Source organism: Homarus americanus, unplaced genomic scaffold (assembly GCF_018991925.1).
Source record: "Homarus americanus isolate GMGI-L3 unplaced genomic scaffold, GMGI_Hamer_2.0 scaffold26351, whole genome shotgun sequence".
In the NCBI taxonomy this organism is placed as follows: domain Eukaryota; kingdom Metazoa; phylum Arthropoda; class Malacostraca; order Decapoda; family Nephropidae; genus Homarus; species Homarus americanus.
The window spans coordinates 5,583,051-5,650,127 of NW_024724368.1; the positions used below are offsets into that span (position 1 = coordinate 5,583,051).

General features: G+C 39.2%; 2 protein-coding genes across 4 annotated transcripts; one reads left to right on the top strand and one right to left on the bottom strand.

The window, feature by feature from the left end:
- Positions 1–34,033: 34,033 nt before the first annotated feature.
- LOC121864221 (60S ribosomal protein L26-like) lies at positions 34,034–40,283 on the bottom strand. Of its 2 annotated transcripts, none has more exons than XM_042363266.1 (4): positions 40,217–40,283; positions 37,607–37,782; positions 35,553–35,693; positions 34,034–34,181 (listed from the first exon to the last, which is right to left on the bottom strand). In XM_042363266.1, the coding sequence occupies exons 2-4, from the start codon at positions 37,772–37,774 to the stop codon at positions 34,056–34,058; spliced, it is 435 nt and encodes a 144-aa protein (XP_042219200.1). In that variant the 5' UTR covers positions 37,775–37,782; positions 40,217–40,283; the 3' UTR covers positions 34,034–34,055. The 2 variants fall into 2 exon arrangements, with proteins under 2 accessions (XP_042219200.1, XP_042219199.1); XM_042363265.1 differs by having other exon boundaries at positions 40,223–40,246.
- A 191-nt stretch (positions 40,284–40,474) lies between these two features.
- On the top strand, positions 40,475–57,460 carry LOC121864223 (short/branched chain specific acyl-CoA dehydrogenase, mitochondrial-like). 2 transcript variants are annotated; one of them, XM_042363268.1, is made up of 9 exons: positions 40,475–40,520; positions 41,197–41,359; positions 42,614–42,714; positions 45,433–45,639; positions 48,067–48,237; positions 49,407–49,532; positions 51,290–51,472; positions 52,544–52,679; positions 56,132–57,460. In XM_042363268.1, exons 1-9 carry the CDS (start codon positions 40,485–40,487, stop codon positions 56,314–56,316), a joined length of 1,308 nt encoding a protein of 435 aa, XP_042219202.1. In that variant the 5' UTR covers positions 40,475–40,484; the 3' UTR covers positions 56,317–57,460. The 2 variants fall into 2 exon arrangements, with proteins under 2 accessions (XP_042219202.1, XP_042219201.1); XM_042363267.1 differs by having other exon boundaries at positions 40,481–40,547.
- The last annotated feature ends 9,617 nt before the right edge of the window (positions 57,461–67,077 follow it).

Consider the following 67,077-nt stretch of genomic DNA (forward strand, 5'->3'; position numbering starts at 1 on the left):
TTCAATTTGTCATGAAGTGTGGCACGTGGAGGTCGCGCCAAATCCCGGGTTTTCACTTTCGGTAACTGCGTAAAATGTGAACCGAAATTAAACAATAATATCCAATAATATGACTTAAAAACATGAGAGAAAACGGTAATGTGTCTCCACCAATCAGAGCGCAGTTAATGGAAGCAATAAATCAGAGGGCCGCTGGTCACCCCCCCTTTACGAGTTTTATTTTAGCCAAGTAATTAAGATCAGTTTTTATAATATTATCTGCCGCCCACCACCCATCACCACCACCCGTCACCTCCCACTAAAAAATCCATCAGCACCCACATCACCATCATCACCACCCACCACAACCAGCCAGCCACCACCGTCATCATCCATCACCACTACTACTACCATTCACCACCACTACCACTATCCACCACCAGTACCACTACCACCAACCACCACCATTATTCCACTACCACCATCATCACTCCTACCACCGCCACCAACCACCCACCACCATTACCATCATCACCCACCACCATTTCCTACCACCAACTACCACCCACCACCATTACCAACACTACCAACCACCACCACCACTAACCACCACCCACCACCATTACCCAACTACCACCCACCACCATTACCACCACCACCACCACCACCATTACTACACCACCACCACCAACTACCACCACCACCCACCACCATTACCACCACCATCACCACCACCACCACCAACTACCACCATTACCCACTACCACTACCGTTACCACGTATAAATACCAGATCCAGTTGCCCACGAAAATTTCTACCAATACCAGAGCCATTTAGGACTGAGAGAAATGATTTACTTCACCACAATAAGGCAGTGGCTATGTGGGGGTGTGGTGTGGTGGTGTAGTGTGGGGGAGTGAGTGTAGTGGGTATAGTGTGGGGAGTGAGTGTAGTGGTATAGTGTGGGGGAGTGAGTGTAGTGGGTATAGTGTGGGGAGTGAGTGTAGTGGTATAGTGTGGGGAGTGAGTGTAGTGGTATAGTGTGGGGGAGTCAGTGTAGTGGGTATAGTGTGGGGAGTCAGTGTTGGGTATAATGTGAGGGAGTCAGTGTAATTGTATAGTGTGAGGGAGTCAGTGTAGTGGTATAGTGTGGTGGAATAGTGTGAGGGAGTCAGTGTAGTGGTATAGTGTGAGGAAGTCAGTGTAGTGGTATAGTGTAGTGGTATAGTGTGGTGGTATAGTGTGGGGAGTCAGTGTTAGTCCTCCGGGTTCTGTTCACATATGAAATCAAGGCAAGTAGCCCGCCTCACTGTGGACCTGCGACGAGTTAGTAATAAGAGTTTACCCTCCGTCAAGCAGTTTCTGAAATACGGGGAGTTTTGATGCACGAAATAGAGCAATGTTTCTCTTGGCTGTAGTTGCCCTCAGAGTCCGGCTGTTTACTTTTGCAGGACAGCCGGATATGTGCAACCCGTGCACAAAATAGCCTTTTAAAACTGGAGACAGAAAACCGAGCAGAGTTGTTAAGTTTGTATTCTAAGGTTACTTTTTCTCAATTAAATTAGCAGTCATAACACCTAACTTAAGTTAACCTAACCCAACCTATCTTTAACTAAGCTAACTTACCAACTTGACTCAACTTAAACGAATTTAAGTTAGAGTTAGTGTAGTTTGCCTGACTTCCGTCTCCTGTCATCGTCGCTTCCTGAAACTGATGACTGTACCGCGACCCTCCTCACGGAAACTTACAACATATTCTTATATTCCATGGCTTGCTGTACCGTACATGCATACTATGAATAAATCATCCTCATGCGGGGGAAGGTCATTATACTGTACATAAACTATACGTACTGTATATATCCGCGTCTCTAGCAAAAATACACAGAGATAGTAGATAGTAGATGAAACTGACGAACGTAGTTTGACCCCCAGTAAAACCCTGCAGCTGTACCATAACACACGGTATCTAAATGTGGTAGACCTAACCTGATAATCATTAACGCCCACACAGTAGTCTTCCATGACTTGTGTCTTAAACGGCTGGATCTATTATGAGGAAATAGATCTAAATCAAGTCCAAGAGTTCGTGACCAGCATGAGGCGGTATATGGTCCAAGGGTGTTGTTGATATACTGCACTGCATGATGTATTCTGGCTGCTGGTAAACTCCAAGCCCCAGTTTCTTCTCGTTGTCACATTGACGATGAAAAACACATATATGGAGGCCAAAATTATGTCAAAATTACGCAAACAACAATATTAACGAGACTCATTCACTGTTGTTAAACTTTCCTCCGCGAGAAAAATTTTCTTATATTTTCTTTAATTCATGACTGACTGACTTTTTTACCCAATTTATACTACAATCACCACATATAAACACTGTTATAATGAGCAAATAGTATAATGCTGACGCTTATATGAATACCTATAAAGTAATGCTGGCCGCTGTGTGAATTTTTTTTTTATATATTTGTGTATTTATTTTTCGACTTATCTTCCCCCCACCCTGTCCTGTATCTGTATGCATGTCTGCTGTAGTAGTAGTAGTAGTAGTAGGAGTAGTAGTAGTAGTAGTAGTAGTAGTAGTAGTAGTAGTAGTAGTAGTAGTACCATTAGTAGATGTCGACTGTCCTTCTCTGCTTAGGTCTGTATTGCCTTGCCTCAGGGGAACGAGATCTTCGCGCTCAAAGCCAACAACAGTCGTAGATATTGACTTTGAGGCTACAGTCACTGAATGCCGCATATATCTGCGGCTTAACTAACTCATCACGGCTGGGGTAGCTACTTTTGTATTAGGATATTTAATATTAAGGTAATAAAATGGTGGCGATGACGTGACTATTGGGGAAGGCTGGAGGCCACACTAAAAAAAAGTAGTAGTAGTACAGGTGACAATAGTAGTAGTAGTAGCAGTAATAGTAGTAGTAGTAACAAATAAAAAAAAACTGATGCTGCTCTCACTGAGGTAAAACAATTTATCATCTTTTTGTCAAGTAATTAAAAAAAATTCTTTGTGACATCACCACCACTCAAACATTACTATTCCTCTGTTAATCTCTTTAAAAGCTTTTATCCTCAAACCGTAATTCCTATCACCTTTAATTAATTATTCCAAAGTGTGAGTTCGGTAGTGCTATTGATTATGTTAAATGCTACTAATTAATTTGACAAAGTGGAATTATTTAACTAATTTGGTTTGTTTAATTAATTTTTCTAATATGTGGGTTTCATAGTGATTAGTATGTTATATGTGTGCGTTAATAGGAGTAGTAGTAATAGTAGAAGTAGTAGTAGAAATAGTAGTTATTGTAGTAGTAGAAGAAATAGTAAGAAAATTGAAAGTGTACTATTACTAGTTATAATAATGTAACGCATCAGTAGTCGTAAAAATTTAATATATTGTACATATATACCCCAAGGTCACAGGATATATCTTCACCCACTTGTGTCAGCCGGGAGGTCAAACAGCCACTCCACCTCCAGGGGCCGCTTCACCTATCGCTTATTAATGACAAAAACACAACGAGTGGCTTTTGAATTGGAGATGTGTGTGTGTGTGTGTGTGTGTGTGTGTGTGTGTGTGTGTGTGTGTGTGTGTGTGTGTGTGTGTGTAATATGAAACCCTTAGTAATGATAATCTTGTATATACATGTATCACCAAATAAATGAAAAGAAAGACCTCTATCAAAAGACACAGTCGGTAAAAATATATAATGACATGCCCTGAGTAGATGGTCTCATATTGGTAAAAATTATAGACCCTGAAACACTTGGCAACCCCGGTGTTTTATAGGTAAATTCTGTCCAATTAAAACACAATAAGGTAATAAATCTCAAGGAAACACGTCACCTACTGCATACCAGATTATACGAGTGTTACAGAGGAGCATGATGGTATTGATTGATAAGTTGAAGAATACGATAAATAATTTCCTATAAAATGGGTCACTGTATGGTAGATATTGGATGCCCCCCAGCAGGATAATGGTGTCAGTAGTGAGGGAAGCATTGGCATAATAAATGTAAAGTTCCCATATACAGGGTGTTTATAAATGATTACCCTGGTTAAAACATGAGAACATACTGTTATAGGGTAATAATTTATGGCCACTCTGTATAATGTCGACGAATAAAAAAAAAAAATTTGATTACTATATACAACAGGTAAACAAACAGAGTATCTTATTAATTACTTAGCCTTAATTTACTTCCGCCCCTTGACTTCGAATCCCGCTCTAAACGTGTGGGGTGGACTCTCAACCTCATGCTTTAGGTACTGTTCCACAAAATCCAATCTAGACCTTCATCCACCAACAACTCTCTCCCTTCCTCATTATTCCCCCTTCATGTAAGACGATCTTCCTTTTCATATCCTCTTCTTTTTTCCCATTTCCCCCCTGAACAATACACCAGTCCATCACCTGTTTTCCCTTCAAGCTCACTCACATGTCACTCACCCATACACTCACCTGTCACTCACCCATACGTTCACCTGTCACTCATCCATACACTCACCTTAACTCACCCATACACTCACCTGTCACTCACCCATACACTCACCTGTCACTCACCTGTCACTCACCCATACACTCACCTGTCACTCACCCATACACTCATCTCTCACTCATCCATACACTTAGAGGTGAAACATCCATCTTCGTCTGCCTTATACAGAGTGTACTAGGCAAGACTACCATGGTATAAGTCAGGTGTCAGTGGCATTAACAGTCCACCACACAGTCAAGAAAATGAGTAAGAGTTGGGAGATGAGTAAGAGTTGAGACAAAAGTAAGAGCTAAGACATAAGTAAGAGCTGAGACGTAAGTAAGAGCTGAGACGTAAGTAAGAGCTAAGACATGTAAGAGTTGAGACATAAGTAAGAGATAAGACACGAGTAAGAGCTGAGACGTGAGTAAGAGCTGAGACATGAGTAAGAGCTGAGACATGAGTAAGAGCTGAGACATGAGTAAGAGAAAATGCATGAGTAAGACTTGTGACAAAAGTAAGATAATGATCATAAGTAAGAGCTGAACCATGAGTAAGAGAAAGGGCATAAGTAAGACTTGTGGCAAAAGCTAAGACATGAGTAAGAGTTGGAACATAAATAAGAGCGAAGACATAAGTAAGAGCTAAGGCATGAGTAAGAGCTGAGAAATGAGTAAGAGCTAAGACATAAGTAAGAGATTAGACATAAGTAAGAGCAAATAAGAGTTGGAACATGAATAAAAGCTACGACATAATTAAGAGCTGAGATAAAAGTAAGAGCTAAGGCATAAGAGCTGAGACATGAGTAAGAGCTGGAACGTGAATAAAACCAGAAACATAAGAGCTGAAACCTAAGTAAGAGCTAAGACATAAGTAAGAGCTGAGAAAGGAGTGACCGTGATAGTGGTAGTGCCTCAGTTATTGTTAATGTCGTGGGCAAGGACTACATTCCACACACACACACACACACACACACGAGACACTCCCTCACCTCTCACCAGCATCCCTGTTAGTGTTAGAATGCAGATTGCTACCATCACGACGGAGGGAAAAAGTTATGAGACACCTGGTCAGCCAATATCACTAGCAAGGACGAGGTTTATATTTAGTAATTCTTGTCCATAGGTTTACAACAACATATTCTTAACTAAACAATACGGGATCTTTGTCTGTATGTATGAAATTCCAGGCATGATGAATGAGTTTCCTTTATGAAGACAAAGAACATTCAGAATAGCTCGTACGATGTTGAGATGTGTGTTAAACGTTGAGTAAAGAATATACCATATGACCAGGAGGGAGATGTTACCCGCCATTCCAGCAACATATGTAGTCATGCTAAGTGTTGTCTTACTAACACACAACGCTGAGTAGAAACTGACTGTATAACGACACTACTACCTGACAGTTAGTGTGGTGTGTGGCGGTCATTGGTTTATACTTACTACATCTCGTTGAATCATTGAGTGTACTGGTAAAATCATGCAAGCTCAACACACACACACACACACACACACACACAGGTATAAGAACAGCACCATCCCATCTATTGTTAAAATAATAAACAACTCCTGATTTATGTACTGTACAGCCCTGTAAATGTATTCAACGCATATTATGTCATTATGTCTAAATCAAGTGTAAGTCTGTATATTTTCAGCCACCGGCTGCAACTCTATTAATAAACCGTTTATTATTATTATTATTATTATTATTATTATCATTATTATTATTACTATTACTCTGGTGCCATTCGGAATCGAGTATGACGATCATCCAGCTATGGTAAAATGATATGGGTTATTAAGGATGTCACCTCGGTTAGTGAGTTATGAGGTGACTAAAGAGCCCGATACGGGACCGGCAGCGTCGTCCACATTCGTTGCACATGTGGAGGGCTACATCTACTGTGGGATGGGCGGTGGCAGCGTCTTTCCGACGTTGGCGATTATCTGCCTCGGTTTGCAGTCGGGCTAACTCGAAAGTATTGACACCTTCCCGCGTGGTGCTCCTCCAAGCGTTACGATGTGGAGTAATCGACTCCCAGGTGAGGGGGTCGATTTGGCACCTTTTCAGGTTTGTCTTAAGACTATCCTTATACCTTTTCAATTACCCGCCAGCAGTCTACTGTCGTCCATGCGGGTAACATGGCCAGTCCAACGTAGTTGTTCATGGATAATGGTAGCCTCGATGCTCCTTCAGTTGGTGTCAACAGGAATGCTGGCATTTGTTCGCTTGTCTTCCCAGCGAACTCGGAGGATGGAACGTAGACTACGTTGGTGAAAGTTTTGAAGTGCCTTGAGGATGGAGCACACTTGCATTGCCCCAAGCTAGTGTCCTGGCCACGTGGCCACACTCCTGCCTAACCGCATCCAGCCTACTTGAATATCATTTGTAAATCAAGAGACCCATTCCCCAATTATGTAACTGTATATTTTCAGCCTTCCGGCTGCCATGCTCTTTCAATAAACCGTTAATTCTTATTCCTACTCTCCTATTCTCACAAACACTCATATATGTACATAAACACCCATACATGAACACAAACACGCATACAGGAACACAAACACATGCACATGAATACAAACACATGTACATGAATACAAACACATGTACATGAATGCAAACACCCATACATAAGTACAAACACATGTACATTAATACAAACACGTGTACATGAATACAAACACGTGTACATGAATACAAACACATGTGCATTAATACAAACACGTGTACATGAATACAAACACGTGTACATGAATACAAACACCCATACATAAGTACAAACACCCATACATGAATACAAACACTCATACAGGAATACAAACACCCATACATGAATACAAACACGTACATGAATACAAACACCCATACAGGAATACAAACACCCATACATGAATACAAACACCCATACAGGAATACAAACACCCATACAGGAATACAAACCCTCAAACATAAATGCAAATGTCAATACAAGAACAGACAACCAACCTACACAAACACAGGCACCTATTAAAAAATATCACACAAGAAAATCACATATTCAAAAATACATATTCCCACATATTCAAACGCACAGACATACGTACCTACCAACATTCAAAACATACCTTGAAAGACATGGAGAAATATTGTATTGTCAACAAGAATTTGACGAGAGGGGCTGCGATGCCAGGTGGGCAGATGGAACTCCGTGTGTTGTTGACCCGGGGTGAAGCAAGAATGATCTGGGGGTCGACTCAGGTCCTCGCCTGTATATATGCCTCCCGCCCTCCCACCTCCACCCCGCCTCGGCCAATCACTGATCGTGTAGCTGACTGACTCGTCCAGCCTTAACCAATCCCCGGCTTTTTTCGCTCGTTGCCAGTAGTATTTCGTCCAATCAGAAGCCAGTTTCACTTACTGCCTCTGCCAGTCATTGAGCGATTCCCGACAAATGATATTGGTGTGTGTCATGTGTTTGATTACGGTGTTAGGGGGAAGAGACAGAAGGGTTTAGCGGAGGGAACAGAGGCCGCCGTGTTATTGGCTGCCATCATTACTAGTCCTTCTTCTGACTTCTCGATATTGATACTTCGGCTGTGACGATTCTGCACCCCAATGTTGGAAGCGATATGTCGGGGAAAAGTGAGGGGCACCCACCTATACTTTAACTATTAATAGGCATTTATTGACTTTTCACGTCAATAACTTGTAAAGCAAAACAGACTTTTTTCTTCAAATGTCGGATAAAAGGAATAATTGGTATATTATGCTATTAATTATTACAATTTGTGACGTAGGCAGGAGACACCAAAATACTTTACTTTTAACTCAAGTACACAGACAGACATACAATGGGCCAGGCGTACAGATATTAGACAGACAGAAACAAACTCGATAGACAGATATTTGCCAGATATCGACGGTCTCTCGTGGCATCATAAAATACAACAGAATTACTGGATAGTGGAGGAGCCTTGGTGAGTGGAGCGACGACCTCACCCTTACTGTGTTTGGGTAAGAACATGATAAATGATGAGTTTATTATATAGTGACGACACAGCAGCAGGACACCAGTGTACCAGCAGTGAGGTGTGAGGCAGCGCACCTTCCCTGGGTCGTATATTACCATTAAAAACGGGCGTATTATGTGAGTTAACACCGTTATTAAATATCTGTTGAGTTTTTTATTAATCTTATATCTGCACAGTGTGTGTGTGTGTGTGTGTGTGTATGTGTTCTCGTTTCATCACACACACACACTTCAAAAATACAACAGCAAGTGAAACGCGGAGGGCGAAGTCCGTAGAGTATACTGCGTCCCCCCCACTGCCATACCCGATATCTTGTTGTACACTACTGGTGATAGCACTCCGCTGAGCTATCTAAGGAACAGAGAGTTAATAACAGACGCAGTAGATGTCATTTCAAAATAAATATGTATAATAATGTTTACGTTAAGTTGGTTTTGGTAAAGTCACTTGGAGAAGGTCAACAGCGTGGTAGCTCCAGTAGTGGTTCTCTAACTTTCCCAAGTGCGACTCAGTTTTCAATATCTCGGAACTTCGCGGCCCATTAATTCAAATACAAACAAATAAACTGTCAGATCTAATTTATTGTCATATCAACTAGCAATTTAATAGCAAGCAATCTAATAGAAATGCACAACTAGCAATAAATAAAGTGGTTAAAGGCTCCCATTGTGCACCATTGATATAGATAGTTTAAAAAAACAAAAACACAAAAACAGGCAAAACATAACCATGGATAAGGAACCACTGCTGGGGAGGAAAGTGATAATGGAATAAGTTACCAGCATCACCAGGAGGTACAGCTCAACACAACAGTATAAGGACCCGTGCGGTGGTTTATTTATTACAACAGTTTGCATATATTTTCTCTGGCCAAGTTTGGTGTGGGTGCTGCTCTCTTTATTGGCCAAAGACCTGTATAAAGAGTCTTTTTTCTTGTATTCTTTTTCTTGGTGGACTAGTATAATTACTAACCTAGTTATTTAAGCGCTTCATGACGTTAGTTGTTGACTTATATATTTGTTTATAACTCTTAATACTTACCATTCGATAGAGTTTTCTAAAATACGACTGAAGTGTCAATATACTTAATTGTTAGTGAAACTCAAAACGAAAAATTCATGTTTATTTTATTTAAGAATAATGTGTTCTTATTATGAACACATAAACGAAAAAGTAAATAAAGTTTCGCAAAGTCGAGTTACAAGAACAAAATATTAATTCATTCACTTGTTGCACAGCGAGCACGAGGAAGCAGACAATGACCCGATGAGAAGTACTGTACAGTAGTTATCCCGACCTACAGTGTCTATGACTGATTATAATCACCTTCTTTAATGTTAAGCGTGTCTTTTTTTTAATAGCATAATTTTCTCATGTAATATTAAACATTATCTGAGCGGATGCAATTTCTGCCCGCGAACAATTACCATGGCAGGGTAATTTATGAACTGTTATTGTAAATTCATGTAGTCACCGCTGGACACTCTCTCGTGTCATCATTATTTTTAACCCCCGAAAAAAAAAACTTTTTTATGATTGCGCGAACCTTTGTGACGGTAACATTTGGTCAATCTTGGTGCGACTTTAACCAAAAGTTTGTCATGTGGACCTTGTGACAAGTTGATCGAACTACCAAGTTTGGCGCAAATCCGCATATACGTTCTTAAGCTATTTTGGGGACAAGCACACAGACAGACAGACAGACAGACAGACAGACAGACAGACAGACAGACAGACTGACAGACAGGACCGAAAACACCTTTAACCCAGTTGTGGATAAGAAAAATATTTAGAGTTGTTAATCATTAATATGTTTCGAATCACAACAAAATACGAACTAGAGAATCTGAATCATAATTTTCCCTTTATTAATTCCCAGCCTCCGAATTATCATGAAAATCACCAAACATTTAAGAGAAAAATATCAGTCATATATTTGGCAGTGATAAAGTGATGTTATGTCACCGCGCTTCATCACCTGTGGTCCTTAAACGCGTATTCTACGTTAGGAAATACACCAATCACCAACAATTAGAAACTAAGAAAGATACACTTCTCCGATCATCATTAAGTCGGATGCCGCGCGGCCACTGTGACGAGTGTTATTGTAGGCGACTGAGGAGACACATCAGGGTACATGACAGCCTAAACTAGACCAAATATACCTAAGCTTAACCAAACCTAATTCTGCCACACCTCCGTATATATGACTTGATTATTGGCGGAGAATTTAACTCACTGAAAGATCTTCCACCAAGCTGGCGTCAAATTGTACAGGTTTTGATTGTTATATACAGTATAATTATTTATCTTAATTTTTATATCTAAACTCTCCCCACAACAAGTCGAAAACGCAAGAAAATTTTAACAATAAAATTTACATACCCAGAAAAACAACGACACAAAACATGCAGATACTTGTCCATTATCCTCAACCTTTTCTCCTAACTTTCAACTTAATGGTGAACTCTAAGGTGAAGCTGACGCCTTATTTTACCACACCTTGTATATTGTTATTATCTTCACTTCGTGTGTGTGTGTGTGTGTGTCCGAGTATGTGTTCTCGTGCATAGGATAATTAGCAGTGTGTAGTAAATGTAGTAGTAGTAGTAGTAATAGTAGTAGTAGTCGCAACTTAGTAATAGAAGTACAGTAGTTGTGGTGATCCTTAGTTTTATGGCAGTAGTAGTAGTAGTAGTAGTACCTGTAGTAGTATTAGCAGTAACGGGAAAGGTGAATGAGTGGGTTAGGGAAATCCAAGCTCTGTCTGACATTGCTAACACAGAGCCACATGCGGCTTTTGCGGCATTCACCCATGGAGTCAAGCATCGCTAGAACTACCTGATGCGCACTATCCCTGATATCAAACCCCTCCTCCACCCTCTGGAAGAAGCTATCAGCGTCAATTTCATTCCCAAATTAGTGAAACATCTTCACTTAACCCCAGCAGAAAGATCACTCCTAGCACTACCACCGAGACTGGGAGGAATGGGATTGACCAATCCAGAGGAGATTGCTGCCACCGAACATCAAAACTCAGTTAAGCTCACGGCAGCCCTCACTAACCACATAAGAGCTCAGAACGCAACAGGTGAGGTGGATACCAGCGAAAGTAAACAAGATTCGTCGGTCCACTATGGCAGAACGACTGCACGGCCAAAGTGATAAGTTGCAGCAATTGATGCTGCAAGTACAAGAAAATTTGAAGAAAAAAAAGTAGCTATAGCGCAGGAAGTGGGCGCCTCGAACTGGTTAACTACGTTACCGATTAGGGCAAATGGTTTCAGTCTCAATAAACAAGAATTTACAGATGCCATTGCTCTAAGGTACGGTAGGCCAGTAGAAGGTTTGCCCTCCCAATGCGTGTGTGGCTCTTCCTATGACGTCGATCACGCCATGTTGTGCAAGAAAGGGACCTTCATATGCATGAGGCATGACGAAGTAAGGGATCTCACCGAAAATATGTTGAAGGAAATCTGTCGTGATGTCAGGGAAGAACCGACCCCCCTTCCATTGGATGGTGATAATTTCCAACATAAGACTTCAAACACATCCAACAAAGCCCATGTTGACGTCAGTGCTCGAGGATTCTGGACGCGGGGACAGCGAGTCTTCTTCGACATCAGGATTTTTTATCCCATGGCCTCATATCACCGTAACTTAGCTCTCGATGCTGCACCCACAAGAGGAACGAGAACGACAAGATAAGGGCATATGGGGAGAGAATTCAAAACGTTGATCAAGGCAGCTTCACTCCTCTGGTGTTCACAACCTCTGGTGGGATGGGACCAAGTGCAAGATGCCAGACTCGTGGAGGTGCTATCCGAACAGAAGCAGCAGCCCAGAAGTTATGTTACAGCCTGAATGAGATGTCGACTGTTCTTCTCTCTCCTTAGGTCTGCTTTGCTCTGCCTCAGGGGAACGAGAGCATCGGCCCCAAAACCGACAACAGTTGCAGATATTGACTATGAGGCTACAGTCACTGAATGCCGCATAGATCTGCGGCTCAACTAACTCAACACAGCTAGGATAGCTACTTATGTATTAGGATATTTAATTTTAAGGTAATAAAATGGCGGCGAAGGTGTGGCTATTGAGGGAGGCTGGAGGCCACGTTTAAAAAAAAGTAGTAGTAGCAGTAGTAGTAGTAATATTGCTGGATAGTAGTCTTAATCAATATTCAACCATTGATCCTGCAAACAGTATCCTCCTACTACTGTACCTACACCAGACTTTCCGTCCCATACAACGAGTGTACAGTATACCCATCTAGTGCCTTCTGGTCCGTCCTCTATCGACCCAAACAAAGCCCCAAGACCTGATGGTATACCTCACTGAACACAGATCTTGAGTCCACAGCTCAATAGGGTGCAAACGACCATGTTACGATACAACTCTCACGTTTAGAGACTCACCACCGCCCTCTATTATCACTATTAGACCAACTTGATTTCAATGTCATTCACCTTTACAACGTCCAGTCCCTTACTTCCGCCTTACCTCCCCCTCATGTTAAATTAGCTCTTTTCCAGTATTATTTACTTGATCAGTGAGTCAATGAAATCCAAACCTTCATCCCCCGCTCGTATCAACGCCAGTCTCAACAAAAGTTATTCATTAACATGACTATTCCTCCTCTAAGCAAGTTCCATCTAATTGTATATCATCATCCTCGCATTGCTCGTCTGCGGAACTCCTTGCCCTCCCTCCCATGTCTTTCCATCTACATACAACTTACAGCTCTTCCTGTATGGACCCCTTATTACACAGTTGAATCATGCATAGTCGTCTTGCTAATCCATGGTGTACTATGGAAATCTAGCTTAAATATAGGTCATTGGTCGGTTATATTGATCTTCAGAGGATACATGTCTCTCCCCTAGTTTAATAAAGATAAAATACAGTAATAGTTATAACAATATATAATTACCAACACAGTAGCACCATCACATATCGGATTATCTATTCAAACAGATTTTTTTTAAAGTCAGGTTTTCTTAATTAGTTATCTAAATGTACAATTCTCAGGACTACATATAAGAGCAAAACCCCTCTACCAGTGCTGAACCTTCTGCAGGTACTGATGTCAATATTATTTTCTCCCGATACACGATAGATTGAAGGTACAGTAAGTAACTTCTCACAGTGTGTCATTATGGTCGGCGTCATACAAGGAACTACATCACCTAAGTCTAATGTTATGACACAAGGACCGTGGCCATTATACTGCAGGTCTACACTTAAGACACAAGGGCCGTGGCCATTATACTGCAGGTCTACACTTAAGACACAGGGACCATGGCCATTATACTGCAGGTCTACACTTAAGACACAGGTCTACACTTATGACACAGGTCTACACTTAAGACACAACGATATTGTGATGGTAAGCAAGGTGTTCTTTGGACGTTGGAGGGCACACTGTGTTCTTAGTCAGCTGTGTCTCTCGCCGGACCGATAAAAACATGACAGATTGGGTTTATCCTACAGTAAGTGGCGGAATAATCATGGTCTGAAAATTCTGGGGATTTGCCACGGACCCCCGTATGAGTCAGCCAGGTAACCAGTCTAATATACCTGAGGATGAAACATGAGCAAAATTCTTAATGAAACGAGAAATTTATAAGTAAACTAAAGGTCACCTTACGAGATGGTTGTTCCTCATCCATCAATTAAGTTCATAGTTTAAGAGATAGAAATTTGCATACTTTGTGGGAAATTATTTTTAACTAAGTGGATATTAATTAGAGTGACGCTGGTAAAGGTAAATGACTGAGTTCGTTTTAAAACCCATTAAGCTCATCAGCCAGAGAATAACTTAGAGATAATAACTGATCACATAGATTCGTATAGGACGAATATAAATTAAGAATATAAATTGAGGAATGTGAAGCGTGTTGTCGTGTTAACTAACTCACTACTGTGGTACACAACACTGGCTCACACAACTCACTACTGTGGTACACAACACTGGCTCACACAACTCACTACTGTGGTACACAACACTGGCTCACACAACTCACTACTGTGGTACACAACACTGGCTCACACAACTCACTACTGTGGTACACAACACTGGCTCACACAACTCACTACTGTGGTACACAACACTGGCTCACACAACTCACTACTGTGGTACACAACACTGGCTCACACAACTCACTACTGTGGTACACAACACTGGCTCACACTGTGCTCACACACTACTGTGGTACACAACACTGGCTCACACAACTCACTACTGTGGTACACAACACTGGCTCACACAACTCACTACTGTGGTACACACTGGCTCACACAACTCACTACACAACACTGGCTCACACAACTCACTACTGTGGTACACAACACTGGCTCACACAACTCACTACTGTGGTACACAACACTGGCTCACACAACTCACTACTGTGGTACACAACACTGGCTCACACAACTCACTACTGTGGTACACAACACTGGCTCACACAACTCACTACTGTGGTACACAACACTGGCTCACACAACTCACAGTCCTCGTTGGTGAAGTGTAATAATTGAGTTGTTTATGACAGTAATTAAGGGGATGGAAGGACCTAAATCTGTTATATCTCATTATTTATGTTTTATAAAATGGTTATTAAACTTAACTTGAGGAAAAACTATTTCATGAAATATTGTCATAAACTCTTTAATAATAATAATGAGAAAAGTGAATTCAATCGACCAAACAGAGTTAACACATGAGTGATATTTCAGTCTACTGTATATGATCTCCTTTTGTTGACTGTATTTCCGTGCAGATGGTCACCACTCGCCCTCCTCGTCCAGAATCCCTCGCCTCAACAAAGTCAGTTCTCTCATAATACAATGAAGTACAGTATAATATACCCGAAACAATGTTAACGGAATTTCAGTAATTAATTAGATATTTATGAGCATAACAGACAACTTTAACCTGCAACTAAGCGACTGGAGTGAATGAAGGTAAGTGTTGCTAAGCTGCCATTTTCCCAAGTGTTTATGACGACAGAGTTTTACCTGACATTTAAGTTAAGAATTTTTTTTAATACAGTATCTTAAATCTAAAAAAAAAATAAGCATAAAAAAATAGAGTGTATTTTCAGGCGATGGTTCTTGTTTTTATATAATTTTGTGTTGTGAGTGTGAAGTGTGTGGGTGACCAGATGAAGCGTAAACATGAAGTGTTGATTACTTATTATTTTATATTGTGCCTTGTGATGAAACATTATATTAGTAGGTTTATCTCTCTCTCGCCTCCTTTTCACCAACACCAACACTACCGCCGCCACCACCATTCTCACTACCAACCATTCCCACCATCACCACTAACAACACCATCATCATCATCATCATTAGTACCACTACACCCACTATAACCACCACCATAACTACCACTACCCCCCCCCACCCCACCACCGTCACCTCCCCTACCACCACCACAACAACCATCTTCATCACCACCATCACACCACCACAATCACCATATCCTCCTCTACCTCTGCCCCGTCATCCTACCCTATCAAGGTGTGAGTGTCGTCCATCACACATAACCAAGGCAGTTCCACCACATTTCCCCCAGAATAAACTTACTAACAGTTCCTGCTGCCTCACAACATATTGCTGCCCAAAACTTTATCTCCGTTCAAATTGGCAGACCTCCAATTTCAACTTCAAACACAGTTGAGTGGCGGCTGACCAGACCAGGGATAAACCATACCCAATTACGGGTCTTTTGTGTGTGTGGGGGGGGGGGGGTTATTGTTATACCTCGGGGAATTGCTGCACTGTATTGTATTGCACTGTAGTAATGAATGCATTATATTGTATTTCATGGTTTATTATTGGTTTGCTTGTTGTGGGTTTTAAGTGCAGAAGTCCTGGTATTAGGTGATATATACACATGTGTATTACTCAAATATATATTGTATTCGGATATTTTCGTATTTATTATGTTTTGCCATCCGTATGTCCCTTCTCTCCCACGCCTGCTACCAGCCTCTTGTCTAATCCAGAACAACGTGTGGTATACTGTGTGCGTGGGAAGGCATTATCTCACCATGGTTGAAAAAACACCTCAGTCAAATCACTGTCTTCCACTCTTGACGTCATTTCATCTATATTCTCGTCACCTATTTGGTAATCAGGTCTTGGAAGCCAACAAATTTTCATCCCTAAATAAACTTAGTACCTGGTCTTATTATTAAAATACTCTAAGGTAAATCATCAATGAATTCAATACCCGGTTTGTCTAGGTAAGGTACAGTGTGTACCTGCATTGTCTATATACAGTACAATACATGCCGAATCAATGTAAATTTGTATGGCAATTTTACTCATTAAATATCTATCTATCTATCCATCTTTCTATCTGTCTATCTATCTATCTACAGTATATATCTATCTATCTATCTACAGTATATATCTATCTATCTATCTACAGTATATATCTATCTATCTATCTATCTATCTATCTATCTATCTGTCAATAAGGCCTGGTCTTTTCACGCATGTTAAAATAGTATGTACGTGTGTGTGTGTGTGTGTGTGTGTGTGGTGTCCGCGAAGAAGGATCACCAAGCAGGAGACATCTACTCGTATACCTATAATCACTGTTTAGCTCAGAGAACGTGAAGAAATGGCCAAATTAAAGATATGCAAAATATATTAACCGGTTTTCGGTTTGTGGGTCTATCTGTATAGGTGGTTGTTTGGTTGCTTTCTACCACACATAATTTTCATCTGATTAGTACCAAAAACTCACGGCGGCTGGTTGGCCAAGACACACACTCGCCACAGCACAAATTTAGTGAACATCGGATAAAGGTCGGAAAAAAAGTTCCCCCCTCAAAATTATCACTTTCCGGCTCTAACTTAAAAAATATATTAATCAAACTTGACGAAATATTTACGTAAGATTGATTTACACAGAAACTAATTATTTGTAAATTGTAATCAAATTCAGTGGAGAGAAAAGGTCAAAGGTTGAACCAAAAATTATCATCTCCTAAACTCCTAATATCCACAATAAATTATTATTATTATTATTATTATTATTATTATTATTATTATTAATAGTAATTCAATTCAATTCAATTTCAATATTTATTCCTTGATAGAGGAAGCGGGATCCGAGTGCTGTCACTAGGTACCCCTGTACAATAACACCAGAATCATCTGGCAAGTGTCAGAAGAATATATATAAATATTTTAAAGGGGCTTACTAAAGCCTAAGGAAGGAAGGATATTCCTTCAACACATCATCAATGTTATTTACATAATATCTGGCCAGTATGGGGAGGATCATCGTGTCTCCATGAGGGAGTCGTGGAGTGGTGGTCCAGCAGGCGTTGTGTGTGGGGACATCTTAGGAGGTAGTGGATAAGGGTGCGGCTGTCGGGTCTTCTGCATAATGCACAAGAGCGTTGCTCAGGGGATGCAGGGATATCAATCTCCCAAGCAAAGTCATACCCAATGATGATACGGGCAGCAATCACGTCCCTTTTCCGCGACCCTTTCCCATAGACATACGAGAGGTCAGGAAATTTACGGAGTTCATCGTACCAGGTGGGCGGGGAGTGCAGGGGTTTGGCTGCTTCCCGAGCTTCTCTCTTTTTGTGGCGAATTTGGGTCCTCAGCTGTAAAAGTGTTCGAGGAACAACGTAGTCAGGTGTGGCCTTGTTACAGCCAGTCTTGGCAAGGCCATCTGTTGCCTCATTCCCCAAGGTATAGTAGTAGTAGTAGTAGTAGCACCCCTTTACTTTTCAGTTTATTTTGAACGGAGTTCAAAACTCGAAACAATTAAGTATCATTCGAATCAGTTTCATAAAAAGGAATATCATTGAAACAATACTCGAGACACGCTTCATAACAGGTAGACAAAGTGTGTCTGTACAGACATTTTATAAAAATATGTGAGTCAATAGAGCAAATATTAATAACACAGATATTACAATATAAACACGGTAACATTATCTAAAACAGCCTGCTGCACTGCTGGAAGACTGTTTGGGAGCTCTATGGGTTCGAATACCGTGAAACAACCATATTCATACCTACGGTTGGCACCTGGATAATATAATATGACTATGTATTTTGGTGATCTGTCGGTGTAATATATGCAAGTCTGTCGAAGTAATCTGATGGAATGTTGATTTACAATAAGATAGTGTCAAAGGTTATGACGCAGCGGTATAACGCACAATATTGCCTATACTGTATATTATGAATTTCCGTGGGAATAAAGTGCAAAAAGGGGGAGTAACAGCAGTATTGAAAGTAGCAGCAACAGTAGCAGTATTCATAGTAGCAGCAGCAGTAGTCTTACATGTCATTCATAACCCCCCTCCCCCAGGGCTGACCAGCTGACCTACTCCCTCGGTCTACGTGTTGGCATAAAGGCTCCAGCCCTGTCATTACGCACAACTCCCCTCTGCAAAAGATTCTGGAGCAAATATTGTAGTATCTCTCATCTTATCTCCCTCCTTTTATACTGTACGTCCAATCATCTAATCTCCCTCTTACTGTACGTCCAATCATCTCCTTCTCCCCATGTCTTATGTTGTCTTTCTTTGTCTCCCTCTTCCATGTACGTCCAATCATCTAATCTCCCTCTTACTGTACGTCCAATCATCTCCTTTTCCTCCTGCCTTATGTTGTATCTCTTTGTCTCTCTCTTCCATGTACGTCCAATCATCTAATATCCCTCCTTAGTGTACGTCCAATCATCTAATATCCCTCCTTAGTGTACGTCCAATCATCTAATTTCCCTCTTACTGCACGTCCAATCATCTCACCTCCCTCTTCATGTACGTCCAATCATCTCACCTCCCTCTTCATGTACGTCCAATCATCTTATACCTCCTTTTATACGTCCAATCATGATTCTCAGTTCCACGCATGTAAGCTCGCTTGTTATTTGGCCCAGAGACTACCTACTCCTCCTGCCTGCTACCCATTATACAAGCCCGGCTGTGACTGGATAAAAAGGGTATCCATTGGTGCTGATTGGTTGATTTAAAGCCAACTCCTTGAACCAACTCAAGGTCATTGGTCACCGGAAGTATTAAATTTATGATCTAATATTTGAAATCTTCACAGCTGATTAGAACCGTTACTTACAACAGAAAGGAACATTATTTACAACAGAGGAAGAAACATTAGTTATTTACAACAGCGGAAACATTATTTACAACAGAAGGGAACATTATTTACAACAGAGGAAGAAACATTAGTTATTTGCAACAGAGGAAACATTATTTACAACAGAAGGGAACATTATTTACAACAGAAAGAGACATTATTTAAACAGAGGAAGCATTAATTATTTACAACAGAGCGGAACCATTATATACAAGAAGGAACAAATCATCCCTTGGTTCGAACAGATTATTCCGAATTCGACACATGTATCGATAGTGATGAAGGCGGACCAGGTCTTCGTGACGCCGGTTCATATCGTTGCATTACATTAATTTAGAGGCATAGGTACAACCACGGGTAATCTTACAAGTACAGGTAGAGGCAAAGGCACAGGTAAAGGTATAAAGACAGGTACAGGTACACCCATAAATACAGGCACAATTACAGATACAGGTACACATACAGATATAAGTACATATACAGGTACAAGCACAGGTACACAGGTACAGCTGCAACTGTTACATGTTTCAAAATGGTACCAACAAACAAACAATGACTAATTCTGACTAATTTTAACAATCCTGATCAATTCTTATCAATCTTGACCAACTGCAACAAATTCTGACCAATACCGTCCACTGCTGACTGATACTGAACAATTCTGACCAATACCGTCCACTGCTGACTGATACTGAACAATTCTGACCAATACCGTCCACTGCTGACTGATACTGAACAATTCTGACCAATACTGCTGTCCAATTCTGACTGATACTGAACAATTCTGACCAATACCGTCCACTGCTGACTGATACTGAACAATTCAGACCAATTCTTACTAATTCTGGCCTATGGAACAGCTACATGTTACCGAGAATTATTATTACACAGTATTTTTATCTTTACAGTTTCTTGAGGAATGGAATACTAGCTGTAGAACTGTCACTTTTATCCACAAAAAGTAGATATTATCAGTAATTCTAGTCACAATACCAGTAAATGAAGTTACATAGATATAGATCAAGACCAAGTTTGTTTACACTGACAACTGAGGCGCATGGGAAGATGGTGACGTCACAGCAACATGGCGGCTATATCGGGAAGAAAATTTAATAAACTAATAAATAAGAATTAAACCACAATAGGTGTTTAAGCCTCCAGGAAAGTCATTATTTTAAATATTAAATTATTTATGGAGAAACAATTGGGTGTTAGTGGAATGGAAGAACATCTCCAGTGTAACCAGAGGCCCACTCAATCACTAGCGCTCTTGAGTTATTCCGGCCAGTAAGAAAGTTTCCCATCCGACCACAAACCCTCACTTGACCTAGTAATTTGACCTTGACCTCTGACTCTCAACTGCTATACTCTTCACTAATGTCACTCCTACACACACACACACACACACACACACACACACACACCACCTACTTCCCTCCAAGCACAATTAATTTCGACTAGTTTCATCTAATTATGAGTAATCCTCGCTGACTCAGATTAATCCTAACTCAGTTCATTCACTCAGTCACTCTCTCAATCAATCACCTACTCAGTCACTCTCTCAATCAGTCACTCACTCACTCACTCACTCTCTCACTCACTCACTCTCTCAATTAGTCATTCAATCAGTCACTTACTCTCTCACTCACTCTCTCAATTAGTCATTCAATCAGTCTCTTATTCTCTCAATCAGTCACTCACTCATTCACTTACTCTCTCAGTCAGTCACTCACTCACTCACTAACTCCCAATCAGTTACTCTCTCACTCACTTACTCTCTTAATCAGTCACTCACTAACTCACTCACTCTCTCAATCAGTCACTCACTCAAAAATTCACACACACACACACACACACACACACACACACACACACACACACACACACACACACACACACCTTCCCTCCCTCCTTCACTCGGTCACTGACATGTAGGTGTTGTCATACCACACTGCCACCTTTCATCTTCAATGTTTAATTTCCTTTCTTATCAATGTGTGTTATCGTGTGTGTGTGTGTCAGCTTCCCCAACTCCCTGCGTACTTATGATGGGTATACACAGACACGTGTGTATGTGTGTGTGTATGTGTGTGTGTGTGTGTGTGTGTTCGAAATACGACTTTCTTTTATCTAATTCGTGAAAGGAAAGACTATATACATATACGGTATGTACATTCATACCAATATATGTATACAGTATCTATATTTCCTCTCTTGTCAAAGCTTTTGGTTAATATTCAGTAACTAGGTGAAAAATTCTCAGAGGTGTTTGCAGTTGGGAGTTGTGGGTAGTTATCTGATGAGTCATGCTGACGTTGTATTATTTTGGGGCCAGTCTCAGGTACGGTGTTGTTGGTCAAGACTGCTTACTAGAACTATAATAATTACTAATACTTGTTGCTGTTACTGTCTGCAACTAGTCCAACTACTGCACTACTATTTCTACGACCACCGATATGCTTGCCACTACTACTACAATTGGGATCACCTAAAGATTACACACCCCAGCATATTTCCCCTGATGAATAATCAATTAATCACCTTAACGCTAACCTAATCCCCCAAGGTGAAAAAAGCTGCGGTGTCCAATCTTCAGGTGATGCTATATCGTTTTTACTCCACTTCCCATACCACTCTTGGCGCATTCTTACCTGCTGAATCAAAAGTGTCCACCTGACACTAGAGGGCGCGCATCTGTCCTGTGTTCAGGTGTTCCCATTTCACAAGACGCTACCTGTGTAAGAACTACCGTTAATACTCTTGTATAATAATAATAATAATAATAATTATAATAATAATAATAATAATAATAATAATAATAATAATAATAATAATAATAATAATAATAATAATAATAATAATATTAATAATAATAATATTAATAATAATAAAAATAATAATAATAATAATAATAATAATAATAATAATAATAATAATAATAATAATAATAATAATAATAATAATAATAATAATAATAATAATAATAATAATAATATCAATAATAATAATAATATTATTATTATTATTATTATTATTATTATAATACAAGGTACAGAAGAACTTGTGTTTATAAAATGGAAAAAGATTAAAAATTACTGCACAGATAGAATGTTATTTTGAACAGAAATGTTATGGCATAGAACAATTCCCCCAGGTGGTAAAAAATCACATCTATATTGAGAACGGCTTTGGGAAAAAGATGTGTCTCGTTTCATGTTGTCCCAGCTACCTACACACACACACACACACACACACACACACAGTATATTCCCTCAGGCAACGACCCTAGTCCCGTGTCGTTGTCCCTAATTTATCTCAATTATACTAGAAAAAAAAAACACTTTATGTTCACTATCTGCTTTCCATCTCCGAGAAAACTCTTCCACAACGATAAAAAATTATTAAAATGCATTACATTAAGTCACTCTACCAATAATATACAGCAATGAATGAAAAGTGTAAAATAAATCTCTGTCGGCATTGAAGAGTAATTTTCCCTCCAATATATAACAAGATCTTGAAAACAGTGAGTGAGGACTTCACCTGATCGCTGTGGGCAACATTTCTCAACCAGAATGAATCACGCTGAAATTAAGCCTCGGGTTAGTCTCTCCCAATCTTTAATGCAGTCAAAGGCCACACGGAGCCCGGAGTAAACATGTGCACAACCTTACACAAAGTAGAGATGAGTTTGTGAAGTCCCGTATAATCTACAGGCTTATCTTAAGTACTGTTCACTTAATCAACTTCTCTCCGGCTCCCCCTCACTACCGGTCCTCCCTCACTCTCTCTCCCTTCCTACCAGCTTTCTCTCACTCCCTCTCTACGAGCTCTCCCTCACTCCCTCTCTCTACCAGCTCTCCCTCACTCCCTCTCTCTACCAGCTCTCCCTCACTCCCTCTCTCTACCAGCTCTCCCTCACTCCCTCTCACCAGCTCTCCCTCATTCCCTCTCTCCAGCTCACTCTCACTCTCTCCCACGCTCTCCTCCCTCACCAGCTCTCCCCTCCCCTCTCTACCAGCTCAGCTCTCCCTCACCAGCTCTCCCTCCTCTCACCAGCTCTCCCTCACTCCCTCTCTCTACCAGCTCTCCCTCACCAGCTCTCCCTCCTCCCCTCTCTCTACCCTCTCCACCTCCCTCCCTCTACCAGCTCTCCCTCACCCCTCTCTCTACCAGCTCTCCTCCCCCCCCCTCTCTCTCCCTCCCCTCTCTACCAGCTCTCCTCCCTCCTCCTCTCTCTACCAGCTCTCCTCTCCCCCCTCTACCAGCTCTCTCCCCTCTACCTCACTCTCCTCCCCTCTCTACTCTCCCCTCTCCTGCTCTCCCTCCCCACAGGCTCTCCTCTCTCTACCAGCTCTCCCTCACCCCTCTCTACAGGCTCTCCTCATTCCCTTCTCTCTCCTGCAACTCTCCCCTCTACCCCCTCTCTCTCTCTCTTCCTCCTGTCACATCTCCCCACTCCCTTCTTGCCTCACATCTCCTACACCCTTCCCTCCCTCTGCCACACCCATTCTCCTTCACGCCCTGCTCTGTCATGCCATCCCTCCCTCTACATCATCTTCGTCACATCTCCACACCTTCCCTCCTTGCCACATCTCCTTCACGCCCTGCTTGCGACGTCCCCCTCCCTCCATGCCACACCTCCCTCCCTGGTAATGGCGTCATCAGCGACGGCACATTTTTGCAGGTAGTGTGAGGTGGTGAGGCAGAGGTGGTGTGAGGGTGGCAGAAAGGTTCTCCCTCACACTCAGCTGTTTTGTCTCATGAGTCCGTCCAGTGTCGTCTCCCTTGACTGGCCGACAGAAAATTAGTTCCTCGTTTTTGAATGAAGGTTTTATTTCTCTTCAGAATATCCCTACTTTTTCCCTACGCCCCTATGACATTTCCGGTAACCTATGCGATAATTTCCCCATGAGGGATTTTTTCTCATTAAAAACTTCATACTTTCTCCCTATATCTCTATGACTCTCCCGACGTCCCAAGAGATATTATCCCAGACCTGGAAATGAGTTTTTTTGTGTTATTCTTATTTTATATGTCATACACAGTGAATGTTTACAAATGTATACGAACATAAATTTTTCCCTATTCAAAACATTGTCAAGAATTTTTGGGTTTACTCTGATGGTGCTTCAAGAACGGAGGTAAAATAAAGTGCAGTTTTAACCCAGATATTTCTTCAACCAAGCATTTACTTCTGCACGATGACAGTATCAGTATTTCTTGTTCCCTAAATTTTCGCACTAATTACATGTCTAGTTGAGGCATGAATGGGCAAAACATACTCAACCAACGTGATTGTATATGAGAACCTATAATATACACAGGTCAGGTGATTTTTTTTTTTTTTTACATTGTTTGCAACGTGTTAGGTGAGGTTAGGTTAGTACAGCATAAGAAAATATGAATGAAGAGACGGACTGTGTGTGTTAGCTAAGACGAAAACCAGGACACATACTGTAGACCTCAGCTGCAAATGGAGAGTGAGGCAGGCAAAAAAAAAAAAAATCTCGGGTATCAAAAGCAAAAGTAAAAAGAATTTATGAAAGAATACAACTGGCAAAAAGACGAAAGGTTATCACAACGTTATAAAGGAATACAGATCCAGTTTTAGAACACTTTTATTACAGATCAGACAACAGAGAAAGCAAAAACAGTTAAGAAAGTAAGAGGGAACGAAATAAAAAGGGAAGATAGGTGAGAGGGAAATGAAGGGATTATTATGAGCAGCTAATAATTGTACCAAAAGAGAGAGAGAGAGAGAGAGAGAGAGAGAGAGAGAGAGAGAGAGAGAGAGAGAGAGAGAGAGAGAGAGAATTGACCCGTTAGGGATTCAAAGGAACAAGAAGCATCAAAATGAAAGAAAGAAAAGAGGGAAAAAACAAGTGAGGAAGTTGTAACCTAAACTGAAGAATTAACGAGGCACCAAGAATGATTAACGGAGTATAAATAAAAACTGTATAAAATGTATGACAAGAATGTTTGGTTTATACATGACAGAAGGACAGATGGGACACAGGAGGTGGCCGGATAGTTCGTCACCTATCTATTGAATATTGTGTTATATTTATTATAATTTAGATAATAATGTCTTTGTTTTGGAGGCTATGAAGTTAGGTTAGGTTAGGTTAGGTTAGGTTAGGTTAGGTTAGGTTAGGTTAGGTTAGGTTAAGTTAGGTTTGGTTAGGTTAGGTTAATACCGAATAGGTGACGAAATGTGTTAGAAGCATCACAGATATAACAGATAATTATCTAACCCACGTCTCTGTATACATGGAATATAAATTACAATGAGTGGAACTTTGAAAATTTAAATAGTTATCGAAGGGAAGAATAGTGAAATACTCGGTGATCATAATTCAGGATAAAACTAGAGTAATTGTTCCATATTTTTTTGAAGTTGAAAATAAAATTCTGTATAATAGTTACGACTTTTATATGCAGACATATTTTAATAAATTTCATAAAAACTTTCGATTTTTTGGTGACTTCAATAAAGATTTTTTTTATTAATCACAGACACAGGGACAATCAACGGGAGATTTCAGTTTACTGTGAAAGCAAAAGATACTGTGTGTCTCACAGTTTGGCAGCAACAGGTGGTGTGTCTCACTGTGTGGCAGCAACAGATGGTGCGTTTCTCACTGTGTGGCAGCAACAAGCGGTGTGTCTCACTGTGTGGCAGCAACAAGTGGTGTGTCTCACTGTGTGGCAGCAACAGGTGGTGTGTCTCTCAGTGTGTGGCAGCAACAGGTAGTGTGTGTCTCACTGTGTGCAGCAACAAGTGGTGTGTGTGTCTCACTGTGTGGCAGCAACAGGTGATGTGTGTGTCACTGTGTGGCAGCAACAGGTGGTGTGTCTCACTGTGTGGTAGCAACAAGTGGTGTGTGTCAGCAACAGGTGGTGTGTCACTGTGTGGCAGCAACAGGTGTGTGTGTGTGTGGCAGCAACAGGTGGTGTGTGTGTCTCACTGTGTGCAGCAGGTGGTGTGTGTGTGTTCACTGTGTGGCAGCAACAGGTGGTGTGTGTGTGTCTCACTGTGTGGCAGCAACAGGTGGTGTGTGTGTGTGTCTCACTGTGTGGCAGCAACAGGTGGTGTGTGTGTGTCTCACTGTGTGGCAGCAACAGGTGGTGTGTGTGTCTCACTGTGTGGCAGCAACAGGTGGTGTGTGTCTTACTGTGTGGCAGCAACAGGTGGTGTGTGTGTGTCTCACTGTGTGGCAGCAACAGGTGGTGTGTGTGTATCTCACTGTGTGGCAGCAACAGGTGGTGTGTGTGTGTCTCACTGTGTGGCAGCAACAGGTGGTGTGTGTCTTACTGTGTGGCAGCAACAGGTGGTGTGTGTGTGTCTCACTGTGTGGTAGCAACAGGTGGTGTGTGTGTATCTCACTGTGTGGCAGCAACAGGTGGTGTGTGTGTGTCTCACTGTGTGGTAGCAACAGGTGGTGTGTGTGTATCTCACTGTGTGGCAGCAACAGGTGGTGTGTGTGTGTCTCACTGTGTGGCAGCAACAGGTGGTGTGTGTGTGTGTCTCACATACGAGTATGATCCGTCACTCACTAGTACACTCTCTCTCCCTCTTCCCTTGAGAACAGCTAACACATACATCCAATCAGCGAGAGTAAGATGACAATCTCGGGGGTTTACCATGTTTGTAAAAACAACCCCGCCTTATTGTCTGTGAAATATTTGTGGTTTAATTATTTACACTAATTTTTATCTTTGGTGAGTACAAGATAATGTAAATCAGTCGCTTTTTTTTAGTATTAATGTACTGTACGTTAATAATTGGTGATCCATAAAGTACTGTATACGTACAGTTCCCACCACTAGCGGGCTTACAGGTGCTCGTCATATAAACACTCCATAAATCATTATATTGAAATAATGATTTTAAAATTGCTTTACTTTGATTCCATAGTATGTTTACTATTGTGGGTTTCTTTCTGTCGAATGTAAACAAACAGAGGTCTGCCACACCACAAAATCTAATGAGCCCCTGTAAACGCACAAGTGAAGGGGACTGTGCCTATAACGAAGATTAATTCCATTTTCATTTACGGAAAGATTGGATATTTAGGGGTAAAGGTCAAGAAAAACTTAGGATGGGTCAACTTGCAATGAGGTAAGCTTGTAGCGGGATTACATGTGGTGATGTCAATAAATGATTGAGGTCACAGCTTGGGTTATAATCTGCAGAAGTCAGTCAGTAGTAGCAACAATAGTGGTATTTGCCACAATCTCTTTGAGGCCAAATGTAAAGAGGTCATACTCTAATGGGGTCAACAGTGATACGGTATCACTGAGGTTTTGTTAGGTATTAGTGATACCTAACAAAACCTCAGTTTTCGACAATACCTCAACTGTGAAAGTTTTTTAAGATTAGTCCACCATTTGTTGACACTGGAGTGTTGCCTGTTGGCCTTTCGTTTGGTGAAATCTAAAAAATACTACTCTTTCGCAATCAATTAGCACAAAGTATAAACTCCTGAAATTGGTTCATGATTAAAAAAAATTAACTGATATTATTTAATATCGTAAATACTATAAAAATATGGATATTCACAACCGTAAAGGATAAATTACAGTAAACATCTAGCAAGAAAAACCGTCACATTTTTTCATAGTTGTCATACGACATACTATTTACTCGCCAGTAATACAGCCAATTTGAGTAGTAAAGTAGAAAATATGTTGTTTCGGTACCACCCCTAGTATTGCAAAGGAATTTAAATCAGGATGTACCGCTTTCAGTGTCGCTATCATGATAAGGAAGCTAACAAGCGACCTTCCGTTGTCACCAGGTTCATGTACACGAGTCTCCGGTTTCACTTATACGTGGCCTCGGGTGGTGGAGCTCACGTTAAAACTTAATATGATCAGCTTTTTTAAGGCTGAAATATTTACGGTAGCTTCACTGTCTCTACCTGTTGTCATTACTCCTCTTCTAATTTTGTGTGGAGAACAAGGGGTACAGAAACCTTACAGAATAATAGAGATAAGAGATGCGTAGAAAGCAGTTTAGCGCCTAACGTTTGTGATGTAAACATGACTTTTCGTTAGACAAATTTGTTTGCCAAATTAAAAACACCTATTCAGAAGAAAAAATCCATTCGGATATCCGAATTAACCATACGGCATAATTTTCAAATATTTCTTCTATATACCACAGTTAATACAGCTTCTGATTGATTGCCGAAATATAGGCATTTTGAGCTTTCGTCTGAAGGATCAAGGAGTAATTGTGGGGATTGGGAGCAGGGCTTCCCTTCTCCCAAGAGACCGCCAGCACAAGGCAGGCAGATCAGGTCCCGCCAAAACGCCAAGGAATATTGCTGCCCTAAGGAGATTCGTCTGAGCTCGCGCGCTCTCGCCAATAAGATGCTGGGTTATTGGAAATGGTGAGTCACATGTTCTAAGATACCCACGAAATATTTTTTTTTCTTAGCTTCTTCTGTAACTTCATACGACTTTTCAGTAACGGACTGACTAATTCATTAAATCACTGATGGGTCACCCATCATGGGTGTGATTAGAACCGAGTGGTGTGTGACCCGGATAAAGCGACCAGAACATTGAACATATCAGTCAACCTGAGTGTGTATTTTGACAATGAATTGAAGTTCTCGGACCATTGTGAGAAGAAGGTGAATCAAGTAACTAAATTATTAGGTCTTTAAGAAGGTCGTTCAGATATCTGGATGGTCCGTCCCTCGTAACGATATTCAAGAGTGAAGTGCTTCCCCGCATGGTCCCAAGGTATGCTATGGACTGCCAGTTGATTGAAAATGTCCAAAGGAGTGTCCATACCTGGAGCTGGCGGACGCTCACCCCACAAGGGGTCACAGCTCAAGGTTGAAGAAGCCACAAGTCCATAAAACTGCGAGGACTAACTTTTTCGGAGTGAGAGTTGTGAGCTCTTGGAACAACTTGCCAGAGTGTTGTGACGGCACCGAGTGTGAGCTCTTTCAAGACCAGACATGACCAGCACTGGAGCAGGTTCAGATACATTCAGGAGCCAGTGCATGTCCAGTACTTGCTTGCCAGAGGCGTGCGTACCAGAGACATGACCGACCGCCCAAACGGCTAACGAGCCGATCAGTGATGAAGAGGATAAAATGATAAAATGAAATAAATGAAATAAACACATTAAAACACACATGTCTCTTCTTAGTTCTGTTTATTCACTGATCTCAGTTTCTTATTAACTGCCATTTCAAAACTTCTTTCTTCAGAAAATTGTGTAAGCCCTTGGCCATTTACGCGCACATTCTCATCTCAGTGTTCCCACCCGTGAATCACTTGTCACGGAAGGTCTTTTGCACACAAACCGCTTCGTTCAAGTATCTTTTCTGATACTGATGGTCGTTATCCATAAGCGGTTTCGTAAATACTCGGGGTTATTAAATTAACCAATTTCCATGATCACAATAGAAAGAATACATAATAAAGAGGAAATAAGAATGTGTAAAATAATGAACTAAAGGTAGATATACGATTACATAAATATTCACATGCTCCACAGGGACTACAAGCACAACCGAGGCAAATAGGATAGCTTATCACTACAAAATTTAATTCTACGTGTACATTTTATAGTTGTTATGTTATTGCTGTGCTTCAATGACGAGGGTCTTCAAGCGCTTGACAAGGTTAGTAATTACACTATTTTAACATTAAAAAAACTAGATAAGTCTCTCATTTAGTTTTGTACTTGTACTGGGTATACACAGTTATGTCACATCTCAAAAAGCTCATATTAACAATACTCGTCATAGCAGCAAAACTTAGTCACTCTAGAAATGCCATTGATCAAAATTACAATCTCAAGATAATAAATATCAGGACACAATGACAATACCTCATAATAACAGCCGAGATGTTGAAATTATACTTGTATTTCCTATTACTACGCTTCAGGCGGCGTCACACTAGCACTGTTTCCTTCATTTACTTGCATAAACTTCCTAAGCGCGTCTTGTCACACACGCGTAGAGAAATAGCGTGTCAATCCTTCTGCCCTTGGGTCCAACACGCGACGATAAGATCTAATATTCTCTGTCATGTGTACAGTACACACAGGAACTAAGAGAGAGGCCATGAAGAAGTTGTGAAGTTGTACACATGGCTCAATGTAAACAAACATATCAGATGTATTTAGGAATAGCAAAAGCAATTAAAAAATACACCAGCAATTTATTAAAAATGCGATACGTTTCGTCTGAGCGAGATGGGCTAGAAAAAAATTCAATTTGTAGAAAAAACGACGGAACCGAGAAATATGACGGAAAGGTGGTAGTTAACACACCCAGCGCCACTACCCTCCTTTATTATTGCGTCATTGTGAACACTGTTATTAATAGTTTTATTCATTCATTTCAGAAAATGTTATAGCTAGATATAAAATTTAAATGCATAATTTTACCATTCCTCTATATATTTAATATATTCTCCTTTTCCATTTTAATGCAATTTGCCTATCTTAGGACCATTTAGTTGCATCACCTTCCTTTGCTTTTATTGGTAGCAGAAGAATAATGATATTTACAGCTGATGAGGCGGTCAGAGGACCACAATGTAAGGGTAGATTATTTTGTATTTTTTGTTTTTTTGTTTTTTTTTGGGGGGGGGGTGTGGAAAAAATTAGTTTCTATGCGAATATTTAGACGATTTATGGCTTGTTAACCAATTTTTCTACTTCAGGGATGGGTTCGGGTCTTGGAAAAAAAAATTCTTGAGCCGGGGGGGTCTGGGGAAATAAATACCTATCCAGGAAGTTTCCACCATATTTAACTTAATTTCTCACATTGTTATTCATTTCGTGAACACCTACGTTAAAATACACAGTACCCAAAATCAAACATATATGTTTAGTGCAACAATATTTTTCATGCATATAGCCAGAATAATTCCTTTACAAATTATAGTTGTTACTAAACTTGAATTTGTTTAATATTTCAAATTGTGCACCATTATTGAAAGAAGATAAACTAAAAAGTAATTTATTTATTTATTTTTATTTTTTGCACTGTATTGTGTGAGAATTCAAAATTTAATATTTACGAAAGGGATTTATCTCTATTGCACCAGCAACTGGGGTTTCAATAGCATACGTAATACAAAAAAAAAAAAAATAAGCTGTTCCATGATATATACAAACAAAATATTTAGTTTTCTTTCTCATGTAATATTCACTCATTTGGTATTTTTTATTCTTAGTTTTAATTGCATCAGCTAGTTTTTTCAAGGAAAGTAAACGCTTCTGTTTTTGCTGCTGGAAGACCTCTCTGCTCTTCCTTGATTTTTGAGCCATTTCCCTACACTCAGTTTTCTTTGAACGTTTCTTTTACAAAAATTTAATCTTATTTTCTTCCTGCTTCAACCTCTTATGCTTTAACATGCTTCTATACCTACTACTGGAGTTTTATGCAGTTTAGCCATCCAGGTGGTGTTCCTACCCCCTAACACCAATGCTCTTATCCAGCCTCTCTATCAGGGTGTAATATGTACCCTCAAGGGACATTATACACACCACTCCTTTAGTCGTATCCGGAGTGCCATGGATGAAGACCCTGACCTTGATGTTAGCAAGTGTTGGAAACAGTACAGTATTACCATCATTGAAGCATTCAATGAACTCAAACTAGAGACTGACAGCTTGTTGGCACACCTTTTGGCCCCGAGTGAATTACTTTCAGGAATTTCCGTCCATAGTAAAGGATGTGAATGACATTTACAAATCAGTTGGGTGGTAAGGGGTTTGTAGACATGGCTGTTGAAGAAGTGGAAGAGCTGATTGATGGGCATGGAAAGGAACTTACAGAAGAGGATTTGTTATAGTCGGTAAAAAGTGCTGAGGAAGATGGAGAAAGACATTATGGAATTACAAAAAGAAGGTTGGAGCTTGGAAAATTTGGGTGAACTATTTCGTCAGGTATAGATGAATGATCTCATTGTTAACAGCGACCCTTCCATGGAGTGCAGCCTTAAGATGGTCCGAGGAATAATCCAGGTGTTGTTTCCTTACCAGGAAATGTTTAAAGACAAGAGGAAACAACTACCAATCACCATGTTTTTTCAAGAACGAACTATTAGCTACCACTCCACCAACCACCAGATTTACCCTCTTCCACCAGTAATCCTGATGATCCATCTATGCTTCAGTAACCAAACATCTCCTTATGTACAATGAAAGACAAAAGTTGTGTCGTGAAATTTGGTGAAAACATATGCCGAAGGGCTAAACTTTTGGTGCACTCTCATATGCTTCACGAGTTATATTTAATCTATGGACAAAACCATGACACGAATTTTGTATTTTATTGTACAGTGCACTACTTCATCAAACTCTAGACTTACATGCAAATGTAAATACAGTAAAGGTATACCTGTATACTAGTGCACTAAGGTATTTATATACAGTACAAGTGGCTATTCGCAGTTTTGCCAATTTGCGCCATTTCTTGGAACCTATCCCTCGTGAATGGCAAGGGTCTACTGCATACAAACATATATCACATGGAAGAGAAAAGGAGCGAGGTGCAAGTGGGGTCCGGTACAACATCTGGGCACAAATGGACTCTCCCCATACCTGCCATGCAAATGTTCCAAGATGTTTTTTTTTATACTACAGAATGTCAACAAAATCACTTCATATGGAGTCTATTTTACAGTGCATAAGCTTCTCCAATGAACAGTTATCACTGAAATAACCCCCACCTGATAGGGTTAGTCGTTTTTTTTTACCATATGCAATAATTTTTCACTTTTGAATATTTTGTAAAAATTTCCTCGTTTATGGTTCTGGGTAGAAGCGGAAGGATGGGGCACAGGTCACACTATATGTCATGGGGTTGGACAACCAGGAAGCAACAATGTTAGTGAATGAGGAACAGTATTTATTTATTTATATTATTTTATTAAAAAAAACTAATTTTTGAGGGAGATAGGTAGGCTTGTGCAATACAAGTATACCACATTTAGAGCCTTGTTGCAGAAGACGGATACCTTAGTATAGTACAGTACTAACCATAATTTACAGCAATAATGTACAGTTGCTAGTTTCCAATCACGCTCCATTACAAGACCCAAGATATATATTTACGTCCATTTCTTTTACAGTTGCTACCTGTGGTACACCATTCCTCCATAAAGAGAAATACTGTAATGTATTTAAATAAGGGAAAGAAATTCTAATGCCATTTCTTAAAATACCTTATAAAACCATTCTATCTATCAAATGAAGTATCTCAATTTCAGGTTCAGTACAATACATGAAAAGGATGAAACCCAGTAATGTATGAAGACTTGGACTCCAGTCCTGTTGAATATAATAGTTCAAACCTGAGGAAATATTTCTGTTGACCCTACAAAAGTTTCAACACTGTGGGTAGCAAGAGAAAAACCGGTGATAATTAAAAGCGGCTTTATTTAGGCAGAGGTATCCATAGCAGTGAACTTCTCTTTATCCTTGCCCTGCCTTGCAGCACGCCCAGCCGCTCTCCTTTCAATGATCTTCTTGCGATCTTTGTCCATCTTGAGTTTCACCACACAAACCTAAAAATATCAATAGTTTTGCAAAACCAAACCAATAAAAAATATATATCAGTAACAGTAATTTGTCTATATCTTCCATACTAATGAAAACCAGGTTTAATTTATTACTTTATAATTAATAACCTAAAATTAAGTGTAACAATGTTTCTTAAATCAGACATACCTGTTTCTTAAAAAAATCTTAACTGAACTTGTGTTCATAAATTCCATAAAACCATAGTTAACCTCAAATTTTATGAGTATGGAAGCCATATGTTATGTTCAGCAGCCATTTTAACATCCATGAGCCAGACATTTGCATGCCTGGTGCAGAAGCTGAAGAGCCTGTGTGTCAGGTGGAGATCTAGACAAGAGAACCTTGCCTATACCCCAGGGACTGCACACCGTAACGGACAAGGTCACAACTTTCCAGCAACTACTCTCTCAGAGAATGGATTAGCAATTATCATCATGTTTTATAACTGAATATGCATAAAAATAAGATTCCTGAAACTTTACAAATGACAGCGGTGTAAATCATTATTCAAAGCACTCACAACAGAATATGTATTGCCACATTAGATGCGACAGCTAAGTGCTGTTGAAAGAGCTACTCACAATGAGTCCCGAGAGATAGCCACTACTTTTCCAAGTAAAACTTCCAGAATTAAGGACAAATACTCAATGCACATTACTATACAGTCATCCCTCAGTTAACGAATTACCTTCCATAAGATTCTTAACTTCGGTTAACGAATTCCTTACGAGCGCCCCTCAACACGTTTTCGCTTGCACACTAGCTGTCATATTAGTCAGCCAATACAGTTATCAGTTCTAGAGCTTAAATTCCTTACCATTTTAGTAAATATCCATTAGTTTGTACTATTCAATTATTTTAAGTCTTATTTTAAATTTTTTAATAATTTTAACAATTATTTAACATAATTTAAGTACAGGGAAACTAGTTTTTAGCGCGCCAAACAGCCTGTCAACACACCATACAGGCGCCAGTCTCTGCCATTTCAGTGGAGGTAACATCTTGCTTCAGACACTCAACATAAACACTTTTTTCTGTGTTTCCAGTCAAATTATTAGTCATTTTGAATTTTATTTTACATATTGACAATATATAATGCAGTGCAGTGTTGATTTAAAGAAAATAATCTTGAATTACACCAAGTGAACTAAAATTTTATGGGTGAAATGGCACCATGGGGTGACTTCTCTTCTCCCTTCTCCTCCACCCCCATTCTAATTCCCATCATGGAGAGTAGCAATCTCACTAACACCTGGTTGTTACATCTAATGTGACAATACGAGGTCTGTCATGACAAATTAACAAATGCTCTAAATTGAGTCATTCACTAGGCCTTTTATCAAAAGCATAATTACCTTAGAGGGGTGGATGCCCACATAAACTGAGGCACCATTAGCCTTTTCTCTCTGGATTCTTTCAATGTAGATGCAGTATTTCTTACGGTACACACTGACAACTTTACCCACTTGCTGGCCTTTGTAATGTCCACGAACAACCTGAAAATTTTCAAGGGAGAAGTGAACACAAACAAAGTTCATTACCATAATTAGTAGACTGAGATACACATAAAAAGCAAGAAGATATGAGCCTCATGGAAAAAACTAGTGCGCTAACACAAGAATATACACCCCACAACACCAGCTTCCTCTAGGAGTACTGCAAAGTAATTCTCCAAAATAGCAAAACCCTTTAGTGGTTTCAGAATACTGTACAATACACTCACATATTCCAAGGGGATTGAATTCTAGAAAAACACCCCAGATATCATACTCATGCTACTCAACCTTAACCTCATGCGGGAAAAACGGCATTGCTTTCCTGTGTTGGAATTTATGTTCAAACTCACACACTACAGCACTGTTGCCCGACTAAAATAAAGGATAATACTGTAAACTTAAATGGGTAACTATAATGTGCGTGTATTCCACTGACACCACAAGTGAACAGGCAAACACGTAATCCAGGTACTTTTACGCTTGGGGTTCTGTTTACATTAAAAAAGAAAAAAATTGTGAACCCCTTAAAATCGAAAACACCCATAATTCATATTGTTTTGCTGTTCAGAAATATTTATTACAAATTTCTTAGTATTTGGTAAAATTTTGAAATACCTGTACAGTAGTGTATTACAATATACTGTAACTGGCACAAATATAATTATACAGCATTAAAATTTATGTAACATATGGTAAAACTTCAAATTAGGAAACATTTATGATATATATGATGAACATGTTGCCATGGAATGTGACCACCCACCACAGTGTAAACAAGTATTATACTACAGGTACATGCATGTCGGTCACGGTCAGTTCACACTGGTCAGTTGTGGAGATCACAGCTATGTTCTTATGCACAAGATTTTTCCACTTGTTTTTCATTGCTGCCCAGTGTTTGAGCCATTGTCTGATAATCCTGGACCAAGCACCTAAATCTGGTACTGTACATTGAAATGTTAAAATTTTGATTGCGGAAGATAACAGAATAGCACCCCCCACTCTCATAACAGCTAGAGCCCCATTATTTCAAATTATGAAGGTTTTACTGTACAGTATTTTTAGAATGCAAACACATGGGGTCCCGTGGACAAGAGGGAATTGTGCAGCTTCAGACGTGAGAAATGTTTGGTTTCTGCCTTAAAACTGTTAGTTATGAATGCAGAATATATATCTCATTTTGCATTTGCTAAGACTGTTCTCTATCTGCTCCATACATGTAGCGTATATGTAATAATTAATAATATTAACAAGTCCAGTAACATTTTGAGAGTACAAACCACAAGTACTGAAAATATATCTATTCACTCACTTCCCCCCATATTGTTGCCAATCATTTGAAAACATCCTTTTGTTATACCAGGAGCTTGGAAATTTAATTCTCAAGAGATTGGCAAGCATAGAAAATCAAATAACTGCAACTACACAAGAAATGGTATAAGAATTTACATAATACAGTACAGTTTTAAGTAAATAAAAACAAAACCTGCATAAAGATTGGGGAATGTGGAAGCAAAGGTAAAAAATGACCATAAATAAAAATGGAATTTTTTATAACTGCAAATTTCATAACTGAAATCCCCATACAGTATTTCATATACAGGTGGAGGTATTAGTGTTTTCAACACAAACCCCCTTGATATTATTATACTTTTATAGAAATCTACACTCTTCATCCAGCATTAGTAGGCAGTGTTTGTTCATCTTAGACACATAGCTTATGGACCATACAGCCACACTGAGTTTACAATGTTAAACGCCCTAATATTTCTTCTAAACACATTATGGAAAAAAAAACTAGATATCAGTCCTCATCCCCGAAAATTCAGCTGCTGTACTGTTACATCACAACTACCATTACAAAACTCTGCTTCCAATATTCTCCATTGTCATAAACTAAACACTGTACACACCTGAACTTCATCATCCTTGCGGATTGGGATTGAACGAACATTGTATTTCTGGCGCAGTTCTTTGGAGAGTGGGGAAGACATAAACCTTCGGCGAATGTGCGAGGGCGCATTGAAGTAGCGATGCCTGTTCTTGCGCCGAGACGAAGTTTTCAACTTGTTAAGCTTCATGGTGGATACTGAAACAAATATAAAAATACTGTAGATTAGTACCTAAGTTGAAAAACTTAACATTTTCTGTAGCTTAATTAAATTTCAGTAGCCTATTATAAATCTATGAGCCAGGAAGACTCCTGGTGCAGAGGCTGGAAAGCTTGTGTGTCAGGTGGAGATCTAAACAAGAGAACCTTGCCTATACCCCAGGGACTGCACACAGCGACGGACAAGGTCACACACTCCCAAGCAACCGCGTCTCTCAGAGAATGGATTAGGAATTTTCATCATGAAACAAATGAATAGATAATCGAGTATATCTTTAAAAACTTTAACAAACCAAACAATTTACAAAAGCCTTTTGGTATCCGTGGTTTTCCATATTAATGGGTTACATCTAGGCAATATTCCCAGATGCAGCACTACCATCTCCCTTTGCGGAAACTTATGTGAGGTGCTATTGAAAGGCAGCACATGTGTGTTTGTTGTATGTCCCCCTTTATAATCTCACCACAAGAGTTAAGCTATGGGTACCTTAACTGCTTTGTTAATAATGTTCTGGCGTTTTTATAATCGTTTTCAGTTTCAGCTGCAGGTTAGTCCTATATAATAAGTAGTATGTGCTGGAACGCAGTTCAATTCTGGTCACCGTAGTACATAATGGATATAGAATCCTTGGAAAGAATTCAGAGGAGAATGATAAGACTAATCCCAGGCATTAGGAACCTTGAGTACAGAGACAGGTTAAAGCATCTTAATTTGTACTCCCTCGAGACGCAGAATGAGGGGCGATATGATAGCCGTGTATAAATGGAAGTCAAGGCTAAACAAAGGGGACATTACAAAGGTACTCAAACTATCCAACCAGGAGCGAATTCGTAACAATGGTTTTAAATTAAGACAAATTTTGATTTAGGCGCAAAATAAGTAAACATTGGTTTGGAAATGTAGTGGACAAGTGGAACAAGTTACCAAACATCATCATTAACTCAAATACGCTGGATAGCTTCAATCATAGGTTGGATGGATATATGAGCGATAGGAGTTGGGTGTAAACAAGAGTGCCCAGTATGGGCCAATAGGCCCGCTGCAGTTTCCTTCATTCTTATGTTCTAAAGTTTTAAAAGTAGGCTAGATAGATTCATGGATGCTAGTGGTAGTATCTCTCGACAGGAGCTGCCATGCACTGGCCAATCGGCCTATTGCAGACTCCTTATTTTCTTATGTACCCTTAATCCTCTTCACGGGTCCGACTAATTACCCAAATGTACCCGCAATGAAGTCAAATAATGGTCCTACATGAATAAATCGGGTTACCAAATGCTTTGCGAGTAATTACCCAAATGAAGTCAAATGATGGTCGTACAAGCGTAAATCGGGCTGCTAATCACTTCTCTACTAGTATTTGGTGTCAAAGTAAAAAAAAAATTGGAAAACTTACTTTAATCTGAGTTGTGTTAGGTTAGATTAGGTTAGGTACATGCACTTGATCTATTAACTCAGATTAAATAAAGTTTATCAATTTTTGTGACTTCGTGACACCAAATACTAGTCGAGGTTAGGTTAGGTACATGCACTTGATCTATTAACTCAGATTAAATTAAGTTTACCAATTTTTTGTGACTTTGTGACACCAAATACTAGTCGAGAAGTGATTGGCAGTCCGATTTATTCATGTAGGACCATTATTTGACTTCATTGCGGCTACATTTGGGTAATTAGTCGGACCGCTCTTCACTACTGATCGGATGAACTCTCTAAATTATGGATGTCCAACTGCCATGGTATTTATAATTTGAGCAGTTTAATGGTGGAAAATTCAGTGTTAGAACGCAAACTTTATATTATTCCCGATATGTAACCGGTAAATACCATTGTTATAACCTAAACACCTGGCCTGGGTCTGAAACTTCCAACACATCACCCCTATAACCAGCACGCAGTATAAAAAATAACGTTCAACTAAAAATCGTTGCATAAGTTCCACTATATTCATTAATTAAACAATAAAAGCAGTTTAGAGTATAATAATAGTAAACAGACTGATCAAACCCGGCGATAATACAGGCAGTGGTTTCTTTTCGTTCTAAATTTTACGATTGGTAGATCACAGCTGCCTCCTGGCTAGTTTTATCCCGTGTGCCTATCTCGAATAATGTAATTACAACCTTTAGATAACAATTGGAGGGGATATCAGCATAAATTCACTTAGTATACCAGATTTTCCATGCAAAATTTTCACGTGTTTACCTTGCTTGGTCCATCAACATTTCCAAAAACATGAGACGGGCGATATCTTTTAATGTTAAAATAAATCATTATCTGTTTTCTGCAAAACTATTTACTGGTAAAACCTACCACTTCAATCTTCCAACTATATTTTACCACTTCACAGACACTAAAATACATTATGATAACGCAGATTTAGCGGGATAAAAAAGAAGACTTGAAGCTACGTACACTCACCCGCGTCCACCACAGTAGAGGAGAGGCCGCACGCCGCGATGCATCCTGGGAACCTCTGACAGGCGAGCCAACCTTAACAACCATCAATCAATGCAAGGTTTTATTCTTTTAAATTTATAAATTCATGTAATTAACTTTAGATTTAGATAAATTATACATAATTTTATAATTTTGTTATGTACCGTTTAAGTTTAAACACTTTTTGTTAAATGTGTTACTTGGATCAGCTGATAAAGACTGTCAGCCCTGCAGTGTTGTAAACATGGCGGCTGCTGGTGGAGTGGTGAGGACTGGGCTGGTAAGATTTCCTATTTTTTCTCTGGGTGTAAGTCATGACGTGTAAAAATGTATCGGTATATTTGTGACCCTTTACATGATAAATATACATAGCTGTAAATAACTTTTTATATGACTTGTAAATAGGTTAAAAATAATGTACAGTATTTATTCTGGCTGAAAAAAAAGATTATTTTCGACTTAGGTAACCTACTAGTATAAATAAGCAATACTCACAGATACTCACAGATGATCTTCTGGAAGAGGCTCACGCCTGTGACTCCAGCTCAATAGCCTCTTCTCTACTCAGACGGTGGCTGTGTGTGGCGGATAATTGTGCCCTAAAATTATATACTTGTTGATTTTTCCAGTATTTATCTAATTTTGCTTCAAACTTTTCCACCGTCTCCACATTCACTAGCCCACTCAGGTAAACCATTCCAGCTTTTAAGTTCCTTGAAACCTGGCTTTCACTCTGTAGGCCTACAGTCACCTAATTCAGGCTCAATTAAAAATAAGATTTCAGGGTCAGCACATTATTTCGTACACTTGTTACAAACCCCTGCTTGGGCCTTGTCTCTTCTCATGTTGAATACATGTACATACAACATGTATGTTATGTTTAGACATAATAGCTTTAAATAAACATTATAAGACCAAGATAGTTTTTGTTTGTCTCAATATCTTCTCATCTACAGGCTTGTGCTAGTCGTCGATACCTGAATTCCCGGCTGCTTTGTACAAGAGCTGGGACTAGATTATGTAACCATCAGGTGGCTCCACAAATTGACAGAGCCATGGGATTCAGGCCTGCACCGCTGACACTTTTGTCAGAGGATGAAATGATGATGAAAGAAACAGGTGAGATTTTCCAAAAGAATCTTGTCAATATTTTATGTATTGCTGTACAGTATTTGGAATGTTTGATTAAATCAATAGAAAGGAACCGATTTTAATATACTGTACAAGATCTGTTTTACTAATCTCATACAGAAGTGCCTGGTCCTCAGCTCATACATATGTGAAATGTGGAGTTAGGAAATTTCTTGTCCCTTATTTGAATACAGTACTGTATACTGTAGGCTTTATTTTCCACCTCCCAATTATGTTCGCTTCATATACAGTAGTTGAGAGGCCAAGCGAAGGGCAACAGGCCATAAATGAAGGATTGTTGTTAAAATTCTATATTATTATCAAGCCTGAAATGAGGCTGCCTGAAACCTTCCCACCTCTTAATGGGGTTAAGGCCTGAAAGGACCTTAAGCCTTTTTTAAACTGTGTTAGTTTTCAGTCTAACATTAAATTCTAAGCCAAAATTGATACAGCACCCCCAAATTTAATATTTCCCAATTGTAGAACTAGCAAAGATAACACTACTCTCACTGTCTCATGTATTCTTTACTGTACAGTACAATTTATGTACATCATGTATAAAATTTTAAAATTTTTTAACTATAATCTGTGTTCACTCTTAAAGCAAAACCTGAAGCTTTTGTCTCAGGCTGATGACCTCAGAGAGTTCATATCTTTTGTTTATCTGAGAGTCTTCTCAGTTGGCTCATGGAAAGAGCATTTTGCATTATGCTGGGATAGTTTTTTGTTTGTTTGTTTTTCATAATCACTGGCTTCTTTGAATCATGAACCACCTGTGGAACCTCTTGATCATAAACAGGGGAATTGAAACTTGAATCCCATTTTATGATCAAGAGGAAAGCAGATTGTTCAGTTTCCCACTCTCCTTCCTTTAGTGTGGAATGGAGTGGCCAGATCTGGATCTATTTGCCTCTTTTTCTGTGACAAAGACATAAGTTAAATGAGTATTCCAAATTGTTTTGCATGGTGGGGGGACTTGATTTTTTCTTTTAAATTGGAAGAACTATGTGATTAAAAAGGTCATTTTCTTTTAGAAATGAAAGATCTAGACACAGTTGGAAAGATGGTTGCTTTGGTAGCAACCTATCGATATATCCGAGACTCTGTCGTGCATGCAGATTATAGTACAGGGTAATTTGTAAATGACAAACCATATGCTTGCTTCATGATGATAAAGTGGGATTTCATGATGCAATCTTTCTTTTTTGAAATCACTAACTCCAAACGTCTTTATCTTTACAGTGTCCAAATTTGCAAGTGAGAAGATTGCTCCACTTGTCAGCAAGATGGACGCTGAAAGTAATATTGATGAGTCAGTTCGCAAGGGCATGTTTGACAATGGGGTGAGTTAAGCTTTAGGGCAAAAGAATAGTGTGGTTCAAATCCAGGTCGTAAGTCGAATTGTTCGAAAGTCGAAAATGCAAAAAATAATACATAGAAAATCTAAAGTGAAATACAGTACAGTAAAAGTAATCAATATTGAAGAATGAATGCAGTGTTACTGTGCACTTACCTTTGATGTAGTCAGCTGAATGCACACGGGGCCCCAATAATTTTTTAATTATACATGGAGACTACATTAACTGGATGAAGCAGAGGAGGAGACAGGGCTAGGTGGGTCATCACTGTCGCTTTCTTCAGACGGGTTAACATACAGGGGAAACTAGCTTGTTGAAGGTATTGGATCATCTTTAGGGAGTGAAGAGGCAGTACTGGTGGGGCGTGAGGAGACTGCAATGGGGGACTTCTTAAAATATTTGTCCAATTTAGACTGCACAGTTTGCCTTGTCTTTTCATTGTAAATCTCCCTGTAGCAAGGAAGTGCATCTTGGATCATTCTGTCAAATTTTGCAAACGCTCAACATTTTGATCCATTTCTTCAAACATTTGCATCCCCTTATTAATTGTAGCAAATGCCTCTGCCATTTGTTTCACTGAAAATCTTTGGGGGGTGCTGGTTCTTCTACATTTTTACTCTCTTCTTCCTCTGCAATTTTCTGTGCGTGATTATAATTATTTCAATATTACAGGTACAGTATTGTTATTTTATAAATCATGATACAGATATCCCTCATTTTATGATAACTATTTATGATACTGGACTGTATTTTTATTTTACAATATTTTTTTAGTTTTACAGTACAGTACTATACCTGTTAATATTTTGGGGGAGGTGAAAAACATGCATTTACTCATTACTGTATATCTAAAGTGAAGAAATATTACCTATGATCCAAACAGTCTGACTGGCTAGCACTTATTGTAATGACATTATTTACAAGCCAACGGAATCTTTCAAATTCAGCTCCATGTCTCGGCAGGACTCTCCTGCAATTGCATTTTCCAACCAATATATCCAATTTACAGATGTCAGGAAAGTGACCAGTAAGTGAAATGAGCTGCAGCAATACCTGTAGTAGTAAGATCCCTGCATAACCATCACTTTAGATGTTATGTTGGAGGAAATAGGGTGCATTGGGGCTGGCAAAAAGATGACAGCCATCAGTAGAGTTTGTTCTCTTGTGTGCGGGGTCCCCTTTTTGCTGAATTAAATCATCTGGCACTAGTCAAACAAAATATTAAAAGTGGCATCTCATAGTGAAGGGGTTAAGGACTATTCCAGTCAAGTGTGACAACTAAGAAACAAATAACAGTTGTTTTTCATTAATTGTTGCCTATACAGGGTATACTGTACTGTACACATTAAACCCTTGCCAACTCAGACCCCATGATACTTGGACTGAGTTAGCCACCAACACCTTTTTATACATTTCGGAGAATATCCAAAATCGATGGGCAAACTTGGACAATCATAAGTCCCCCCTTACGATTTTAGAACTTTCCTGAATTTTCTAGAAGCATCCCTAAGATTCTTGACAGCTCCCGAGTCCCATCATACATACATACATACATGGTATGGGTGGTCTCCCAGGTTGTGTAGTGGATATGCTGTGGATTTGTAGTGAAAATTTTGTGTATGTGTAGTGGAGAGATGGGAATATATTATGTAGTGGAGATAATGTGGATGCTATGGAGATGATGTGGATCTGTAGCTATGTTGTCAAGGTCAAGTAAATCGCATCAATCATCGGTCTCACTATAAATGCGCATCGTCATAACTTTAAGGCTAGATTTATTTATTGATTGTTTTATGTTTTTTTTCTTAAACAATTTATTAATTCTCCATGTTAAAATCTCTCAAGATACTAGATATGGACTTTGCCTTTTATCTCAGACTATTGCCCTTAGATTCTCAAACCTAGGTTGGACTTGGACTCATCCTCCTATCTCAGACTTAATTGCCCTCGGATTTCAGACCTAGGTCAGACTCAGGCCTACTCAGAAAATTGACCTTCTTGGGTTGCCCTTTTCCTCAATTAGTCTGAGTTGGCAAGGGTTTACTGCACTGAATTTCCAATTTTTGTGCATACCAGCCTTTGTGTTGTGAAATACCTGTACTATTTTATTCTGTTTTTTTCTTTTTCTTTAAGGAAATGCATCTCCCAATTTATAATAATAATCAATGGAAAAATACAATTTAATTTACAATAGGGTTTTCAATTGTGCATGGATACCTGTACTTTCACATGTAGGAGGCAAGTGTTCTTCACTAGGTAAGAAACTGATGTCTCTTTTTTTCCTTTGGAACATTCTGCTTAACGTAAGTGTTTCTATATGACTAGGATTCAAGGGAGGGGGGAGAGCACAGTAAGTCTCCAAGTTACGTCAATTCTACTTATGTTGTTTTGATTAAGTAACTTAAACAGATTAAGGAAAAAAATTCTGCATAGTTGTGTTTGCTCCTATATAACTTTATTTTTTCCATAATAAGCGTTAAAATAAATTAAGTAGCCTATTAGAAACGTTTTCCAGCATTATTGCTGACAGCTGACCGTTTGAAGCAGCAATGCTGCGCCAGTCTTTCAAAGTACTCATAGTCATGAGTGGAAAATTTTCTACAGTTACTACATCAGTTGTAAATGGGGATTTATGGATTGGAGTGTACTATAAATAGTTTACAAAATACATATCTCTTAATATGTCTTTTTCTCTTATTACAGTTCATGGCTGTTGAGATAGAAGAAAAGTATGGTGGTTGCGGATCAACATTTTTTGTGGCAAACTTGGTTGTTGAAGAACTTGCAAAAGTGGATGCTTCAGTAAGCGTTATGTGTGATATCCAGAACACATTGGTGAACACTTTGTTCCGTAAATTGGGCACAGAAGAACAAAAAAACATGTACCTGCCAAAGCTTGCAACAGAATATGTAAGTTATATAAAAAAGAAGTGTACTGTATTAACTATTAAAATTATGCTATTTAAGAACTGTACTTTCTTCAGTAAGAATAACATACTGTAGATAACAAAATTAATTCCTGGTACTGTATACCTGTTCTTAAGCTTATGCATTGTAACACATTACATTGCCATATTCTGTTATTCTTCCAGTTTGCAAAATAATTCCCATTTACAGTGTTAATATATACTGCATCTAGTGCATCCTTAACCCCACCCTTCCATTATCTTTTTAATCCTCCCTCTCACCATCTACCTTTGAATTATGCTACAGGTATTTTGACTAATGTTTCATTCCCATCTTCTCAGTGCAATGAAACTCACTACTGTAGTTTAATATTCACAATTTGGTATTTGGGGCTTTTTTCTTTTTTTTTTACGGGAATTAGCCCACCCGGGTACAGGTCACTGATCCACATCGGGGCCTGGGGGGCGAAAATTTTATAATAATAATACAGTAATAATAATAATAATAATTCATAGTAAATATAATTTATAATAAAACATACAAAATTTAAAAGAAAATATTAAAATAATAATAATGATAATAATAATAATAATAGCAACACTGTAATAACAATAATAATAAAAAACCATAAAAAATACAAAAATTAAAAGTGAGAAACAATATACAGTATGTATGTTGTGTTGTCAATAGTAAGAGAAACAATTGAGACCCTGCAATTGTGTGTAAATGAGGCAGAAAGTCAGATCAGCAACCTGGGACTTGGTCACAATTTTCATGATGCCATATGGCAGCAGGGTCTACCATTAGACAACACATTATGCTTCCAATATCTTCCCAGGCGGTAGTACCTCCCTGTTTGGTAGCTGCCTACTACCTATTACCTAATTCAATATCTTTAATTATGTACAGAAATTTAGATATGCAATTTACAGTAAAATTTTCTGATACTGTGGTGCGAAAAATATCAAAATACCTGTAGTGTAGTCCAAGTCTTGAAATAACCCACATGGCACTGCTCGTGAACTGTTCCTGTACTGTTGTGTTGACCTGTGTCCCCCCACCCTGAAGTGAGGCCAGCACCATTGTGGCCATTAACAAAATTTATTATGAATGTACAGTTCAGTGAAGTACTGTATCTGTCAACCAAAAATCTACTTTATGAAATAATTTATTTTCTGAAAGATTTGAGAATTTTACATGTGAAATTTAAAAATATAATAATTTTTCATTAATGGTATTACATGAGAATAAATGAGATATTGGACAATTAGGCAAATGGCTCAGTGATTGTGTTTAGGGTGATGGTGTTGTGTTTATGGTGATGGTGTGAGTGACTAGTAGGTGTTGTGTTTATGGTGATGGTGTGAGTGACTAGTAGGTGTTGTGTTTATGGTGATGGTGTGAGTGACTTCTCTACAGTACAGTACTTGTCTTCATGTGAACTTTAGGAGTAATTTATATACCATAGTGATTCAAGGAGAATACATTATTGACCCATTGAAAGCTTATTTGTAAGCTCAATAACGATAATATAATAAAACTGACACAAGTTTTTGCTTGCTTTTCAGTCAAACACCAAAGCACGTGACCCTTAAAAATTTTGAATTTCTCTTGAATTGTGAGGCAAATTTGGCAGAAGTCCAGAATTGTAATTTTAGTATGTTGAGGACAGTTCTGTATTTTAGACTAATTCAATCAATTCAGAGCCCCAAAAATATCAAATTAAGTGAGGTTTAGTGTATGTCTATTCTACCTGAGCAAACCCTGCTCCACTCTTTACAAAACACTTTCTTCACTTCTACATCTCTTCATTTCTGTGTTTCTTATTCTTTGCATAACGTTCACCCAACACATTGAGCTATACCGCACTTTAGCAGGTTTGTACATGATGACTCATGTTCTTAAGTTTAAGGGGATTTTGTGTTAGCATGTGATTTTCATTTTTAGATCATATGTGAACCATTGGGGATATCTTCAAGTGGCTTGGATAAGTTGGGTCAGTTTAATGAATGCAATGTCAGTAGGGGTGACTTTTGAACTTCCTCTGTTGTTTCCACTACCTGAAGTACTCTTCCAACTACATATCTCCTTTGGTATATGGCAGTTCAAGACTATCCCTGCACTCAGGAGGAAACATAGGAAACACTATTTTCTACAAACTTCTTCCAGTACCGGGTATGTCTTGTAAAAGTGGCCAGTCCTCTTTCTCATCTCCTCTCATGAATTCTTAACCACTCTGCTCAGTCAATCTCCCTCACATTTTTTTGACTACTCATTTTTTTCAGTTTTACTGAAATGCAACTCCAGTACTACTGTAATCCCCTTCACATTTTCCCACAGCAGAAGACTAGGGTGCAACATGCCTGAGACTTTTTGTTTATTCATACTATAGGTCTTAATTCATTAATTGACCATCATTTTATTTTTCAGACAGGGAGTTTCTGTCTTTCTGAAGCAGAATCTGGTTCAGATGCTTTTTCCATGAAAACAACAGCCATAAAGGATGGAAGCAATTTTGTCATCAATGGTTCCAAGATGTGGATATCATCAGCTCCCCATTCTGGTGTGTTCTTGGTCATGGCTAATGCAAACCCTGCTGTTGTGAGTAATCAGATGAATTTCCGTTTTCCTTTGTCTAATTTCTGAACTTGTGATTATTTTTCTAATGGAGTGTTTTACAAGGTCAAGCCAATGTGAATAAGAGTAGGAAAATGGTTTCTATAAGGTAACTTAGACTTTACAATTCTTACTTTCACTAGATGTACAAATTGCTTGTAGATGGAATACTTAAGTATGAGATCACATTTTATAGCCAAGGAAATGATTGACGTGTGATACCCACATGAAAGCACCCTTGACCATCCAGTCTTTGTTAGGTGGTACTTGACATATTCCCACTGTCAACTCAGACCAGTGTAAGTGTTGTGTTCAGCTCAACACACCATACCTCTTCTTCTGCAGGATTAACATGAGAATATATGTTATTAAGGAATAAATGGAAATTCTGTACATACACATTATTGATACAATTTATTTCAAAAGATCTACAATATATGAACTAGGATACAATATAAAGGACAATACATTTCTCCTCCTTGGCCTTGGGAGCAGTATGTAAAGGATCCCCTTCCTGTTCCCATTGGAATGAATTTGTATTCTAAGTTGTAGAATTTGGGATAAAAGTATTTGCACTATATAGATGCAGTGGCAATAAGGTGTGTAAAAGGTTCATCTGAAGATACACAACCCAATAACAATATGGAAGTACAGGATACTGTACAATATTTCCTTTTAGGGGGCATTCGCTAATTTATTTGACATCATCCCTCCAACCAACTCATAAAGTCATCACTCATATCCATGACATACCGGTACACAATATGAATTACCTGGTTTCACTCCCACTTCCCTTTCTGTGGGTTGTAAATTAACAGGAACTGAAGTGGTTAAAGTAAAAATCCCTTACTTGGCTGAAGTTAGTTCTGAACATGTAAACACAACTAAGTTTTAACTCCAGCCTGATATTTCACTAGTCTTCAAGATATATGATGGATCAGAGGTTAAAAAAACCAATATCTCATGAGAAGAAGCTGCAATGTTCCCATAGAAATTGTTCCCTGCTGTTAAATACTGTATGTCAAACCCTTTGCTAAAGGCAGACATTGCCTGGGGTGGTTGATAGAGGTAGATCCTCAGAGGTCACTCATTTCATTCCCTCAGTTTGTCATTTATAGATAAGTTATAGTAATGCACTTAATTTGTGTTTTTAGGGCTACAAAGGCATTACCTGCTTCCTTGTTGATGCAGGCACCCCAGGTCTCAGTATTGGGAAGAAAGAGGACAAGTTGGGGTTGCGAGCCTCCAACACTTGCACAGTACACTTTGAGAGTGTCGTGGTAAGTAATGTCAGAAAACAGCTTAACCTATAGTTATAAAAGAAAGCGTGAAATTTGGAAGTGAACAAAAGTTTGGAAGTGTGAATATTGCCGGCAGTACATGAGAGAACACGCTTGTAGTGTCAACTGACTGATGGCCCATTTGCATCATGTAAACTAAACAGCAAGAATTTAGGATGATACAGTAACTCATCGGGTCAAGCTTCTTTTTTTTTTTTTTTTAGAGCATTATATCCAATTTTAGAATTGAAATCAAGGTATTAATACAGTAATATATTTATTATAGATGTTGGCTTAGCCTTTCATACTGTTCATTTTGTTTCAAATCTCATGTGGTATAAAATTATTATTGTACTGTACAGTACTGTAAATATTTCACTTAGCTATGTTTATTTTTGGCTTATCATCATTGTGTACATAAAATATTGTTATTAAAACATATTTTGAGGTACTTTAAGATGATTTGAGTGAGTATTTATTTTTGCATGAACAAACCTTAGCTTTTATAATGGAAAAATGTGATCCAGCTTACAAAAGGTTTTTCAGGAATGAAACCCTTTCATAAAGCAGGGAATGCCTATAGGACATTTTAAAGTAGCTCGGAGTAAAGTTTTTCAGTCATCTCATAAGATCAAGGAATTACACTTACTATTTTTTATGGCCTACAGATCATTCAACAAGTGACCTGTGGGATTTCCAAACTAAAACACCACCTAGCTGAGCATGCCTTGTCCAGGGGGTTATTTGCATTCGAGATGCAGAGACACCATCCTGTCAAATCCTTGTAAATTGTTTATACTAACACCACATGCTCAGTTGAATCTGCTGGTAGGGCCTTAACCCTGATGTGGTGGGGTGGTCTTAATAGAAATGCCCAGTAAGTCACAAAGCAGCACATTGAGTATGAATGCTAGAGAAGATTCATCTTGATTCAGACCACTCACCCACAAACTTCAGACTTTACATTTCCCTGCTTTTAGTGTACTGTCTACTTGCATTGTATATATTCTGCTGTTTTCTTTTATGGATGTATCCATAGGTATGCATTAATATTTATGCTTCTTTTATGGCCTAACACATGGACCAATTGAATCATGTATTATGCACTAAATCTACAGGATTAATTCTGGATTTTTTTTTCTTTTTTTTTTTTTTAAAGCTCATACCCAGGCAACTCTGATTCTCTCCTCCATTTGGTTAGTAACTTAGTAAACTGGAACTGAAGTCAACATAAAGACGAACTAGAAATAAAGGTGGCAGGTCCTGATTCATTAGACTTAGCTCTAATCAGATCATCTGCCCTTGAAAATACAATTTCATGTCTCCCCATTTGAGGCTGACAGTGTTAATGGGGAGGGAAGGATGGTTGGTGTGTTCAAGTGGATTAATAAATCAACCCTGACTATGGTATGGGAGAATGTCTGAATACCGACATCTCCAACAAGGAGCTTTCTATTACAAGAGATGCCTGGCTATGGGCTCCACCAGAAAAAGGGAAAAATGTCAGTGGTGTTACAATATACAGTGATTCATTTGTGTATATATATATATATATATATATATATATATATATATATATATATATATATATATATATATATATATATATATATATATATATATATATATATATATATATATATATATATATATATATACTAGCAATGCTAAATACAGTACAGTACATGGTGCAGTATACTGTATGAGTATTTAAATGCACGTGAGGTGTTGACATTCTTGCTCTATTCAATTTGCAGGTCCCAGAAGAAAATATACTTGGACAGTTTGGACAAGGTTACAAATATGCCATTGAAATGCTCAATGAAGGTCGTATTGGTATTGGTGCCCAGATGGTAGGCCTGGCACAGGGATGCCTTGATGCCACTGTACCATACATTTTGCAGCGTAAGCAATTTGGGAAGAGGCTCTTTGATTTTCAGGTACTGTATTATCCAATGTCTGTTTGATTTGCTTTAGATTTTTATAGGAAATTTTTGATTAGGTACAATACAGTAAGATCTTGGATTTCGCAAGTAATATAGACTGAAAAAATTGCGCCAAATTCAAATTCGCCAAATGCAAATACATAAACTAATGGGAAAATAACAATATAGACTGGCCACTCTACATCAACCTCTGATTTTCCCATTTATAACCTCCAAATGATACAAATTCTGCTTTTATTGACCTGATTGTGCTTTCTGGAAAACCAGTAATCTTTCTTATCTCACAAGTTTTAAGCCTTCTTCAAGTAACTTAATCACACGCTGCTTATCCTGCATCGAGTACAGTACTTGGCAAACTTAACCCCCTTACGATAGTCCTGCTTCTCCTTTTCCTTATTTGGCCGCTTAGGTGGGTCTGTCCCACCAGCACCAGTAGGGCCCCCAGTAGAGGTAGAGGCCATTATCTTGACTAGACAGGTGTTAGCACCACCAAAAACAGCACACAATTGCAGCCCGGGCGGTCGGTAGGATGGCGCGGGAGTAACTGGTATGAGGGCTGTGACGTCATACAAGACGGTGGCCGGCTGTTCCACCTCGTGTACTGTGAAATGTTTGCTAAATGGCAACCCAGTATTTATTTATTTTACTTGTTATAATTATATTTATTTACTGTATTCTTCACATATACTGGTACAGTATAAAGGCAACACATTTCATCCGGGCAGTCATGAAACTGACTCAAGAGAAGTGTGTGGCTGCCGCCTGTATGCCCTGACGTCACACAGGGGGAGGGAGAGTGCGGCTGGCCAGTTACCAAAAAACATACTTATGCTGCAACATAAAATATTACTGCGTTCAGCTGGCTGGATCTTGTGAAACTCACGATATTTTATGCCAAATATAAGACTTAGTTATATTTGGTAGTGCTCGAGAAATTAATAAAACACCAAATGAAATCACGCGAAATATGAGATCTTACTGTACTGTATTGTCTTTCATTTTTTCATATGTTCTGGTAAAGTTATCTACAAAATTTTTAGGTAAGTGAACTTTTCTCTCCCATAGGCCATGCAGCATGCTGTTGCTTATCTAGCAACAGAAATTGAAGCTGCTCGGTTGCTGGTGTACAATTCTGCTAGATTAAAAGAGGCTGGGCAGCCCTTTATCAAACAGGCAGCAATGGCTAAACTGTACAGCTCAGGTATGTCACAGTAGTGGTTATACAGTATTACACTGTCAACAAGAATATGAAATGTTAGCAGCTATATTAGAGGTTGTGTCATTCATTTTGGCTAAGGCTTAGATATTTAAAAGTGTTATATTATGCTCCTTAGTTTGTAGTCTGTATTGTTCAGTATTACTTGTACAGTTCACTATTCACTATTGATCTCAGTTAATCCTCACTACATTCTGGCATGTCCCAAAACCTCCTCCTACTGGTCCCCAGTCGTCACCATTACATCATCGTCTCTACCTGACCAGATATCCCTCCCACACATATGCTTGGCACTTGACATTATTATGGATTTACCTCACTTTGCCATAAACAGATGAACCTGTACAGAAATTCCTCCGTGCAGGTATTTACATTCATCCTTCCTTAGCTACATGTAATTTGCAAACACAACCTCAGGTAATCACAACAGTTAATTGTATAAGTTAAAAAAAAAAAGCATGAACTCTGCAGGCTTCCCTGTTGGACACTGTAATTCTTCTGCACTTCACCTTGCACAACATGTAAGTGGGGACAAATAGAACGGGGTGACCTATATTACCATTGATGGCTTTTTATGGCTTATTGGTCATTTGACAAGTGATAATGGATGTTCACAAACTGAATGCACTCTGGTAGAGCCTGTTTTATTCAGGAGGCTGATTGCAGTGCTGGAGCAGGGGCACTGTTCAAGACACATTAGTGAAAATGCTGCAATAAGGCTCCAGACCTGGGCGAATCATTGATTAGTGAGGGCTGAATTTCAACTATGATCCAATGTACTTCATAAAGAATGCAAGCTCAGATCCAGTAATGTCACTTGAGTGAATCTGTTGTCAGACCACATGACTTAAACCTTCCAGTAAATAAACTCAGGTCTACTGTTTAGTTTGCACATTTATTTTTTTTTTCTTGCCTCCAAGCTGTTAACTCCTTTTATAACCTAATAACTGTCATAAACCACTTGTGAAATATCCCTCAAAGTCTGTGTGATTGAAACCCAGGAAACCCATTTACATTGACTCTGATGGTTGGGACTACAGGTATGCCATTAATTATTTATACCTTCCTGCTGCAACTATAGCCCACAAATAAGGTCTTGGAAATAAACTTTGCCATTCAGTCCAAAGGCTAAATAGTTCTGTTGTCACATCAGCAGTGCACGCAGTGTTAACCGAATTTTGTGGCATATAAGATGCACTTTTTTCTTTAAAAATTGCTAAAAAAAAATCGCCCCACTTCCTATGTGTGAAATTGCGTTCTGCCGTAGGCTAATGAATCCCGCATTTGCTGTCTCCAGTTGGCTAAATTCTACCGACCCCAAATCCAGAGTTAAAAATATGCAATTTTTTACTTAAACACATTATTATTACTTTTAAGTAATTAAAAAGGGTGGATTTATAACTACTGATGATGATAACCTGTAACAATTTGCATCTGTACAGCACCCAATTCTTCAGAGCTAAGCACTGACTGTTTCTAAACTTTTAAAAGTGTTACTGTTTATTAATGTCATACCTGCACCATTTATCTCATTATTTTTATTAAAAAACTTCATGTAACTTTTTAAAAAAACTTAAATTATGATGATGATGATGATGAGTAACACTGACAGCCATACCATGCGTTTGTAATTTAGTATCTCAATAGCGCATAATGTCACATATTGGCGTCCAGCAAAGACTTGTATTCAGTTGCCATTTCGTGTTTTTGGAGTTTTTAGTGTGGACATTTAGTACGAGTAAGGATCACAACAATAACAGCTGAGTGAGTACGAACACTTTGAATTTGATTTTACCCTTATTTTAAGAAAACTGTGTTTACTGGAGGAAAATACTCAAAAATTTGTAGCTAAATACAGTCTTCCCTGTTGAAGTATGAGTGTGTCTTATAAATACAGTACTTCAGAAATCTTTTATAAGCTGTATGTTAGAGTGCCAACCCTGGGGATAATTAAAGGCTGTGTCCATATTCCATTTATTGGCAAGGGTGACAAGAGGGGACAGACATGTCCTCGCAGCGAGGCGTCTGAGCCAGAACTAACTGCCGATCGTTGGCGGGCCGATACACTATTGCCAAACCGGCACATACCCCAACACTGTGATAGCAGTATCAGCAAATCTCCCAACAACAATGATTGCCCTTTATTTTGAATATCTCAATTATCCTCGTCTTTTGGAAATGAAGAATTTTTGCTTAGATTAATGTGTCATGGCTTTATAGATGATTTAGTTGTATCAAAAATTCTGTTTCAGTTGGACTGACTTTGGTATTCATGAACCATTAAGTTCTGAAACTCTGGGGAACTTTTTAGCAAAAGAATTAGAATTGGCTCCATTAAAGGTCATTTTGCTGTTGGCTCTTAGAAGCGGCTATGGTTTTGTGTCCATACTGCTATATATACTATATAATTCTCTCAGTTTGGCAAGCCTTAAACTGGGTAAATTTCTTTAAAAATGAGACTCCAAACTGTAGGCCTAATTACACATAATATTTGGCATAGAAAACCAAAGGTGGTTCTCATTGTTTTTTCTGTTCGGTAAAAGTATTTAGTCACATCCCAAATTTATGGAACACTTTCATCAACAAGCATTAATTTTAAATCCTAAATAAAAAAGTGGAGCTTCCAAAGTCATTGCCTTGAAGAGGATTGTCAAGGTCATTAGACTGGCAACAAAACTGCACTGCACATGACCTCATGGATATTGCTTCTTTAAACTCAGGTATATCTATGCATCCAGTCCTACAAATAAGCATCTGGTCATAGGTAAGTATATCCATGTAGCCAGCCAGCCCCTCCCCCCCCCCCCAATGGGTGGCCAATGTGAACGAAATTGGGGTGCTTCTGGTCACTCGCTCCCACCCACCCACACACAGTGAGAAAAGTTTATGAACATTTTAAGTTTGTGACACTATTTTCAATTATACTGTACAGTTATCTATTTACATTGTGTTTGTTGTAAATGGGTGCTATATGGTATCATATAAAAAAGAGAGAGAGAGAGAATCACCTATATGATTATTTAGGAAGCTGGTTTGGAGACCAAACCAAAAATGTAATTGAAAATGTTTATTACAGTAAATTATTCCAGTGAATATACCTCTGAATGTGTGTAGAAACCCAGAAGAGCATCTTTATTGACCCTGCACCCTCTTACAACTTCCTGCCATACTTTTATTTGAAGCAGATAAAGTTTGATTAGAAATCCGAGAGTAAACTAATTCTCACATTTAAAGAATACTGTATTGCTTTTTCATGGTACTGTAATACATGTATGTTAATTATCATTATAGATAGTGTACATTGTACAGAATTTAAGATTACTGTATTCTAACAATCTTGATTAATTTGTCTTTTAGTTATATGTATTATGATCATATACTGTATGTGTGAGGGTACTAAACTTCTTATACCATTTACCATTGTCCTTTCCATACAGAGGTAGCAACACGGGTCACCTCTAAATGTATTGAGCTGATGGGTGGTGTTGGTTTTACCAAGGATTATCCTGTTGAGAAATTTTACCGGGACTGCAAGATTGGCACAATTTATGAAGGCACATCTCACATACAGCTCAACACTATTGCCAAGCTTATAGAAAAAGACTATAACTGTACCATGTAAACACTTTTGTTATATTGAGAGAGAAAAATGCTGTAAAGTTTAACTTATCATTACTGTAATTATTTGTAATGCTTCTACTACAGTACAGTACATCCCAAATTATCTCTTGTGTATGTATTTAGAACTTATTTATCTTTTATTTCCATATTAGTCCTCACAGTATGTTGGCTCTGTTTTATCTAAGACATATGTGACAAACCATAAAACTTATTAAGTATAGTGGTCTTATACAGTATTTTGCAAACAAAATAAAAATAAATAAAAAAATTAAATAGATAAATCAATATAACAGAGAAAGTTCTTGGTTATATTTTTTGATACTTGTACAAAAATATTCTTTACTCTCTGCAATATCATTCAGAAGTGATTGGGCAACATACTTGTATAGCCATTTATATCTTTATAATTTCATGTAAATTTCATCTTCTATTGTTGCAATTCCTCACTCGGGATTTATTGTACTGCTTTCAAGTTGACAGCACTCCGTACTCTCGATTTTATTATATACAGCACTGATATGTTTACCAGCTCAACTACTAAGTTGGTGAGAGACTTTTAAGTATACTCTACAATATTTAGCCTAATGTTTTAGGTGAGTATATTTATAGTTTACTGTGGCAATATAGCTAATAGAAATAGTTACCTGATTATTTTATATACTGTAATGTGTAAGCCATATATGTGATGATAGATTTAAAAGATACTCAATACTGTTTAGATAATTTTCTGATCAAATAACTAAATAATTGGACTTAGGGATTATAATGTTTTAATGAGTATTGAATACTTTTGTATTAGTGAAGTACAGTATTAATGCTTACATTATACACAGTTTTTAGTGTTTATTTTGTCAACTTCAGATGTGTCGAGGTTGTGTTAGTTAATTATCAGGTGTAGTTTAACTTCCTTATTTATTAAGATTTATTGGTGATCATCATTTCATCATTCCATTTACTTGGGACAGAAATAAGGTTTATAGATTTGTGTTCTTAAGTGGAATAGGAAACTATTAAGGGTGGTAGAAGAAATATCTTTGTATTAAGTGGGACCCTTTTTGTTTAGTTAGTATTGGGTCACCATCTGTCAATCAGCAATGTTTTATTCTCAACGAAATAGGAACACGAAACAATTAATTATTTTAATATTTGATTGTTTTCCTAACCTTGTTTTGTAAACTTGTCATATATCTGCAGGCAGCTATTATGAGGTATATCCTAACAAGGTATATGACATGAAATTTTTTAATCTCTTTATTCTTAAGAGCTGATGTGGCCCTAAACCATACTGTTGTATTGTCTCTCTTTTATTGCTTATTTTTCTATGTGTTGAGCTTATGTCACTTACACACTTCCCAACAAATCTTATTGTTATAAAAGATGTGACCTATGATATTTTATTCACAAAAGTCAAAATCACCCATCAACACCATATCCTTTTAAAATAAAATCACTATACAGTAAGTCCTCGCTTAACATCGTGGTTCCGTTCCTGAAAACCCTGATGTTAACGGAATTAATTTTCCCCATAAGAAATAGGTAAAATACGGGAGTTACGTTCCCCAGCCTCCCTTTGCCCCATAAAATACATTACATAAACAAAAATTCAATGGAATTTTTTTAGAAAATAGTATATATTATACATCATAAAAGATAAATACACTAAATAAATTTGTATGTACTCACTGATGGGCGGAGGTGGAGCAAGTGTGTGTGGTAGGTAGTGGAGAGGAGGAGGGTGGCTCCTCCTCCCGCTCTGACTGGGGTTCCTCATCAGCTGCTGTTTTCTCCTCCTTGCTTGCAGACTATTGTGAAGCCATTTAGAATGGTTACGGTATGGTATCGAGAGCAAAAACACTTAAACCTTAACAAAGATTGAGGACGCTGTGACGCTCAGCAAGAAAGCGTAGTTCGCAAAGATGAGAAAGGGTGATGCGCCGTACAAAGTAGTCCGTGACGACGTTATACCGAATCGGCGAGACGTTGTCCGAATCATGGGTATCTAAAGAGTAGCGACGTTATAACGAAGCATTGTCGGGGGCAACGTTAAACGAGGACTTACTGTACAGTAGAATGCTCTCTGCTCATTCACTTTTGTGTTAACAATGTCCATTCCCCATCACTTCCAGTGCATCCTTCACCCAAATCTTCCATCTTCTTGGTCTTACCGTCGAGCTTTCAATTATACACACTTTCTCATCTTCCATTTCCTGTTCTCACACTAAATTTTCATTCCATCTAAACAGGTCCTAATCTGCTCTCTAATACTGCTTTCACTTCCCTATCTTATCTGTATTTTATCACATTGTATCCTGTTTGCTCTACATATTTTATTATACTGTATAGCATTTTCTTCGAGTTACTCCATCCTCTTGTATCTAGAATTTATGTTTCACATCCATATACTGCACACAATAATGTCAGCTACACAGTTTTCCCGTTTTTGCATCCTGTAACTTACCATAGTTCTCTTCCTCCATATAATTATCAAACCACCTGTAGTATTATTTTCTGCTTCTCATTATTCCATTTGCAAACTTTACACTTCCTGGTATCAACAGTTATTTCAACACTACACTTTCTCCATTCAAGCTAACTTTTGTTATTCTTGTCTCATTTCCACTATTTTAACTTTGTCCACATTCACTGGCAACATTTTTCTGGTACACACCCTCCTAATCTCACTCATTACCATTTGTAGCTTTTGTATTTTTCACCTTTTTAACTCCAATCTTCTTGTACTCCCCCCTTATTACAGTATCCTTACATGTGGTGTTCAAATGCCCATCTCCTTACATTAATGAGCACTGATAACTTCTTTGTGTTACTGTTCCCCCTTTTTGTTTTTCCTTCCTGCTTTATACACACATCAGCTGTATTTTTTAACTTTTCCCACTCTTAAACCCCTCTCCCTTTAGTTCCATTTGCACCGACCGACCTTAACTTCAGCATTTCTTTAAAAGTTGCCTTTCACTTATCTAAATCTCTTTCACCTTAAGCCTCCCTTCCACATGATTCTTTATTATCTGTTAATCTCGCCTCTAAAGTAATGGTCACAGTATATCTAACCAAATACTGTACTGGTAATTTATATTTCATTCCTTTCAACCAACACAGTGTAACAATTCTCTCCATGACTCCGCCTCTATGTACTGTACTGTAAATGTATACATAATTGTTTCTCTTTTTCTAACCATGTACTACAGTATCAACCCTGTCACAGTACACATTTCTATCTGTCCATACCCATTCATTCTTGGCACTCCTTTTTTCCATACAACTCCCTCTAATTCTGTGGGAATTTCAATCAGAGTACCGTACTCGTTTCTCAGGGTTGTTGACCATGTAATAGCACCCTTACATTATATAAAAATTCACCCAAATGTATAATCCCAAATTATTCACTAAGCTATTCAACCATGCCTCAGTTATTGACATTATACGTGGCTGAGGTTGTCGTTCCTTCAGGGAGTGAGCAAGGTCAAGCACAGTTTGCATAGCAGTTTATATTGTGGGGGTATGAGATATTGGTTCACACTCAGGACGGGATGGAGAAAGAAAACTCACAATGTGCTCACTGTATACATATTGTATTGGATGTACAATGTAGCTTGTTGCTGGGTAGGTAGCATGGTAATAAGCGTTGAGTAGAGAGAGCTGGGTGGTGAGGGTGCCCAGAGTGAGGGCACGCGGCTTGAGGGACGCCAAGGTCGCTGGCGGGAGCGGCAGCTGCACTGCTGGCGCGGAGGAGGAGGTGTTGCTTGCTGGTGGCACTGAGTAGAAAGAGACTGGTCACAGCGGTGTCAGGCCTTATAAGGCGGGGTTAGATAGTTGACCCTCACTCCGTGGGCGGCGCTGGAGGCGTAGGCTGGGGAATTCGAGAAGGTTCGGTGCTTGTAGGGGAGGAATCCACTACAATATGACGTATTTCCTCTCCCAAACTCTAGAGCAGCGATTTTCAACCAATGTGTCGCTGTGCCGCGAAGCATCCGTAGGTGTGCCGCGGGAGTTTAAATAGCATTTGGATAGCATTTTAAAAAATAGCATTTGGATACGTTTTGACATTACTGGTACTTTTATGGAGCGCATTAAACTCCTTTTTTTCAATGATGCAATAAATAGGTAAACAAATGTGTTGTTCATTAAAAGCCCAAATGGCAGTTTTAATTTCTCTCCTTAATTCCGTAGTGTAGATCCGCCGATCAAATCTATCCTTAAATACTGATGGTGTGCCTCGACCATTTTAGTGCCTGGCTCACTGTGCCGTGAGATGAAAAAGGTTGAAAATCACTGCTCTAGAGGGCAGAGGAGGTCAACTAATTGCTTTGCATGTAGCTGAAAATAAATATCATCTAACTCCTACCTTTCAGGAGCATGAAGTGGAATATTATTACCCCTTATTAGAAGCAACCTTAACACACACGGAAATACTAATACTGAAGTTAATGTCCTTTCATTGGGTCTTTTCAGATTATTAAATGTTGTTTTTGTTTGTCTCAATCTTGTTTATTTCTTCTCTACATCTACCATCACAGCTAATGTTATTTCCTAAATATACACAAATTTGTCCACTTGTTTAAGCTTGTTGCATACTGTAATTTTATTTTAGGATTTATAGTACAGTACTGTACAGGGTATTTTCAATTTGGAAATAACCATTACTTTCGTCTTTACAACATTAACTCTAAACCTAATCTTTTCTAGCACACAAGGAGGCAGTATGGTTATCATTCTAATCCTGACCACCTTATTTCCTTAAATGAGGCATCCAGCATCGTATGATGCATTCAGACCATCCGGCAAACACGCTTTTTGGCATAGTTTCATACGATGGTAATTAATAAGATCTCTCCTTTCTACACTGAAAATAAGGTTGAAAAGGCCTTTGAAAATAGGGTGGAACATCGATTTGTGGCAGACAGGAAACAGGGGCTTGGTCAGGATGTTTCCTCATCCTGTTGTGAGTGAGTGAGGAGTGGTGCAGGCGGCCAATCACAGTGTGGCTGGCTCTAGAGCCTTCTTCCATCTCGGCTAATGATAGGTGAGCCTCTGCTATCTTTGTCACGGCCCTCCAGCCAATGATGCAGAATCCTCTCCCTCTCCCTCAGTTCTCCTTTGTTGTGGCGGGATTTACACTGATATCGATTAAAGTAAAAAAAAAAGCCATAAGTGGGTGGGAGTTTTGTTGCTTCAAGTCAGCATTGCAACAACCCAGTACATTACTTCATGACGCACTACCTACCATTAGCAAGTACAGTGTGGAGTATGAGATGTTTGTGTTCACACTCGGGATGGAATGGAGAAAGGAAACACATTGTGCTCTCTATATACATGTTGTATTGGATGTACAATGCAGCTTGGTGCTGGGAAGGCAGCATGGTTACAAGTGTGATGTAGAGAGAGCTGGTTGGTGAGGATGCTCAGAGAAGGACAGCTTGTGGGTCGCCGGCGGGAGCGAGGGCCGCCAGGCAGGCGGAGGAGGAGCGAGGACCGCCAGGCAGGCGGAGGAGGAGGAGGTGTTGCTGGCTGCGGCTGTAGGTAGAAAGAGACAGGTCACCACGAGGTCAGGTCTTAAAAAGCGGGGGTAGGCGTGGCTTAGTAGTTGACCCCCGCTCCGTGATGTATGGCGGTGCTGGTTGACCTAGACCACGAGGCATACACTGGGGAATTGGTGGGGTCAGCTACTCGGCGACAAACAGCGTTTGTAGAGGAGAAATCCACTACAACAGTCCTTTAGCTTCAAAATGCATTAAAAATGAATGCTGTATCTAAAAAAAAAGTTATGCATGTTTGAAGTTGGTAAAACTTTTAAAGCGGTTTTCTCGGTTTCAAATTTGGGCGCGAATAACCCATATGATGTGGGGCGCCTGAAATGTAAAGTTTGATACCCATTCATAGTTGGGTCGACTGGAGTTGCCCCTGGTGCAAACTAACAACTCCCAGGATGAGCATTGTATCTACAGTACAGTACTGTATTACCCATTACAATGCTTCAATCCCACTACTGTATACATTCACCTCTTGCCGGATATTCAAGCCATACTATGTCAACCAACAGGGTCTCTGGCTTCACTAACCAGAACTTAGATCAGGTCAAGTTGTAAGACTCAATAGAGTCTCGAAAGATTCTTTTGGTGCTGCGAGCATTATTACTGTATATACTACGATACACGTCTTTGTTAAACCTACTCACAGGGCCAATTCTGCAGCCTGCAAGTGGTATTACATGAAAAGAGATTACAACTGGCAGCAGTTTTATATGTAAATAGAGTATGCTTGGAAAATTGCAAAGATTTCTAGTGATAATGACACCCTGACACTTCCTTATCGCCAATTGCTTATCACTAATCTGACACTAAAGCATGGGCAGTTATTCAAATCTTCCTGCTGCCCTCCTTTACCATTGTATTCAGGAACTGACTCCTAATATTCTATCATACAACTCCACATTTAATCACTTAACAAACTCATCACACTTCATTTGCTCTTAATTCTTTCAAGCGCTACTAATTTAACCCTTTTCACCTTTTTCCACCTAGCCCCTCATTTGCCCGTAAGGTTTTTTTTTTCACAAAACAAGGACAATGAGACTCCTTTCACTCATTTTATTTTCGATTAATTATTATATGCACGTATTGTACAGTAAAACATCTCATTATGAATTACGTTTGTATATATGGTACTGTATATATATAGGTAGCAGCAATCTGCCACAATACTAACAGTACAAGATATAGATTGGTCTACATGACGTTACCTACTAAAAAATTTCCTATGGGGTTAAAATTATACTTGACTCTACTGTAGGATCAAAGACTATAGACGATTTATAGTCTTTGTGAATGATGCTTTAATTTCCAGTGCGCATGCGTCACTGTCACGTGAGAGCCAGTTACTATCTCCTCCAGAGAAGTAGGTGTTGAACTTTTGACTCCCAGCGAGGCAGTTTTTTCTTGGAAGTTATCATAGTACTGTACAGGTATTTGTGTAATTTGCTCATTAATTAGTAAGAACCGAGGATCTGTTTAATTATGGAATGTGTTAATAGTATCACAGTATTGCAATGTGGAATAACAGGCGTGTGAAGTGCTAACATTATAACTTACACGCAGGCAAAGGAAACTAACGGGTTGAAGCAAGAATACTATAGAATCCTTGGTCGAAGCCTGGTACCTTTTTATTTAATTTTATTTGATACAAATTTATATTTGCACACACATATATGTTATAAACATTCACCGAGGATAATTCATAGAAAGAATCGATGAAACTTCTAACCAGACATGAAATAACCAAAACGAAGATTTAAGAACCGGTCACCGAACAGGTGTCACTTGTGAAGTTGGGAATCACAGGAGCCCATCCAAGAAGTCTAACAAGGTTGGTAAGGAAATTCATCTGATCAGTTTCAGGTCAACATCCGTTTTAGGACCACCCACGATTATTTGGGCAAAATTATGCTTTTCCTATGTATTTTGACGTTTTTAATGAATTTCATTTTCATTTCTTGGGTAAATTGACTATAAGGGAGAAATGACTTACTACCAAAGACAATGAGTGCATAAAATGGGCAGAGCTTTGAACCAATCAAACACAAGAAAACCTGACCTAACCTGTCCTAACTTTGCCTAACCTTACTTTATTTAACTAATGGTGGATGATGACGTGCATATCACTTGAAGAAGTAAACAATATATGTGCTCCAGCGAACTGGAAAACTATTGAAGTTGTATGTATTTTTCGTAACTTTATAATTTAAATCAACCCAAAACTAAGCATTCACCCAAAAGCCACCACAGAATAAAATCGATTTTTTAAATACGAAAAAATATGCAAATTATTAAATCGTTGGTGGTCCCAAAACGAATATTAACGCCATTTTCTCCTTTCCTCACCTTGCAGTCATTCAGATTTTTTTTTTGCCGAGATGCTTATTTTGTATGTGGGTCAGTAAATAAGTAGTTATGCCCACTTCAATGGACGAAGGCCACTTACTATTTCACTGTACATTTATGTTTAACAGATTGTTTTCTTGCTCCAGTACGTTTTTATAGCGATATTCTGATATAATATTTTAGAACAAGGGAGACCAGTCAGACTGTGGCAACTACCGTGCGATCTCGCTGCTGTCCGTAGCTGGCAAGTTTATCGGCCGAGTCTTTGTAAACAGACTTCTTCCTGAGGCGGAAAACTTCCTCCCAGAATCTCAGTCTGGCTTTAGACCATCACGTGGCACCACTGATATGACCCTTGCTGCCCGCCAAATACAGGGAAAGTGCAAAGAACAGCGTTGTGACCTGTACATGGCCTTTATCAACCTAACCAAGGCCTTTGACTCGGCCAACAGGGAAGCCCTCCGGCGGACCCTCAGCCATTTTGGCTGCCCACCAAAATTCATCGCCATTGTGAGGCAACTCCACGATGGCATGAACGGCAGTGTCCTGCACAATGGCATCCAGTCTGAGTTCTTCCCCATCCAAATGGGGGTAAAACAAGGGTATGTACTGGCACCAGCTCTCTCTTCCATTTTCTTGGCTGCCTCCCTTACTCGTGTCAGTGAAAATTTAGCTAGTGGGGTGGACATCCAGTACCGGATGAAGGGTCTTCTCATTATAAGATGACTCCAGGCTGGAACAAAGGTGTCGGCAGCTTCCATTACTAAACTTAAGTATGCAGACGACCTCACCCTTGTCGCTCACACTGAATGCAAACTACAGGAGATCCTGAACACCTTTGCAGATGCGTATGCACACTTCGGCCTTGAGGTAAATGTATGTAAGACTCAGATTCTCTTTTAGCCTGCCTCTGTTTCAGCCACACCTCCACCATCCCTCCAGCTTAACGGTACTACCCTCTCTAATGTTACCCACTATCAGTATCTCGGCTCCCACCTGTTCACCACCGCGGACATCGATGAAGAGATTCAGCATCGGATCAGATGTGCATCTCAAGCCTTTGGCAGACTCTGTACCCGTGTCTTCAGCTGTAGGGAGCTGAAATTATAGACAAAGTTGCACGTATGTCGAGCAGTAATCCTCCCGACCCTGCTATATGGCAGCGTGACATGAGTCACATACAGGCGGCATTTCAAGGCACTTGAAAACTTTCACCAATGTAGTTTACGTTCTATCCTCCGAGTTCGCTGTGAAGACAAGAGAACAAATGCCAGTATTCTCGTTGACACCAACTGTAGGAGCATCGAGGCTACCATTATCCATGAACAACTATGTTGGACTGGCCATGTTACCCGCATGGACGACAGTAGACTGCCAAAGCAGCTACTTTACAGTTACCTAGCGAATAGTAAACGTAATGCTGTCGGGCAACTGAAAAGGTATAAGGATAGTCTTAAGGCAAACCTGAAAAAGTGCCAAATCAGCCCTCTCACCTGGGAGTCAATTACTTCACACCGTAACGCTTGGAGGAGCACCACACGGGAAGGTGTTAATACTTTCGAGTTAGCCCGACTGCCAACCGAGGCAGACAAGCACCAAAGCCGGAAAGACGCTGCCGCCGCCCCTCCTGCTTTTGATGTTGCCCTCCACAGGTGCAACATCTGTGAACGACCCTGCTGGTCCCGTATCGGCCTCTGTCGTCACCTCAGAGCTCACCAACGAAGGTGACATCCTTAATAACTCATATAATGTTATCATAACTGGATGATCGTCATATTATATATATATATATATATATATATACGACTTCACAGCCGCTGATTTTCATTGAAAACGAATTTAAAAACGCCGAATTTCAGTGTTTTATAGTGGACACTTTCGTAGCCGTGGCAAATGTGTTAAAAGGTTTTTTTTTTTTTAGTTCAAGTTAAGTTAACCTAATTTTAAATTAACCTAACCTAACTTAACACCTGCTGTAGGCGAACTTACTGTTAGTGAGGGCTCGTTTACACGATCAGTTACCATTTATAGTTGTCGCCCACGCCTCGGATCAGTGGCGAAGCATGAGGTCAGAGCAGGGTACTGGCCACTGTTTAGTGGACGGTGTGTTTACACGGAACTGCCACACCATATGATGGACTATAAGTGGCAGGGACTGACGTAGGTGGCCACGCAACTATTAGGCTCCCACACGTAACTTACAGCCCCTGCCACTTATAGTCCCTCATATTTGTATCCTTCCTGGAAATATGTGGACGTACTTTATCCAAGTGTGTTGTACATTTCAGGGGTCATGCGAATGTATCGTTACTCGTCTTGTGTCCTCACCCTGCATTTCAGCAAAGATTTGGTTATAAGTACCACACGATTTGTTCCTTAACCAGTTATTCACCCACACAGTCCGTTTTATTGTTTTTTTTTCTTTAGTATCATCCCAGCGGCCAAAACACGCAACAGTGCGGACGTCCGTCGCCGACTCATCTGTCCGGGAGCCATGAATCTCTTGCCCAGCAGTCTACCACACACACACTGACCGGGAAGGGTTGGTGGTTCAGTGTTGCCGTCTACACGATCACTGCCCGAGCACGGCTTCGTTACCATGCCTCGTAAACATGCTCCGAGACTGATCGTGTGAACGTGCCCTAAGACGGGGGAAAATGGCTGTGAAGTTCTCCATATTAGTCCTTTATATCTTCAGTCCATATAGCACGCGGACTTCCATTTACAAACAATGCCTCACTAGTCTGGAATCGAACCCTGGACCTCTGCGTATGAACAGTGATCGCTACCACTGCGCCACAAGGACAACAAAAGCAATTCTAGGCTTTGTTTTATTCCACACAAATCCTGTTTATTCGTCTTTGTTAAGT

Bases quoted from the DNA above. Each gene is read 5' to 3' on its own strand.
- LOC121864221 (XM_042363266.1), bottom strand. From the start codon at position 37,774: ATGAAGCTTAACAAGTTGAAAACTTCGTCTCGGCGCAAGAACAGGCAT. The intron at 35,694-37,606 runs GTGTGTACAGTG...GAAAATTTTCAG, and splicing joins GCAAGGATGATGAAGTTCAG to GTTGTTCGTGGACATTACAA. The intron at 34,182-35,552 runs GTAATTATGCTT...TGATATTTTTAG, and splicing joins TGGGCATCCACCCCTCTAAG to GTTTGTGTGGTGAAACTCAA.
- LOC121864223 (XM_042363267.1), top strand. From the start codon at position 40,485: ATGGCGGCTGCTGGTGGAGTGGTGAGGACTGGGCTGGTAAGATTTCCT. The intron at 45,640-48,066 runs GTAAGTTATATA...TTTATTTTTCAG, and splicing joins CAAAGCTTGCAACAGAATAT to ACAGGGAGTTTCTGTCTTTC. The intron at 48,238-49,406 runs GTGAGTAATCAG...TTGTGTTTTTAG, and splicing joins CTAATGCAAACCCTGCTGTT to GGCTACAAAGGCATTACCTG.